General features: G+C 40.9%; 4 protein-coding genes across 5 annotated transcripts in view; 2 read left to right on the forward strand and 2 right to left on the reverse strand.

Moving 5' to 3' along the window:
- The window catches only part of LOC136707687 (phthioceranic/hydroxyphthioceranic acid synthase-like), a 9,423-nt gene extending 8,450 nt beyond the window's left edge, over window positions 1–973 (forward strand). Inside the window, exon 6 of the mRNA XM_066681903.1 lies at window positions 1–973. This exon is cut by the window's left edge and continues 6,051 nt beyond it. The gene's annotated coding sequence lies outside the window, so the exon portion shown is untranslated.
- A 4,887-nt stretch (window positions 974–5,860) lies between these two features.
- On the forward strand, window positions 5,861–42,284 carry myripa (myosin VIIA and Rab interacting protein a). Of its 2 annotated transcripts, XM_066680696.1 has the most exons (15): window positions 5,861–6,058; window positions 19,414–19,635; window positions 22,792–22,928; window positions 27,530–27,610; window positions 27,834–27,931; window positions 30,478–30,558; window positions 31,366–31,521; window positions 32,011–32,179; window positions 32,285–32,841; window positions 33,942–35,417; window positions 38,015–38,200; window positions 39,729–39,890; window positions 41,310–41,387; window positions 41,509–41,569; window positions 42,006–42,284. In XM_066680696.1, exons 1-15 carry the CDS (start codon window positions 5,949–5,951, stop codon window positions 42,017–42,019), a joined length of 3,588 nt encoding a protein of 1,195 aa, XP_066536793.1. In that variant the 5' UTR covers window positions 5,861–5,948; the 3' UTR covers window positions 42,020–42,284. The 2 variants fall into 2 exon arrangements, with proteins under 2 accessions (XP_066536793.1, XP_066536794.1); XM_066680697.1 differs by lacking the exons at window positions 38,015–38,200; window positions 39,729–39,890; window positions 41,310–41,387; window positions 41,509–41,569; window positions 42,006–42,284 and adding an exon at window positions 36,387–36,723.
- Window positions 42,285–43,044: 760 nt separating this feature from the next.
- Window positions 43,045–58,214, reverse strand: plxdc2a (plexin domain containing 2a). The gene is made up of 12 exons (XM_066680699.1): window positions 58,189–58,214; window positions 52,475–52,544; window positions 52,028–52,150; window positions 51,809–51,927; window positions 51,396–51,495; window positions 51,052–51,147; window positions 50,837–50,918; window positions 50,325–50,385; window positions 50,056–50,245; window positions 49,127–49,165; window positions 48,418–48,578; window positions 43,045–45,343 (listed from the first exon to the last, which is right to left on the reverse strand). Exons 2-12 carry the CDS (start codon window positions 52,500–52,502, stop codon window positions 45,116–45,118), a joined length of 1,227 nt encoding a protein of 408 aa, XP_066536796.1. The 5' UTR covers window positions 52,503–52,544; window positions 58,189–58,214; the 3' UTR covers window positions 43,045–45,115.
- Window positions 58,215–66,488: 8,274 nt separating this feature from the next.
- LOC136707845 (patched domain-containing protein 3-like) overlaps window positions 66,489–71,853 on the reverse strand; it is a 6,155-nt gene continuing 790 nt past the window's right edge. The window contains exons 1-4 of the mRNA XM_066682123.1: window positions 71,785–71,853; window positions 70,303–70,430; window positions 69,734–69,879; window positions 66,489–68,662 (exon numbers count right to left, since the gene is read on the reverse strand). The exon at window positions 71,785–71,853 is cut by the window's right edge and continues 790 nt beyond it. Coding sequence (XP_066538220.1) covers window positions 67,098–68,662; window positions 69,734–69,879; window positions 70,303–70,430; window positions 71,785–71,853 — 1,908 coding nt within the window. The 3' untranslated portion in view covers window positions 66,489–67,097. The remainder of the gene's footprint in view (window positions 68,663–69,733; window positions 69,880–70,302; window positions 70,431–71,784) is intronic.

The raw sequence follows: 71,853 nt of genomic DNA on the forward strand, positions 1-71,853 counted from the left end.
TTATATGGTTTTAGAATATTTTACAAGGTCCCTCTTTAAGAACATTTTACACTTTATACTAACGATAAGACACTGTTTACATCTGTTCACTGTCACTTCATGTGACTTGAATCTGGATTGTATCCTGATAGTGTTTTAGCCACATGCATTTACATTGGTACTCACGTGTGTCAGACTGAAATCTGATTGCTGTGAGGGATGGAATATGCAAATCCTCTCTTTATGCCTCGAGCACTTGTTTATCAGAAGAGTTTCAGTCTCTTCCTGTATCCTGTGCTGAGCAATATATGGTGGCCCATGGAGTCACATCACATTCTCAAAGCACACAAATACATTTCCAGAAATGCAGCATATCCAGATTTAAGCCAGATGCGCAAGATGGATTAAGTGTGCACATGTAAACAGGGTCAAAATGTCAAACTAATACAGCTATAAAAGAGTAAATGTCTCAAATACACTGCAATAATACATTGTGTAAATATAGTGTATTAACAAAAAAATCTGAAAAATGTTTGTAAAAATTTGTTATTAGTATTAAATTCACACTAAGAGATTTTTATAATTAAGCTCATATACTCTAACAAGGTGAGATCCTTTGTTCTTTGTTCACTCAGTGTCAAATGTGTTTGAATGTGTTATAGCAACTAAGCTCTTCTAACGAATACTCTATACTCAGACAGCAGACACATATGAGCTAAATCAGTCTCAATTTTGGCATTTACGGTTCAGGTCCGGCACTGACAACTATTGTGTGGGCAGGTCATGGGCCAACTCCCAGGAACTGGTCTTGACTTGGATTGTGGTGCATGTTGTCTGTGCCAGACATGGGCCAAATATGCCAAGCAGGGCATATCAAGTCATTTCTAGTAATATATTACTCTACCTAATCAATAAGCTCAAATTATGAGGTTCAGTCATATTTTACATTTTGTAATCAATGAATTTTGCATTCCTTATTTTTGTAAACCAATCATAACACCAGTCTTTTATTTTTTATTATTTTTTTTTTTTTGGGGGGGGGGTACTTAAAATGTTGTCATTCCTTTGTTCAGCAGAGATGCTCTGGTTTTGTCAAATGTCATCTCTCTGTCTAGCTGTTCCTTTCAATAAAGTACTTTAATATGGAGAAAGAATTATGACTTTGTTTTTGTCTCATGGGGGGCAGCACAATGGCGCAAAGTTAGTGTCACTGTCTCACAGCTCCAGGGTCCGGTCCACTCCTGGAGGAGTGAGGTCTGTGGATCTCACCAGTTCTCTGAATGTCACCCATTCTGATCTCGAAGCTGCTGTAATCAGTTATAAGCAGGTTTTACTGTCCCTGAAGAGTGAAGCAGCACTAGGAGGTCAGAGTAGGAGGTTACAACCAGAGCAGGGCTATGATGGATGATTTCTATCAGGTTCCACTCCTTCAAAACCAAATAATATGGGGTTTATACACCTCCAACCTTGGCATTGGGCCTGGGTGAACTTAAATTAATTTGCAGCTGCTCTAAAGCATCCTGTTTAATTTTATATTTTTACTGTGGATTGTTTATATGTGCACAATTTACTTTGTCCACAAAATGTCCACATTATCTGAGAATAAAAACAATAATAATTTTCTTGATAAGTAAACTGTCTTAAGTTAAAATTTAATGCAAGTTTAATGGAGTTCACCACTTCCAGCCACCTTCTTTTTCTCACATAACTTTGCATGTAGCGATCCCAAGGTCATTCCCTGAACATACACCCAATGGCAGAGCTGGGATTAAAGCAGGAACTGATCTCGATAGTGATCACTAATTAATCAGATTTTTCTCAAATTGTGATAATTTGAATATAATAAGGTGTTTTCTCAGGCAGTGATAGAGTAAATGTAAAGGCATTACCCACTCTGACCGGTAGATGGCACTAGTATGCAGTCCGGAGATTATTCATGGGTTCCAGCCTAGCGTTCTGGAGTGGCATCGAAGTTAAAACACGTATAAGACGGCGCTTTTATATAATATCGGCGTCGGTTGGCGAGCACCACAACAGTGGACGAGTTAAAAAGAAATTGTTAAGGGTCAATTTCCATCAGAGTAGCGCAAATCACGTAATCAACTTTCAGTACTCTCAACAACAGGTCATTTGGATATGGGAATGTGGTCATAGCGAATGCAGTTTTGGTGCCGTCTACCGGCCAGCTCGGGTAATGCGCTTAATTTTAGCCCCTCTACCTCGAGATATTATCTCAAAGTAATTAATTCAGAACATAAAAATACGGTCATTTCGCGCATGTATGTTCCCGTATTATCTTAGCGGGTCAGGAGATATTTAACTTGTTTAAAAAATGTCTTTAATTGGATGATACCTGTAGTTTGACATAGTGCACTTTACGGGGAGTAAGGAGAGGTTTGAGAAAGAGCGGTCTTTATACCTTTGGTGTTATGGTTTAAACGTTTAGGATATGATGACCTGTTATAAAATATCACGGTATCAAAAAGCTAATAATACATTTTATCTTCCCTTCTCTCTGTATGTGTCTGTGTGTGAGGTAAATGTAGAGTGTAGTGTACATGGCAATATATAAATACACACACACACACACACACTCACACAAAAGTATCTGTACATACAGCATTTTTGGATCTTGTTAAGGTTGTGAATAGAAGTGGAAGAAAAAGACTATAGAGTTACTACAAGAGTTAACTCCAGGCCAAAACAGATCTCATTAGATAAACATCGTCATATGTTTCTGTGTATCTGATAGTTAGGTTGTAAGAGAAATTTACAAACATGTTGATAGGTGATCTATTACAGTTACTTTATAATGTTTACTGCGCAACCCTGAGAAACAGATGTTGGTTTAATAAGATTTAAAAGACCAGAGAGCGCATTACAATGTCCAGCCTACAATTGAGTGAGGAAATAAACTCTCACAGGACACAAAATGAAGGATAATAACTGATGAATCATTACAGAAGAAGCTACAAGGAACAGGGAGAGAATACTTAACCTCAGACACATGTAAATAATGTGCTTCGGAGTAGTTCGACAAAAATTTCAAAAATATTCTCTTGGCTTTTGATATTTAAATAAAATAATTTAATTTTGTGTGCAGCAGGTAGTGTCGCAGTCACACAGCTCCACGGACCTAAAGGTTGGGGGTTCTAATCCCACTCCAGGTGACTGTCTGTGAGGAGTGTAGTGTGTTCTCCCTGTGTCTGTGTGGGTTTCCTCCGGGTGAATGTCTGTGAGGAGTGTGGTGTGTTCTCCCTGTGTCTGCGTGGGTTTCCTCCGGGTGAATGTCTGTGAGGAGTGTGGTGTGTTCTCCCTGTGTCTGCATGGGTTTCCTCCAGGTGACTGTCTGTGAGGAGTGTGTTGTGTTCTCCCTGTGTCTGCGTGGGTTTCCTCTGGGTGACTGTCTGTGAGGGGTGTGGTGTGTTCTCCCTGTGTCTGTGTGGGTTTCCTCTGGGTGACTGTCTGTGAGGAGTGTAGTGTGTTCTCTCTGTGTCTGCGTGGGTTTCTTTCGGTGACTGTCTGTGAGGGGTGTGGTGTGTTCTCCCTGTGTCTGCGTGGGTTTCCTCTGGGTGACTGTCTGTGAGGAGTGTGGTGTGTTCTCCCTGTGTCTGCATGGGTTTCCTCCGGGTGACTGTCTGTGAGGAGTGTGGTGTGTTCTCTCTGTGTCTGCATGGGTTTCCTCCGGGTGACTGTCTGTGAGGAGTGTGGTGTGTTCTCCCTGTGTCTGCGTGGGTTTCCTCCGGGTGAATGTCTGTGAGGAGTGTGGTGTGTTCTCCCTGTGTCTGCATGGGTTTCCTCCAGGTGACTGTCTGTGAGGAGTGTGTTGTGTTCTCCCTGTGTCTGCGTGGGTTTCCTCTGGGTGACTGTCTGTGAGGGGTGTGGTGTGTTCTCCCTGTGTCTGTGTGGGTTTCCTCTGGGTGACTGTCTGTGAGGAGTGTAGTGTGTTCTCTCTGTGTCTGCGTGGGTTTCTTTCGGTGACTGTCTGTGAGGGGTGTGGTGTGTTCTCCCTGTGTCTGCATGGGTTTCCTCTGGGTGACTGTCTGTGAGGAGTGTGGTGTGTTCTCCCTGTGTCTGCATGGGTTTCCTCCGGGTGACTGTCTGTGAGGAGTGTGGTGTGTTCTCTCTGTGTCTGCATGGGTTTCCTCCGGGTGACTGTCTGTGAGGAGTGTGGTGTGTTCTCCCTGTGTCTGCGTGGGTTTCCTCCGGGTGACTGTCTGTGAGGAGTGTGGTGTGTTCTCTCTGTGTCTGCATGGGTTTCCTCCGGGTGACTGTCTGTGAGGAGTGTGGTGTGTTCTCCCTGTGTCTGCGTGGGTTTCCTCCGGGTGACTGTCTGTGAGGAGTGTGGTGTGTTCTCCCTGTGTCTACATGGGTTTCCTCCGGTTGACTGTCTGTGAGGAGTTTGGTGTGTTCTACCTGTGTCTGTGTGGGTTTCCTCCGGGTAACTGTCTGTGAGGAGTGTGGTGTGTTCTCTCTGTGTCTGCGTGGGTGTCCTCCGGGTGACTGTCTGTGAGGAGTGTGGTGTGTTCTCTGTGTGTCTGCATGGGTTTCCTCCGGGTGACTGTCTATGAGGAGTGTGGTGTGTTCTCCCTGTCTGCATGGGTTTCCTCTGGGTGACTGTCTGTGAGGAGTGTGGTGTGTTCTCCCTGTGTCTACATGGGTTTCCTCCGGGTGACTGTCTGTGAGGAGTGTGGTGTGTTCTCCCTGTGTCTACATGGGTTTCCTCCGGGTGACTGTCTGTGAGGAGTTTGGTGTGTTCTACCTGTGTCTGTGTGGGTTTCCTCTAAGTGACTGTCTGTGAGGAGTGTGGTGTGTTCTCCCTGTGTCTGCATGGGTTTCCTCCGGGTGAATGTCTGTGAGGAGTGTGGTGTGTTTTCTCTGTGTCTGCATGGGTTTCCTCCGGGTGACTGTCTGTGAGGGTTTCCTCCCATGGTCCAAAAACACACGTTGGTAGGTGAATTGGCGAATCAAAAGTGAGAGTGTGTGTGAGTGTGTGTGTTGCCCTGTGAAGGACTGGCACCCCCTCCACCACGTCCCTGAACTGGATCAGCACAGAAGTGATGAGTATATTGTGTTTAAGTGTAAGCCTATGCACAAGTGTACATTGCTGTGTTGATCTGTATCACATTATTTATCCAAAGTGGAATATAAAAATATGTTTAGTCCAGTGTTCCAGTGGAGAGAATGGGCTCTGCTCTGCTTCACTGTGACCAAAAGAGTAAAGAAAACTGTTCTTGGACGCCGGGGAGTCGCAGTGTAAACACTGGCAACAGTGCTGCTCTGTTGCCTGAGAGGTGGGCACTTAACTGGTCACACACTTCACTCTGGCTCCATGCTGCCGTTCCACCTCAAGGTCAAGGGTTTATGTGTTTGCTCTCACTGTTGTCTCAACAGATGCTCCTCCTATCAGACTGGACTGCAGAGAGCTGCCAGTTTTTACAGTGAGTGAGAAAAGGAGAAAAGCCTGGGCACTATCAGCACACACTGCTGCCATCTGATTTAATAGTGTTAGGCAGGAAGGTTTTTCCTCCCTCCCACCACTGCCCACTCCCCTTTCTTTCTTTCTAACTCTGTGTGTATATCTCTCTCCCTCTCCATTTCTCTGACTTGCTGTGTGTATCTCTCTCTCTCTCTCTCTCTCTCTCTCTCTCTCTCTCTCTCTCTCTCACATATAGTGCTAAGTATCTGGTACAAGCCCAGATCACAGAACAAATCCCCTGTGGCAAAACTCTTTGCTCTTGGTAAATGAGGTGGAGAAAAAGCAGATCTTTTAAGTCACCGTGCAGAAGATTTTCTTGGAAATGCCAGCCTCCATGTGGGAGTAGCTGTGTTTTGGGTTCAAGTTTCAAATCTGGGATTACATCAGTTGGTTGCAGCGCCGTGTACGGATAACTTCAGCAATTCTGCTTCATACCCCAGACGTTAACGGAGAGAGGACACTGAGCTGGTGGGCTGTTGGCATTCGAGGGATGGGACGCAAGCTGGACCTTTCTAGTCTAACGGAGGAGGAGGCAGAGCATGTGCTGCAGGTGGTGCAGAGAGACATGCGTCTGCGCAAGAATGAAGAGGAGCGATTGAGGTCAGTGTCAAGTGTGTACACAAACACACTTCAGTTATCTCAGCACAAATATATTTATTGGCCTTATCAATAAATATCATCTTATATATATCATTTTTTCGGGTGTATGTGGTGGAACACTCCATTGAAATATTGTAACATCCTGTATTTTCAGAAAAGTTTGTAAAAAGCTTGTATTCTCAGATTTCTTAAAATAAAAAAAAGTGAGGTACAAGCCCTCAGTGTATTAAATTATATTATTTGGGAATAAAGAATGTGTACTAAATCACTACCAATATGTAATAGAAACGATAGTAAGTCGTATTATATTTGTCCAACTATGTCCCTAGTGGACTATATACCTTTCACATTTACTGTTTTTACATCTAGTTACTTTTTTACTATGCATTTTTAATGATGTGTATTCATTAACATTATTTGCCAAGTGCAGTCTTAGAATGGCATTCCAGACATATTCCCATCATATTTCGTCATGCTTTTAAAAGCCACACAAAGGGCAGGAAGGTTCCTCCCTTCCCTGTCTCGCTACAGCTCTCTTCCTGAGACCAAGGATATGCTTTTGGCTTTGTGGGCAGCTGATCTGTGTCATTCCACCAGGAGTGTATACAGAGTCGAAGAATATAGTGAGTTGTTGTTGCTACAGCCACGCACAGATGTTATTTTATGAACAGTATCTTCTCATATCATGCAAACTGTGAATCTGAGGTTATGAAATGTGTCTGGTGTGACCAAGGTCACTCTCCATATGAATGAAAGACTGTCTGTTTACAGTTCTTCTGAGAACACAACACCAGGAAATGACCCGTTTTCTAAGTTAAAAATAACATACAGGTACATCTCAATAAATTAGAATATCATCAAAAAGTACATTTATTTCTGTAGTTCAATTCCAAAAGTGAAACTAATATATTATATAGATTCATTACAAACAGCGTGATCTATTTTAAGTGTTTATTTCTTTTAATGTTGATGATTTTGACTTACAGTCAATGAAAACCAATGAGTCATTATCTCAGAAAAGTAGAATTTATATAAAACCAATTTGAACATTTTTAATACAGAAACGTTGGCCTACTGAAAAGTAGGTTCTGTATATGCACTTGGGGCTCTGAATTAATTACAGCATCAATGCATTGTGGCATGGAGGCTATCAGCCTGTGGCACTGCTGAAGTGTTATAGAAGCCCAGGTTGCTTTGATAGCGGCCTCTTTCCCTTGACAAAACTTCACAGATTCTCTAAGGGGTTTAGGTCGGGCAAGTTTGCTGCCCAATCAAGCTTTTGACAATGTGGACAGGTGCCAAGTCCTGCTGGAAAATGAAATCCACATTTCCATGAAGCTTGTGAGCAGAGGGAAGCACAAAGTTCTCTAAAATGTCCTGGTAGATGGCTGCGCTGACTTTGGACTTGATATAACACAATGGACTAACACCAGCAGACGACACGGCTCCACAAACCATCACTGATTGTGGAAACTTCACGCTAGACTCAAGCAGCTTGGATTGCTCCAGACTCTGGGACCTTGATTCCCAAATGAAATGCACCACTGAGCAACAGTACAGTCCTTTTTCTCCTGAAAACATCTGTGTGTGGTGGCTCCTGACTCCAGCAGCAATCCACTCCTTGTGAATCTACACTTTTACCTTCCACTGAACCTTCCATTAATATGCTTGGATACAGCAGGTGGGTGTCAATGACATCTGTCAAGTCAGGCTTAGGAAAACTTTGCAGGGGTTTTGTGTTGATTATTCTAATTTTCTGAGACAATGACTTTTGGGTTTTCACTGGGTATAAGCCATAACCATCAATTTTAAAAGAAATAAATGCTTCAAATAGATCATTCTATTTATAAATATATATTATTGTATCTATTTATTGAGATACACATGTACATTATGTTCTTATATAATATAAACCAATTTGTGTATTACTTATCCTTAAAAACACAACAATATAGTGAATTACCAAGTTCCACAGATATTTAGCTTCAGTTTGTTTAGCATTTTCCATAGTCCAGTCTCAAGCTTACATAACAATGTCAGTCATCCCAACATCCTTCCAGAATTCAACACCAAAATCAGACCAGCTCGGGCTACCAGAAACCCAGCCTCCTGGACTCTGAAGAACTCCTAAAACTTGAAAGTTGGGAACATCTTTCTAAGGGAATCTCCAACCTGGAGGAAAAGAAAGGCCTTGCCCTTAAGCAAGGGGACACATCACACTTTGAGCAACCCAAAGGCACACCCTCTCAATCCCAGAAAACAGTTATCTATTCACCAACATTTGGAACCCGTACACTATCTGAAGAGCAAACGTTTTTTTGTATGCCTTTGTCCAGTATGTATACCTTTGGCCAGTTAATTGTTGTATTTTGGGGTGTTCAGGTTCCACAGGGTGCAAGAATTTCCCTTGTTTAAGAGCAAGACTGCCTTGTTCCTCTGGGTTGGAGGTTTTCCTTGCCACATATTCAGAAGGGGCTGGGTCTGTAGTAGTGCAAGCAGACCAGTGGAACCCCCATTCTGGCTGTTTGTCAGATTTTGGTGGATGGTACCTCCTCCTAACTACTGCTCCATTTAATTTGGAAACCAGTTTACTCTGCTGTAGCTCAAAGTCTTTTGGATGATGTTAACCTGATGTTAACCTGAGCGAAGGAACGGCAGCTATTAAATCAACTTTGTTTTATTGATTTGTATCTGCTAAAAGTGATTTGTTTTGTTTATCTGCTAAAATAGCTGCTACAACAAGATGAAAACCTCTTTAGCCACTGCTGCGTAAGAGGTTACTGTGATAACACAATTTTATGACTACGTTAGTTTGCCTCTCAGCCAATTAGAGTGTGATCTGAACTGTTGTATAATCTCTGTTAAATAACAGCTCATATACAATGCACAGTTTAGCAACACTTTGCAAAGAAGCTTTTAAAGTGCAGCCCCTCTGTGGTAACAGAATTCCCCGACGTGATTAATGACTGTTCCTGGCACCCTTGAGATGTTTGAATGATAATCAGACGTCCTGCCTTGACTAATCTCGCTGGTCCTTTTTTCTTCCTGATGAGATAATCTCAGCAAGCTTTTTGGCAACTACAATGTCAACATGTTTTGGTGATTCCACTGGCAATGGAGCTTTCTTTTAAACCTCTTTCACAAATGTTCATCTAATGGGATTGTCAAGAATGCCTGTATGATAATTCAAAATAAAAGTTTGGAATAATTGATGTCAGGATAATACAGAGAGAATGCCTCATTTTAATCACAGTTAAGTTTTGTCAAGCTTCTCTGAGCCTTGATTAAAATATTCCACATTTATTCAGGGCCTGACTGGCCTCCTAATGAAGGAGGTGTTCACTAATTAAAAACATTAAGCATTTCCAGGCTAGTCAGTGTGTTTTCCCCTGTACATTTATGGTTAGAATGACAATGGTTTTCAGAACATTGGGTTGTGTGGGTTTGTTCAGTTCAAAGGACACTAGAATATATTTGTAGGAGTCTGTGGCAATGGCAATGCCAGCCTAGGAAGGAGGCCACTGGAGAGAGGATCCAATACACAAGCAGATATTCTTTATTTAAAGGTGTGGTCAGACTTCTCAGTTTTGGTTTCATTAAAAAACGAATCCTGGTGTGATTGCTCTGTTAGTGCGGTTCATTAGAGTAACTGTGAATGCTCCTTTTGAATGCTGATGTGCACCAAACAAACAGACTAAGACTGCACAGGAGGGTCTCGGTATGTTTCCATACACACACATTCTGGTGTGGTTAGTTTCAAGTGTGAACACAATAATAACCAAATGCATCGAAACTACCAGTTGCATTGCCACTTGGAGACAGAACACAGCAAGTATGCATCTAAACCTTTAAAAAAATGAGTTACACTGTGTTGTGCTGTATTTGTTTAGAATTTAAATGGTTGATTACATTTTCCTGTGGACCGTGGAATGTTTTGTGTTGGGGTGAGTCACCAGTTGCAAGAGGTTGGGAACCTCTGGTGTAGGGAAACTATGAGGCATGTGTGTGTGAACAAGAGAACTGAAAAGAGTCAAACCATGATATGGAATATAACAGACACCATATAACATGACTTAGACAGGATTGAAATATCCAGGAAAGAAATACGGCAGAACTAAGGTAAAAACAGATATTGACTAAACAAATAAACTGAGTATAGACATGAAATACAGACCACATGACAGAGTTGGATTAACCTAAATAATATTAGAGACTGGGTCAGAAGATTAGAACCAAGGAACTAATACAGGGGTAAAGGACAAAACTAAACATACAGAAAAAAGGAAAATCTCACAGAACAGAGACAGTGACACACCGAGATCTAAATATTAGACCTAAGTCAAAGACAAACAATGAGACAAACACTGGACTAAAACACCTGGAAGGAGGCCAAGAAACAAAATCAGGATCAAACACTAAAACCTGTTCAGACTGAGAATAAGACACCTATACACCTCAAATAACCAACAATATTTTGGGGTTCCTCCATTTTTGTAGTAATGTCCAAAAACATAGTGGACAATTTTCTGTGTACTCAAACAATCCCACAATGCAATGCAAAGAGTAGTGTACAACCCATGTACACTATCAAATATCAGATTACCCATAATCCACAGCATTGTTTGGTAAAAACCCACATGAGGTAGTGTAAAAGTGAATAATATAGGGGATAGTGAATAGGGAGCCATTCCGGACACAGGGCAAGTTTATCAACTGCTGACAAATGGGAAACACCTGTGAGTAAATCACATGCCACAAGAGGGTGGCGTAGCAAGAAATCACAAGAGGAGACAAGATCACCTGACTAGACAAACAACACATGGCATGGCATTAAAACACAAGACAAATGCAGGAATGAAACACAGGACAAGAGCAGAATGTGTCTTTCTGCAGTAGTAGTCATACAGCTGTGAAATCCATCAGCATAATTTCTTTTCTTTTTCCTGGTTTAAATTTGGCAGTAGAGGAGACCAGCATGCGTATGTTCACATTGCACATTCTCACTGTAGATGTTATGGACAAGGCTTTTTGATTATTATTAATATTGTTGGAGATGCTGTTTGAGAGCTAACATTGTAACAGCATTGTTTAATCAGAGAAATAATTTAGATTTTCTAGTGACCCCAACAAAATTAAACCTAGGAATGTTTGATTTTGTTCCAAACCTGTTCTTAGCATTTCAGCATCACATACACAACATCAGTGTCACGTCACATTATTAACAGAGAGAAACAGATGTGGAATGGCTGTGGAGAACAATACAGTTGGAATATAGAAAATATCTTCTGACTCAAGTCTAAGTTAGTGCACCGACTTCTTTTCTGTGAGGTTGTTATGGTTTATATCTATGAAATGATTACAGTCCTGGTGCTAGGGTCATAAAACAGGCTGCAGTACTTAGATTAGCTACTTTATCTAAAGGGCATAATCTTTTATAGCTGTGTCACAGAGGCACAGTCATTAACTGGTTGATAAGTGTTTTCAAGAGGAAAAAACACTGGTTCCCAGAAACCCATTAACTACCTAACGGCCAGCCAAGTATTGATGTGTCTTTGCTTGGACAGTATCACTTCATCTGTGACTATGGTATCCTTTTATAGGAAAAGGATTGCGAACCAGTGGGAAAGTGTTCTTGATATATATATAAAAAGAGAAATTCACTTGTTTTTCTTTAAAATATATGATATAATTTGTGTCATTTTTGATGAGTGCAGCTTTTACAGAATATTCCAAATGCCCAAACGTTTGTAGACATTTTTAATGTACTCCTACTTCTCTAATATACACACATTGTGGACACACGTGTTCAACTGAGCAGGCACAAGTGACCCCTATGGAAAAGTATGAAATTACATGGAACCCTCTAGAAATACTGTAAATGAGCCTAAGGCATAAGGCCTCAATGCCCAATACTTACCATCGACTAGAATGGTATATTTCCCACTGTCCCTCCCACAGCTTACTTGCCCTCACTAATGTGACAGTACAGTGAACCATAAATGAAATATAGCATCTAGTATCTTTAAAGACTGGTGGAGATATTTTGACTCTACTTTAGACACAAAGGCAAAGAGACCACCCTGTGTAACCTGTGTCAGAAGCGACTGCTTCGGAACTTAAATCTCTCTCATTTAATGCAAGCTGTGTGTTCTGTATTCCTGTTTCTCCGGTGGGATCTGCTGCATGCATCCTACTCTTCAATATCTCCACTGACACTGCAGGAGCCGGACAGAATTTCAAACAGAGATGAATCAGAATGGAACAACAGCATTCTGTATAGACATTGTTTTAAAAATGGATTTTTAGAGGAAATACTTTGAGAATAAAGTGAATATTATGAAAATATTTATTTTAAGAATAAACTTTTATTAAAAATGTAATGAGAAAAGGGTTTGAAAATAATAAAGTCATTTGTGCCGTTGTAACAGTCACAGAATTGATGCTAAAACGTGAACTATGAAGGCAGCCCTTTTTGAATGTTAAATTGAGGTTGAGATATTGACTCCTTCTGATTTATTTTATCCTCAAGGACTTATAACTTAACTATTATACCCACCTGGCAGTGGAGATATCATGATCCATAATTAGATTTATAAATTTTGTGCTTTTTTAATGGAGGGAGTTTCGAATGTCAAAAAGTATGAACCGAAATGAGGGTATTGCTCTATTTCTGTTTCCTAGTTGGGTAATACAGATGTATTTTTGTATTTTGTTTTGGATCACTTAAGGTGGAAACGTCGCCAAATTCGGAAAAGGTCAAGAAAAGTGTGATTGTCCACAATCGTAGACGTTCCCTTTAAGGTTAGGGTTAGGGTTCAAGTTAAGTTTAGGGTTAGGGTTAAACTAGTAGTATTTCCAGAAAGGTTAATGGTAAGTCTCCATAAAATGTATGGAAGCGTATGTAATAACCCTCAATTCACAGATACAAGATATATGTGTGTGCTAATTTTTTCACTATTGTATGTGTGCGATGGCATGTTGCACGTATGCATATTCACTGCCAATAATGGGTATAACATGGCATCTCAATTTCCCCAGGATTTATTAATAAAGTTCCACTTCTTCATATGACTTTATTCTGAATATAATGTGACATTTGAATCAAAATATTGACTTTATTATTGAACTGCAACAACTTAATTTTCAAAATTTATATTGAAAATGTTTTGTGCCTGGACAATGCAGAGTACCAGCACAAAAATAAATAATAAATAAATAAATAAAGAAATAAAAGCAATAACAGCAGGAGATTCTAGACTGAGAGTCTGTGTAGGCTTTTATCAATATGTGTATTGTTACACATCAAAATGTTATATCTCACAAACCTTTTTCTGCCCTTCCTGTGTTGTTTACTCTCTGGACTGTGTGTGTCTTCATTTTGTGTGGACAGATGGAGGAGCTTGGTAAATCAGGCATTTTTCCAGTAAAGGGTTCTGGATGCTGGGAGGCTGGGCACTTTGTTTACAGATCTAATTTGATGTTCGACATGCTGGATCTCACTTTATAGTTCATAGATTTTGTGTGCTAACCATATTAATGACCTAATGATAGTCATCTGAAGACTGAGTTGATGTTAGCGCTTGCAGTTTGACAGCAGAAAAGGGCAAGTCATTACCTTAGAAGAACAATACAAGCCGATTGAAATTCTGGACAGTAAGCCATAATAATACAGATTTAGCCTGCTTTGAATTACTGATGAGAAATCTTGATTCTACACCTTCTCTCATGAGGGATAGCTTTAAAAGTTGCCATTTTATATTCCTATTAAGATAATAATCATGTTACAGGTAGTTGTTGTCCAGAGTCGGGTAGGGCTATTAATTTAAATCAACATTCAGAGCTTGTAATTGATATGATCTTGCCTTTATCGATTATACCGATATATAATTCTGTTAATATTTTTTGCTAATTCTAAAGTCCCCACAGTGTGTTCAAATACTGTCTTCTGACAACTTCATTCTGACAACATTCAATCTTCGATATTGAAGCAACGTGGAGGAGAACCTAAACTTTGAAGGCAACCGAGCAACTCAAGCAGCTTGTATCAAGGAAAAATGCTGTTCAATTCAATCTGTTGTTTGAATGTGTTTAGTTTTTAGCGAAGATGACACTGAACATAAATAAGTCAAATGTCAACACTGAAGAACAGTTTTGGCCTCAATTCACTGACAAGTATTAAAGCTGAACATATGCATAGTGCAAGCCTTGTCGGTGAACTGAAGCCAAAAACAAAAATAATCATTCATTAATCATCATTATGGTAAAATGTTCAATTAATCGTTGAATTAACATTGATTTGCAGTCATATCGCCCAGCACTACTCAGGACTGGTTTTCACTACCATCAGCTACAAGAACCTATGCAGATTTCAATGTTTTGTTAGCACCCTGTTATTTATTTGTATTTATTTTCACTTAACAACTTGTATCTACACTCATTGTTTATATTATCAGCTCCACTGACCACACAGGAGTGTAAAACTACACTGTAACAACTTATTTTATCAACCATGGATTGATATTGGTGTATCCTGATCCCTCCTTGTACCCAGTATGGTAGCCATTTATCATATGATGTCACATGTAGCCTGTTCATAAGTAGATTGTGAAAGGCTCAAGGAGAAGTATGACCCAGAGTCACCCATTGTAAGGGATTGTTGTGGATGAGGTCCCAGTGGTCCTGGCAAAAGAGGCTTTATGTAACTCAACCGATGTAACCCCATATCAAAAGGGAAAGTGTGAGCTATTCATATTGTCCTCACATTGTCTGCCCTGCCGGCATTGCAGCTCCAAACACTGCTTTGTTGTTGTTTTTCATAACATTTCACAATATGTGCAAATCTCTGTTTCAGGATTAGGGACTAATCCTGAGAGAATCTGAAAGAAAATATATTCAAACTCCTTTTAAAAGACTCTGATCTTTTGTCTTTCTCCTACAACAGTGCTGCCTTTATCCTCGATGTTGTTTTATGGTTTAGAATAGCTGTTTAGAATATAAACCAATCAGCCATAACATTGTGACCATCTGCTTTGTTCTGCATTCACTCTTCATCCTCTCAGTTCTACTGAAAATACGAGAGCGTGTTGTAGTTCTGCAATTACAGAGTGTACACCATCTGTAACTCTGCATATTTTTTGTCCCCTTTCTCCCTGTTCTTCAATGGTTAGGATCCCCACAGAAAATATATATATGGGTGGTGGATCATTCTTTGTGCTGCAGGGACGCTGACATGGTGGTGGTGTGTTAGTTAGTGTGTAATGTGCTAGTATAAGTGGATCCGACCAAGCAGAGCTTCTGGAGCTGGAATAGTCCACCAACAAGAAACATCCAGCCAACAGCATCTTGTTATGAGAGTCCTGTGCCCACGGACAAAGAACACAAACTATAAGGCTGAGCTGCTGTCTGAGCACCATTTCCATGGTGGATTTGTATCTAATATGGTAGACAGTGAGTTTAAAAACTTCAACACTACTGCTGTGTCTGATCCACTTGTACTAATGCAATACACAGGAACAACACCACCACCACCACATCATTGTCACTGCAGCACTTAGAATGATCCACCAACAAAATCATGGCCTTGTAGTATTGTTTATAGTTAGAATATTATTGTTAATTATTGTTTCTCAGACCTTTGCACAGAGATGTTAATGCTATTTTGATCATGTAGTTGCATATTTGTGAGCACAGAGCAGAAAATACCAGTGCAGTGCCTGCTCTCTGGATGCACTCTGCTCTGAGCTGTGGATTTATGAGTCTGTGGTAAAAGCAAAGAGGTGCAGGACAGAAAGTACCTTGTGAAGGAGATTAATCTTGAGCATGTCAGCAAGCCACAACCATACATGGCACAACAGGAGCAAGGTAACTTTCCTGAGAACAAATGGAGGAAATATATTCAGCTGGTTTCTTCCAAAAAAACGTGTCTAAAAACATAAAAAGACAAACTAATGTAGTAAGAGCAAGTTGCTGTTGTAGTTTTGTTGTTGTAACAGCTGGTTTCTGTTGTAGTACACTTGTAGAAAGACCTTGTGGTACTATTGTAGAAAATATTGGTTGTTTTAGTGCTAGTTTAGTAAAAGCTGATTGTTGTGCATTTACTACCATAGTAATTGTTGTTAATATTTATGAAAGTGTTTAAAATATATTAAATTTTAAAATAACTAACATTCTCCCCTTCAATCACATTTCACATTATCACTGTGGTCTGAGCTTGCAATATATAGGCAGAGTAAATAACGCTGATAATCTTGTTACAGCAACAGCTTGAAGTTGACGTGATGGAAGCAGGAAAAATGGGTGCCATATTGTTTTGTTCAGAGCATCTCAGAAATGGCAGGTCTTGGGAAGCACTCCAGGCAGACAGAGCTTAGGACATCTGATGGTTCTGAGCATTGCATATTGGAAATTCAGACTTGAGGCTGATTGGTTTATGAATATAATGCAAAATATAATATACTGAAAATAATGCAAAAACAGTTCACATATCCCTCAACTATTTTAAATATTTTTCATGCTTTTCATTTTATCTCATTGTCTTTGCATATATCTGTAACCCACTCATTTCTTTTCACTACTGTATTGCCCGGCAAGCTCAACCAGACTCCAACAACATTTTTGCGAATATTAGGACCAGTGGGACCTGCTAATACAAGTAGTCATGTCCTTTTCATGATAATTATATTAAATTTCTCAGACAGATGGCCACCGTGTAATAGCTGTGATGCTTGACAGTGAGTGCTTATATAACTTATGAAGCTTTGAGCAACATATAAAACCCTGCATGTTCAGTTGTATGCCACATTTAATTCCTATATCCTTCAAGGTCTGTGTTGAATTACTTTAATAAAGCAGCGGGGGACACTGAATAGCAGTACAGCCACTTTAGTTAAGCATAGCATGAGCCATTTCTGAGGAAAAAGGCAATGTTAGAGTGGGAAGAGGGCAGCTAAGTGCTGAACCTGAGGTTTTTAAGTATAGTCTAGATCTGGCTGATGGTGTCATATTGTGAAATCCATCCATTTTTAGGTAGACCATAGCTAATGCTGCAGATATCAACAAATATGTGTTTACATATGGATTTATCCATAAGGGCTGCAAGACATCTTTTGTTTTTATTGAGATATTATTTTTCACAAATGTACATTGTATCCTCACAGAAACGTTCCAAAAATTTAGTTTAAAGCCTTCAATGACAGACGCTGTTAATGCAGCAAAGGGAGACAAAATTTCCTGCTAATCTCCTTGATTTTAGAAGAATATATAGCCATATGGTGTATTAGCAATGTAGAAGTCTCTAAGAAGACTGCTGTACCTTTGCTTGATTGTATGAGTGTGCACAGACTGAGCTCTGTGTTCACTTCACCTGGGTTTAATTTGCACCCTTGGCATGGGGCACCTTCTAATTCCTGTGCCAAAGAATCAGTGCATAAACCACAGGCCACAGTTACAGTCCAGTACCAACTGTGTGGACACCATTACAGGTTTAGCCATGGCACCTGCAGAAAGGGTTGTTCTTCACATTATAATTTTTTATGCGTTTAAGAAAGCAAGCTAATGCAGTGTTAGGAGACTAGCCCAAGGACTTATATTGGGCAAACAGTAGGAAAGGGATCCAGGGTCCCAGTGTCAATTACAAGCCAGCAATGCTCTGAAAAACATGAATCCCAAGGACAAGGAAAGGAAATATGCAAATGTTTTATCATTATTATTATCATTATCATTACAATTCACAAGGACAAACATTACAAGGACTTCTGAGTAACCTTTGGATGAACTCAACACCAATCTCCAGGGATACCATAGCAACATCATAGCATTCACTTAGCAATAACCTAGCAACAACTTGGAATAATGTAACAACTGCATAGCAACCACTTAGCAACATCTTAACATCCACCTGAGATGCTACAGCCACCACTTAGCAACATCTTAGCTACCACTTGGTATACAATAACAATAGCTTAGTGACAGCATAAAAGAAAGCTACATAGACAAATTTTTCTATCTACAACTCTATTTTCTCTCTATAACTATAGTTATATATGTCTATATAGCTAGCTGTATTAAATATCTAGTTTTTACTTTTTTACTTCATTTTTTCTGTTTTGCAAGCACTGGTATTTCCTTCAGAAATGCACCTTGAAAATTTGTGTCATTGTTTTATTTATAATTATCTTTTTTTGTCTACTTCGCTTTGTCAGGCAGGTCCTATTTAAGTGATTTCTTGACTGAGAACAGGTGTGGCAGTAATCAGGCCTGTGTGTGTCTAGAGAAATTTAATTTTTTTAACTAGGGGGGGGGGGGGTCAAACACACAGGGCCATGTAAGTTTGGATTTTTTTTCTCCCTTAATAATAAAAACCTTCATTTAAAAACTGCATTTTGTGTTTATTTGTGTTGTCTTTGACTAAAATCTAAATTTGTTTGATGATCTGACAAACATGCAAATAAAAGAAATCGTGAAGGGGCAAACACTATTTCACACCACTGTGTGTGAGTGTGTGTGTGTGTGTGTGTGTGTATAAAACAGTACTGTGCAAAATCTTAGGCACCAGAGATTATGAAATTTAAAAAGCAATTTATCTCAGTAGAAAGTGGTTAATTGCTAAAAACAAACTAACCATATATAACGCCCAACATTAGAATCATCCAATACCTAGATTTAGCGGTTAATAAATAATGATTTAAATAATGTGTGCTGTGGATTTAACAAATTCATGCAAATCAAGGAGAATCTGAACAAAACAGGGTTCTTCAAACTCACTCTCACCTACTGCTTTATAGAAAAACATTGTTAATATGTTTTATATTATTTTAGTTTTCTGTATTTACTGTGATGATATATAACTTTATACAAGCACCACACTCACTGAGATGGCATTAGTTTAAATATATATAATTATCTTAGGTGCCTAAGACTTCTACACAGTGCTGTGTGTCAGTGTCAGTGTACCACGACTCCTGTGTCTGAAATTACAGCACAGTATTCCCTCACCGTGTCGGGTTGTTGTCCTCTTTTTGTCAGATCAACACTTATCAACACTTTCTTCTGCTTTAATTCTTTTCCTCAATGTATCACTATGCAGTTTTATTCTTTTTCCTCTTTATAAACAATATGTGTACGGCTCTTTCTCTTTCTTCTTCTTTATCTTTCTGTCACTCAGTCTTCTTCTTTCTTGTTTGAACTCATTTTTTACATTTGATTTTTTATATACAGTATGTGTCATTTTGCACACACTCTCTCACAAACACCTCTCTCTCTCTTTCTCTGTGTGTGTGTATGTGTGTGTCTGCTTTTCTCTCCTCTTTCTCCCTCTCTCCTCCACCCCCCTTTCTCTCTTTCTCTCTCTCGTTCAGTGATCTGAAGCAGGAGCTGGATGAGGAGGATAGCCGGTGTGTGTTGCTGTCTCGTCAGCGTGATTTTAACCACCGCTGCTGTATCCGCTGCTGTTCTTCCTTCACCTTCCTGGTGAAACCACGCCGCCGCTGCCAAGACTGCCACTACAACGTCTGCAAGCGCTGCTGCTCCTACTCCAGCTCCGACAAGGGCTGGATCTGCAGCTCCTGTGAGAAGAGCAGGTGAGAGATAGTAACCCCTACCGCTACACTGACACGCTCAGACAAATAATATTAATAATACATTTAATATTTCTGGAGGTCTTGCTTAATATCTCTCAGTAGTTTCTCTTTAATACTTCTCTAGTTCCTCGTTAATATCTCTGTAGTGTCTCATTAATATCTCTGTATTTGCTCCTCAAGAGCTCTGTAGTTACTCTTTAATATATGTCCATAGTTTCTCTTTAAATGTCTCTGTGGTTTCTTCCAAATGTCTCAGTCCTGATTCTTTAAAATATCTCAGTGGTCCCTCTTAGACAACAGTGAGTGTCCTAGTGCTCAGATGTGTGTCCTCTTTGTCTGCAAATGAACTAAAGAGAGCGCTCCAATATTCTTCACCTGCGGTCAGAGCCTGCACTTTTCTGATGCTGGAAATAACACATTGTCATTATCATTATCATCTCATTATCATCATTGTCTGGACAGAGTTGTCTCACGTCTGCCTTTTGTCTAATGATATTCCACATGAGGAATTTTAAAATATTGACCATTAAGCTTTGGGACATGAACAAGCAGCTTTTGACTTTGTTTTTTAGTCTGAATCCACACTGAGGAAAGGACAGAGGGCGTGTTCGCTGCACACAGATCAGTTTAAGGGGCTACTGTGCATTCCCAGTGTCTCTGCAGGGCGTTAATGGGCTTTTTTGTCTAATACACTGAAGACTTATTGGTTCTGACACTGGGGGATATTGTTTCTGTAATGAGAATTTATTAGATTGGGCTACGTTGTCCCTAAAGTAAAAAGATGCTGTGCACCACGTGGTGCAGCACAGAGCTCAGGAGCCGAGATTATTAATGATGTTGAGATTTTCACTCTGAATCACAGCAGTCACAGCTAGTACAGTGGATCGTATCGGTATTGGCAGGTTTTTGATTAAACACACTTTACACAGGAGTTTCAGATATTTCAGATAGTTGATGAAGATGATGATTATGATGCTCATTGGTTCTTTGGGAACTGATGCTAATGCAGCACCACTGGACTCCATATGAAATGTCCAGATCTGTCAAGTCAGCTGATAGAATCCCATGCTACGCAGCAGGGTGCAGAACATGCGAGTGACATGGAAAATCTGTATGATACATGTCTGACTTGAATCTCCAGATATTTTACAAAGTTTATATGTGAAAATGGCTTAGGATTCCTGCCCTTGACTGTTCACCTGGGATCAAACATGTAGTCTCCTGAGGACTGGACCACTGCTTAGACAACTGCACCATTCTGAAGCTCCATATATTTGTAAGAGTAGCCATTCTCAATGTTATAAAAATGTGTGTATTCACCCAGTCCTTGTCCTCATGACATATTTCTTCTCAGTGGCAGATATTATCCATCACTGATCTTGGATTTTAATGTGTCTGAAAGCCCCCACCTTGGAAAATTGCAGTCTAGAGCTGTGTCCATGTTTCAGTGTGTGTCACTAATGTGGGCTGATGTAGTGAAGTGAAGTACGTAGGTTCTGTAAAATTTGGTGTTAATCACTCTTGTTATTCACAGTATATATCATCACTCCCTGAAGCAAACCTTCTCTTCTGCTCAAAACCTCCAGCTTGCTTTCACACTGTGTGAAGATTTCATGATCAGGGTTCTGTGTGTTGTGAAGAAGCAAAGAATTAAGATTTATCTTTAAACCCTCAATCTCAAGTCAATTGAAACCCGGCCACATAGAGCTCAGGATAATCTCTGACTTCATTAATACAGCTCACTGCTGAAAGTACACCAATCTGCTAAAACATTAAAATGAGCTCTCTGTATCTACACTCATTTTCCAGTTAATCATCTCCACTGACCGTACATGAGCACTTTATAGTTCACCAATATGACTGTAGTCCATTTGTTGCTATGTATTCATTGTTAGCCCCCTTTCACCTGTTCTGGGACCCCCACCTAGCAGGTACATTTTGGGTGGTGGGTCCATCTCAGCACCTGAAAATGAAACGAGGAGCTTTTAGGAAGGAACACTTTGGTGGCCTTCTTCCGAAGCCTGTTAGCTTGCAGGGGAGGTGTGACGATAGTGAACACCTACCAGCCACAACCATGTTGTATGATGAGACCTAACTCAGTATTATGCATCAGCATACCTCTGTAACAGGATTAAAACTGCAAGGAGCTCTGGATAAGGGCATCTGCCAAATGCCATGAATGTAATGAAGTGTAGCTTCAAGGCTGAGCTTCTGATTCCTGTGTGGTGTTACATAAACATCAGTGTCTTCTAGAGGGACTTGTTCTTTCTGCCCCGCGGTGGTAAATGGTCTATCGAGCAAAACCCAAAGTAGATTATATTTCCACGGTCACAGATTTTGTGTGTGTGTGTGTGTGTTTACATGTTAGTCATAAATCTTCATCCAAAATTTGCTGCTTTTTGGAACCAATGTTCAATATAAATAATTTTTAACCTTTTGTTGTGTAAAGCGTGTCTTTGTGTTATATCTTTTTGATTCAACTGGTTGAAATGCACAAATTTTAATTTTAGGTAAATATTTGTATATGACCTCCTTCTCATCATTAATGTGCTGTTTAATCATTATTTTATATAACGTACTGCATTAAGTTCAGTTGAACATGATTACATATGCCCTATTTACAGTGGAACATGCACTTCATCACTGGGTTCATCATAATGCACCAATCAGACAAAACATTTAAATGAGCTCTTTGTTTCTATACTCATGGGCCATTTTATCATCTCTACTGACCATGTAGGATCATTTGTGATTGACTGTGGTACACCATCTGTTCTGTTGTTTGCCCCTTTTCACCCCAAAGGATCACCACAGAACAGGTATATTTTGGATGTTGTGATGTGTTTGTGTGTTGCTCTGGTACAAGCAGAGTTTTTAAGCCCCCAGTGTCACTGCTGGACTGAGAATATTCCACCAAGCAAAAACAGCCAACAGCATCCTGTTCACTGATGAGGGACTTGAGGACAACCAACACAAACTGAGCAGCAACAGATGACCTACTGTGTCTAACTGCTGTGTCAGATCCATGTCTCATACCAGCAAAAATACACACTACCACTGCCATCACGTCACTGCAGCACTGAGAATGATCCATCATCAAGTAATACATAATGTAATACAGGTTAAAGTCATATTTGTGTGTGTGTGTGTGTGCAGGCTGCTGAAGACCCAGTCTCTGGAGTGGTTCTACAGTAATGTGAGGAGGCGCTTTAAGAGGTTCGGCAGCGCCAAAGTGCTGAAGACGCTGTACAGAAGACACATAGAGGAGCAGGGCAACCTGACTGAACTCACAGGTGCCACCTTAAGTTCTCTGTATCTTCAAACTTGCATTCAATTCAGTTGGTGGATGCTCCCCTTCATGAGGGAATTCAGCTTCTTTGAGGCGCACTTGTTGCTGACAACACACATTATATATAGTCTCCACAGAAAGCATGACACAGTATAAAATGTTTTAGAACCATTGTAAATGAGCCTGAGATCACACTCTCAGAGTCAAGCTTCAGGGAGAATAGAGTAAAGCACTCTTAAGCAGTGGAACTGGGTTCCCATGAGTGACAAGGCTCCGTTTTGTACTTTTTATGTTTGTTCTATTTCTTTCTCCACAATGGGTAAATGTTAAATGTTAAGAAGGGCAGCACAGTGGTGCAGCAGGTAGTGTCTGAGTCACACAGCTCCAAGGGCCTGGAGGTTGTGGATTTGATTCCCACTCCGGGTGACTGTCTGTGAGGAGGGTGGTGTGTTCTCCCTGTGTCTGTGTGGGTTTCCTCCGGGTGACTGTCTGTGAGGAGTGTGGTGTGTTCTCCCTGTGTCCGCGTGGGTTTCCTCTGGGTGCTCCGGTTTCCTCCCACAATGCAAAAACACATGTTGGTAGGTGGATTGGTGACTCAAAAGTGTCCGTAGGTTTGAGTGTGTGTGTGTGTGTGTGGGTGTGTGTCTGTGTTGCCCTGTGAAGGACTGGCACCCCCTCCAGGGTGTATTCCCACCTTGCGCCCAATGATTCCAGGTAGGCTCTGGACCCACCGTGACCCTGAACTGGATAAGCGGTTACAGATAATGAATGAATGAATAAATGTTAAGTTTTCTTTTTTAAATCTGATGTATATCCCAGTGAAATAGAACAGTTGTGCAGTAAGTAATATGGTCCATAGAGATTTGATTTGATGGTGTGAATAATGAATTCTGCTCAGTGCAGACCTAGGACATGAACCAACAACATAAAACAGCTACATCTACAAACATTTGATCACGTAAAGTACTTCACAGTACATTGATGAGAACAATGCTTATTCCAGTGCTGAAGCCGCTGATAATCAATTTATAAATATATATATATATAATATTGGCCCTGTGTGCTCATTTTCTGCATATGATAAAATGCTTAGGATATTTTTTCAAATGTCTCTCACAGCTTGACCTCAGACTCCACCTACAAGCACTGCCATCGGCAGAAGTCTACATTTTCTGTGGCTACCTACCAAAAAATCTGGGTGTATTAAAGCTTTCATTCATGCACCTCCTGTAAACATTTCATCATGTTCAGAGTTGCAGTTGGTTTGGAGCCTACCATGGTACAAGGCAGGACCCCGCCCTGGACAGTGTGCCAGTGCATTAAAGCGAATTAAGGCATTCTTCATGTGAATGATGTGTAAATGAGATACGTTCACACAGTGTAGCTGATTCATCAACTGCACTTAAATCCCCCTTAGTTTCATAAAACATATGATGATTAATTTCTACATTAACTTTGATGAATATGGGCTGCGGTGTTCTCAGATTAAAGCTAAATTAGCCCAAGGTAATGTGATAGCAGTGATATTTAAGACTTCATTGTGCACTGGATTAGTTTATGAAAATTATAGCTATTCATTCATTCTGTAGCCACTTCATCCTCTTCAGGGTCGCAGTGGGTCCAGAGCCCAATAGGAATCACTTTGGCGCAAGACAGAACACACCCTGGACAGGGCACCACACTCACCCAGTCACTTTAAATTGACCAATCCATTACTTGTTTTTGGACTGTGGGAGGGAACCAGAGCACCCTGCGGAAACTCACACAGAGATTTACAGTAATATTGTTGGGTAACTGTTGCATGATCAGAAGTGGTGAATGTGTGAAGTGTTTCCCACTTGATACTTGTCAATCCTTAAAGCTCATTTTCTAATTGGCTGAAGTTTTCTGGACTTCGCCCTTAGTAAACATGAGTTAAGTAACAATGTCACTGGAGCTTGAACCTGAGTTTCAGGCTTTTTTTTTGTCTCCATCACTGGCATTAACTCGTATACAGAGGGAAAGAGGAGATGCAGATACAGGCAGTATTTGCCATTAGACACATTAAGTATGGATGATGCATTTTCACTGCAGATCAGGGAGTGTGCTTAGCCATGACTGCCTTCTCTGTGGACTTCAGTGACCTGAGAGAAATGGAGAGACAAAGATCTCCTGTTAGAAAAGCATGAGCCCCCTGTTAAACCTGGAGTCATAAGAGTACTGAAATGGACTCGCCCAGTCACTCACACTCATAGAGACACTCATAGAATGTCACAGACGATCCACCGCCCAACATGTTTTTGGACTGTAGGAGGAAACCCACATGGACACAAGGAGAACACACCAAACTCCTCATAGACAATGATCTGAGGTGAAGAGCAAACTCAGGACCCTGGAGCTATGTGGCAGCAGAACTAACTGTGTTATGGAGCGTGGAACATAGAGGCAAGGACGGAATACGTCAGGGCTCCTGATATTGGTGTGTGTATGTGTGTGTGTGTGTGTGTCAGAGAGAGAGAGAGAGAGAGAGAGAGAGAGAGAGAGAGAGAGAGAATATTTCAGTAAGAACATGAGAAATAGAAAGGTCAGATATATTTCAAAGAGCAATGGGTGGTGGAATCATAGGCCCTCTGACCTTCAGTAGCTCAGGGGGACTTTTAAAGACCTCCAAGTCATTAGGCTGGTTTGTGTTATCGGTTAGCCATCAAAAAGATCCATCCCCCCACAGCTGCCTTAAGCAGCAAATATGTTCTCTCCCTTAGTACTGAAGAATCAGTGCTGCTGATATACTTAGTGTTGAAGATTGTACTTCCAGACTCGATGGCTCTGGAGCTCATTCGGTGTCTCTGGTCTGGAATCAGAGCTCAGACTCAAGTGGGATGTCAATTCAAGGAGAAAGGAGAAGGAAGAAAAGTGAACAAAAATGGCAAAAAAATCAGTTTCTGCACCTCGCTTGTCGTTATTGTGTTTGTGAGGGCGGGGTGAACTGTGGCTCATTCACAATTAAAGGAACTGAAAGCTGTCGTTCTGAACAGGGGCTGTTTAGAAGAGGGAGAGAAAACTGAATGAGGTGGGGGTCACAGACATTTCGTTAAGAAATGTGATTACTTGTGGAAAAGAAGGACAATATGTCACCGTTAAGTCTTTGTAGCTCTTCGGAATGAACGTCTGAATTAGATTTTTGTCTGAACGGCTTTACTGGCAAATCGGTGAACGCTGTTATACTGATAACTACATTTTCATTTTCAGAGTTGCTGTGAAGTTGTGTTATTTGTTGATTTCTTAAAGAGAATAAAATTAATCAAAACAGATCCAGTTCATAAGCCAACTTCTTTCGGTTTAAAATCTTTTTTTAACTTAGGAAAAAAAAAATCTATTCGGTTCTACCTCGTCAGCCATCAAGAAATGAATATCATGTAATGTTAATCTGCAGTGTGAACCTCTGATCTGGGATAAGAGCCATAATGCTAAGCACAAGACCTCTGTAATGCAGTTGTGAAACTAAACCTTCTATGTGCATGTGTGTGAGATGCAAAACAAAGAAAAATGATGATGTGGAAACCTTTGACAGGGAGAGAGCATTAGAAAAAGTATTAGATAAAAGATTTTGTGAGATTGTAAAGATTTTACTGAGGTTAGGATTAGGGTGGCCGCTTTATGGAAGGATTAATATGTAATAACACAGTCTGTGTGTGTGTGTGTGTGTGTGCCATGAGCCATGAACATGTGTCACTATTAGGTTTGCAATTGCACATAAACATAGAGCTGAAAGGTGAATAGTGATTATTTCACAAAGTGTACAACAATTTGTTTTTTAAAGCAACACTAGGTAGTATTCTTACCATAAAATTCAAACTTTAATATCATTGTGATGTTTCACTAACCATTAATAGGGAGAACAGAGCATCTGTTGCATGGTTTATCACAGCAGAAACCTCACTCTGTAACTTATGGAGGAGGATAGGAAGCCCTGTAGGCCCTGGAGGAAAACCATACAGACACAGGGAGAATAGAGAGTGACCAAGGGTATGGATTGACCCTAGAACCCCAACATCTTGGAGCCGTGACACTACCCTAGGCCTAGATAAAAATAAATAAATAAATATTCACATTTTAAATTGCAGGGGCCTGGAGGTTGTGGGTTCGATTCCTGGTCCGGGTGACTGTTTGTGAGGAGTTATTGTGTTCTCCCCATGTCCACATGGGTTTCCTCCGGGTGACTGTCTGTGAGTAGTGTGGTGTGTTCTCCCCGTGTCCACGTGGGTTTCCTCCGGGTGCTCCGGTTTCCTCCCACAGTCCAAAAACACACGTTGGTAGGTGGATTGGCGACTCAAAAGTGTCCGTAGGTGTGAGTGAATGTGTGTGAGTGTGTGTGTTGCCCTGTGAAGGACTGGCGCCCCCTTCAGGGTGTGTTCCCGCCTTGTGCCCAATGATTCCAGGTAGGCTCTGGACCCACCGCGACCCTGAATTGGATAAGCGGTTACAGATAATGAATGAATGAATTTCACATTTTAAATTGCAATTTCAGTATCGATACTCGCATGTTATATGTTGATCATATCGTGTATCATATATCATAAGGTGTGTTGCCTAATGTTGTTAATGTTGTTGTAATGTTGTTAACAGAAGGAAGTACATATGATGAAAGCCTGGGCAACGAGGACAGTGTGTATGAGAGTGACTCTACATTCTACAAACATGGTGAAGGTAACTGACTCCTAAAACGTGTTAAATTCTATACATTCTGCATTCAGTTTATATACACAGCTTCAGAATGTCCTCAGCCCCTGCTGCATAGCCTACAATGAACCAAACTGCATTGTAGATACTGCGTATAATAATGATTAGCAGGCTCAGAGGCTCATGTTGACGTCTGTCCTGGGATTTGCTGTATTCATTGTTAATTGATTTCTGTTCTGCTTTGTTCCAGAGCACAGCATGGCAGAGACAATCGGAGTGGCACTGCGTGTGGCAGAAGAGGCAATAGATGAAGCCATCGCCAAAGCTGAGAGTCATGGAGACAACCAAGTACTTATTCTGAGCCTTTCATATTAAACTACAGAGCTCTCCAATCAAAACTGTCATTGAGTACAAGTACTATTCCAGTGCCAGGAAAGGAGAAGAAACATTTAATAGAAAATAACATAAAAGCCTTACGTAAAGTGTAGCATTATATTAAAGGTAATAAAACATTATATAATATATAAACAAGACACTTCCCACTTTCCTGAGCTGCCCAAATATCTATTTCCTGAGTGTTAGATATAGATTACTCTGATGCACTTTCAGCTCTGTGACTGGGGCCCTCTCCAGGGTGTATTCCTGCCTTATGTTTAGTGATTCTGGGTAGGATCTTGACCACTGTGACCCTGATCTGGAGTCATGGCAGTCACAGAAGATGAATAAATTATGTATTTGCATATCGTGAATGTTCAATTTAATTTACAGTTAACTGTTCATTTATATTAGGTGGTATGGCAGTGCAGCAGGCAGTGTGTCACAGTCACAGTGGGTTTGAGCCCCGCTCCGGGTGACTGTCTGTGAGGAGTGTGGTGTGTTCTCCCTGTGTCTGTGTGGGTTTCCTCCGGGTGACTGTCTACGAGGAGTGTGGTGTGTTCTCCCTGTGTCTGTGTGGGTTTCCTCCAGGTGACTGTCTGTGAGAGTGTGGTGTGTTCTCCCTGTGTCTGTGTGGGTTTACTCCGGGTGACTGTCTCTGAGGAGTGTGGTTTGTTCTCCTTGTGTCTGTGTGGGTTTACTCTGGGTGACTGTCTGTGAGGAGTGTGGTGTGTTCTCCCTGTGTCTGCATGGGTTTCCTCCGGGTGCTCCAGTTTCCCCCCACAGTCCAAAAACACACGTTGGTAGGTGGATTGGCGACTTAAAAGTGTCCGTAGGTGTGAGTGTGTGAGTGAATGAGTGAGTGTGTGTCACCCTGTGAAGGACTGGCGCCCCTGAAGGGTGTGTACCTTCTTTGCCCCCAGTGATTCCGGGTAGGCTCCGGACCCACCACGACCCTGAACTGGATAAGGGTTACAATGAATCAATGAATGTTCAGTTACATGTTTTGAATTGGACAGCGATGATATGCCATACAGCTCCAGTGTCTCACGGTCCTGGGACTGATCCTCCACTGATCAATGTGGTGTGTTCGCCACAGGTTTGTGTGAGTTTAATCTGGGTGTGTGAAATGTGTGAAATGTGTGACAGGTGAGCGTGTGAGCGACAGGGTGAGTGTGTGATATTGTCCACAGGTGTGAGTGTGTTGTGCCCTGGGATGGACTGTTGCCCTGTCCGGGGTGTCTCCCTGCCTTGCTTATTCAGTGGTTCTTGATAAACTCCAGACACAGCGAGAACCTAGTCTAGATGAAGTGGTTACAGAAGAGGAATGAATTAATGATGTTTATGTTAAGGGTGTTTAATGTCAATTTTGACTGGAGATTAAATAAATGAACTGGGGAGACTATGAGGATTGCATAGTACTGTATCTTTATTAACATCCCACATTTGTTTTCCTCCTAATGTGGGCAACCCGATTCTCAGAATCACTGCACTGTAAGACCACCCTGACCCTTAGAGAGTGATATTCAGTGTGCTGTCATTATAAACATCTTTATGCCTCAGTACTTTGCCGAAATGGGTTCGTTTTTAGGACAGCCTTAAGGGGATTATTTGGAAGTATGTTGTCGCTGGACGTCTGGTTTTAAACCCGCTTTACAATATCACACAGATTTTTGAGCACTAGCCTAAATCATATTCGTCTTTGTCTGTTAATACCCTCCACTAATCCAGAGCTGCAATACTGCTGCATTGTTTAAATCATCCAGTAATGCATCCATATGTTATTACATATGTGAAAAAATGAGCTGTAAAAGGTTCTGTGTGATTATCTGAGTTGCAGTATAACAGTTAGTGTATGGCATACTGAGTAAGACTCCTAATGTTACATTCATTTGGATCATTGACATGACAAAATGCATAAGAGCATTTGCCAAATGCCATAAGGTATTGTTTGCATTTAGTTAATAGAAGTATAGAATGGGATGAATAGATGCCTGTGAGTGGGAACTGGGTTTAAAAACTCCAGCAACACTGCTGTGTCTGATCCACTCATACCAGCGCGACACACAATAACACTCAACCACCACCACCACCTCACACAGCACTACAGCACTGGGAATGTTCCACCACCCAAATCATACCTCCTCTGAGGGGGTTTTGAAAGCTTCCTGACCTTTGAAGAACAGGGTGAGTGGGTGTAAAAATGTATGCACAGCAATAGATTACAGTCTGTAATTGCAGAATTTGGAAGTGCATTGTATGGTAAGTGTAGCTTGTTTTGGCTGATTGAGTTATTAATGTTTATGGAAATTAACCTGTAGCGCTAAAGGATAGTGTTTACCCAGCATGCTTTTCTGTCCACTTTGATGATGTAGAGTGACCATAAGCTCAGAACAACCGCTCTGAAGCCAATGTGACTTTTGAACCTCAGCCAGACCCGCGAACAGATGGACAGAAATCCTGTTTCTCATCACCATACTGTGTGACATTACTGAGATCTCTTCTGTTTCTTTCTGAAGGAGAAACTGAAGGAAGCACGTTACCTACGGGACAACAGAGGGGAACTGATAGAGGAGCTGACCACCACAATTGTACAGAAGGTGAGTATCTATGAGTAATTCACAGATCTATGGCACAGGAGTGGTGAAAATGTGACCTCGTGCTCTGAACAAAAAATTACCCTAATGTCCAAAGATCTGTTGTGAATTCAGCTGGAGTTCTGCATTCATCGTGGATTAACAAAGCAGGAAATGAAATGAGACAAACTGGAACAGCTGCACATGAAGATGGATTCACCATGCTAAATGCTAAATGTGAGCTAGAAGTGTGTAAATCCCCCAGGAGAGGGCAATGCAGCCGTATTTTACAGATGGAGCTCCATCACCCCAGAGAACACAGTTCCACTGTTATACAGTGTTTTTGGCTGTAGTCAAATCCTTACAGAAGTGTTCCAACATTTAAAGTATGCACAGCTTTCCCAGAAGAGGAGATGTTGACGTATCAAAGGGAGAACATATTACCTGTTGATAACCTTCAACTCAGAAGAAATGTTGGGTAATGACTTTTCCATTGGCAGGTTGTGATTCTGCTTTTCTGCCAATGAACTTAGGAAGGCTGCAGACCCACGGATCACTCTAAGGCAGTGACAGAGGATTAATGAATTAATTAATGAATGCATTAATAGGAGGTGTTCACAAACATACAAATAGCAAATTAAATATTAAATAACTCAATATTTTTATTTTTGATACTGAATCGGTGCATGTTTATCCACTTTCTGTACAGTGTTGTAATGTTCCTCACTGCATCTTTATATTTTTTGGGAGGCTCTTAACAACCATTTGATTGTTTAGTATTTGGGACTATAATCAAAAGTCTTATTTAAACCCCCACATTTTTCCTCTCAGGTAATCCGAAGGAAGGCAGATCAGACTGAAATGCAGCCCGAGGGTACTGTGAACTGGCCTCCTGCTCAGAAAAGTGATGTCAACCCTCCAGCTTGTCCCACCAGTCGACCTCGAAGTGCCCTGGCATCTCACACCAGCCCAAAGATCTCCCTCTGGGTATTTTGACCTTCATTCTTTTCTCAGTAGACAACTAAAGTCAAGTCGTCATGCCCATGTTAGGAGTTCTGTGTCAAAGATCAAATCTGAATTGAAGAAATGAATGGGTATGTGCCAAATAGTCTGAATGTTTCCTCTGAATATTGATGGATACTCTGAATTTATGAGGTACTTAAATTTGGTGTGAGGTTGGTATTTTGTTGAGGTGTCCAGACTTAAGATGTCATTTCAGAGTGCATCTCACATGTAGGAAAATATAAAACTTGAGATGCAGTAGCATTTCATTCATCTGTACTGTGGGGTTTGTACATTGAGGCAGTCATGGCATGGTGGTTAGTGAACTTAGTGATGACCTGCCGGCCCTGGGGATCGAACTGTTTGTGAATGTGTGTTTCACTGCACAGATTCCAATTCTAATTCTAAATACTCTCCTCTTGTCTTCTTTTCTTCTCTCCTGCCTACCACTCTCCTCCTTCTCTCTCTTTTTAGAGATCCCGATCAGCCCTCTCTCTTCGCTCTGATGAACCACAGAGCCAACATGGAAAAGCCCAGCAGAAACCCATGTTCTGTAAAGACTGTTCACAGGGATTGAAGAAGGATGGATTCTCTCTCTCGACCCTGCCCACCTGGAAGAGTGTGGACCGACTGGACAACTCCAGTAAGAGACCCTCTTGACTCTTACACAGGAGCACAGGGACAGTCATTAATGCAGTAACGAGTAGGACACATTAACTGTGGAATTTGTTGTTGTGTGTGTCCTCAGTGTTGAAGAGTTCAGATGGTAACTGGATCGCACTGCAGAGCACCCAGCTGTCCCGGCCCAGCCTACTGACCAAGCGCAAGAGCCTGATGTTAAGTGCTTTGGAGAAGGAGTCCGGTGTCGTCTCTGCTTACGACGGCATGGGCTCCGACACCGAACCAGACCCAGACGGAAACTGGAGCGCAGCCACGTTGGAGATGCGCCACAAACTGTCCTCCAACAACCTGCCAAATGACTTTCAGGCCTCCTGCCCACAGCCAAACCTGAAAACACCCACACAGACCACTGACCAAACCCAGACTGGCAACGACCAGGACGCTCGAGTGCCCAAATCCCACAAATCACCCTTTCCTTTCCTGAAGAGGAAGGTGCCTGTGGAGCACAGGCGCTCGTCTTCTCAACGTCTCAGTGTCATGGACATTAACTTTAACCCTGAGGGCACAGAGAGCAGTGAGGATGGCTTAGAAGACGGCATGGTCAAAAGAACAAGGCGGAGGAGAAGAAACAAGCAAGAGGATGTGGAACAGGAGGATTTCACAGACCTGTATTCAGCGGAACCAGTGAGGAAACTTTACATTTTTAATAGGATAGATTCACTTTTCAAGTTCCTTATCATTTTGGATAATAATAAGATGGTTTATTTATAAAGCTTTTATTTAATATTGAATGATATTATGTAGTGTGTACTCTCCCTTTCCCCTTTAATATCCACTGTTTAAATCCAAAATTATATTATTTGAATTTAATTACATATTCAGGCCCAGGTTTTATATTGTCTTCTAATGGTTCTAGTGTTTTTTTCAACAACAACAAAAATATAATAGTAAAAAAAAAAAAAAAAAAAAAAAGAACAAATGTTCTGATACGTGGTGAATGTACTAATGTCGACTGAGTGGATGCTGAAGACTTGTGGTGGTTGAGGCGAATATTTAAAGGTAATGTCTACGACTATAGGGAATCGTAGTTCTCTCTGGTTTGTTCACATTCAGAAGCTCTACATGTTTAAGGTGGAATGGTATATTTGAGGGAAAAAAATTGCTGTTGTTTGAATGTGGATGAAGTTAAACTTGTCTGTAAGTCTTTATTCACTGTTTAATTTTTTTTAGTTTTTTAGTTCCACATCACTTTCAGTAATGCAGTTAGCCTTCTGTGGAATTTGGAGACATTTCCACCTTAAGTAATATGAAACAACAAAAATAAGTCTATATCAATCACATATGGAGTAGGAATAGAGCAATATCCTCATCTCTGTTCGTGATTTTCAATGGTTGGAGTTCTCTTGTCTGAAAAACTCCTGATGCCTTTTTTTTGCCATGAGCAGAGAGAGAAAAAGCCTAGCATACCACATAGAGACATTTAGTTTTTTACTTATTTACTGACACAGGGGCTTCATAAAGATATTAGGCTGTTTTTGAGCACACAGACTTGAGAGTAGCTAATGGAGAAGAAACACCCTCAGAATTTTATTAAAAGTGTGGCACTGGAGAAAAAAAAATAAAAGAATGTGAGACATACACCACCATATATGACTTTCTCAGAGCAGGTCCCCAACTCGCTTGGCCACAAGTTTTCAAATTATAGCTTAAGACTAATAGGTGTGATGGCTAATGCTGATAAAGATTTTGGTTCTTCTTCCTAACTAAAGTGTTCTCTTCATCAGGACTATAGCAGGATTCTGTTGGATGTTCTGGTGAAACGTAAGAACAAGAGAGAGGGTGCATCAGAAATCCTCAGTGACCAGACCATGGATACTACGGCCTCAGATATTCAGAGTTCTGAGGCTGAGACTCCTGATGCTTATGTGACTGACCTGGAGAAGAATCATGTTCTAAATGGCTCTCTAGAGAAAGAGCTAACATCTACACTGAGGGAACTGGCCTATCAAGTCAGTGCAACACAGCTCTCTTCAACTGAAGATGAGCTGGACAGGGTGGAACAGACTGTAGGAGAGGGAAATGACAATGTAGAGGATGGAAGAGAGGACCCTTTATGGGATATAGAAGGGGATGCAGAGTTGGAAGAGTCAGAAGCAATGCAAAATGCAAGTGAGCATTTTTTAGAGGTGAAGATGAATGTTGATCAGAAGTTGAAGCAGGTAGAGGAAGGTCAAAACTGCCCAGAAAATGCCATAGTTAAACCAATGGTAGAAGATGTTGGGAAAGAAGATGAAGTAGATGGAGAAGTAGAGAATCCAGGAACTTTTACTTTAGATGGTGACATACTACAGCCTATAAACAAACAGAAAGAAAGCGAGATGGAGAGAACTGCAGGATTTCCACTGTGTTTATATACCAACAGCAAGACCACAGGAGAGATTGAGGAGAGTAAAATCAATATCATTTATAGTTCTGATTCTGAGGTACAGACCAAAAGTATTGACAAATTAGAAGGTTGTACAGTTGAAGCAGTCAGTGAGAAAGTTGAGGGAGTAGAGGAAAGGAGACCAGAATGTAGGCACAGAAATAATTCTGACCTGGGGCAAACCAAAGATCAAAACACTGAGGACAAAAATCCACAAGAGAGCCAAAGTCTTTTTGGAACAGAGGAGCAAAGACAGGTGGCTAGAGAGAGAAGTGAGGAAATAGAGAGTTGCCGGCAAGTCAGTGGGCATAAGGCTGAAGAGCAAATGAAAGAGGCTGAATGCATAGCTAAGGATGAAGATGTCTCTGTAAACAGGAGAATACTTAAAGATTACTGCGGCTGTGATGACCAGGGTTTAGTTCACCTCAAGAGTGAAGAATTTGAGGTAAAATATAAAGTAATGTTTGATGGTACAGTCAAGATGTTCACTAACTTGGAAGAGGTGGAAGATCATAGCAACATGTTGAGATTGAGCCCATCAAATGATCCTGCAAACAGCGAGGAAGAGGAGGAAACCATGGCAGAAGAAAAAGAAAAGTTACTAGATGAAGAGGTAGAGTATGAGGTGAAACATGACGAAGAGGGAATGAGTACAAGCAAACTGCCCCAAGAGACCTTTCTGGAAAAGGAGGACAATCTTAACCTGGCAGAGAAAAAAAAGGAACACACTAGTGTGGTAAAACCAGAGGTGTGTAAAGAAAACATAATCAAGGAAGATGTGGAAAGCTCCATCTATAGTCAAGAAGTGTATCTCACACCAGAGGAGATCTATAAGGTAAGAATTAAACATGTTTCATGCTCTTACAGCTTAATCATTTTTAAAGAAATAGTTTGACCCATCACTTTTAAAACAAATGACCATCCAAGACAGGTTTGGTCTCTGGTGTTTGCTTCTCCCGTTTGACACATGTAGATTACAAGTAACTAAAGATTACAAGTCACTAGCTAGTTCAGATTACTAAAGTATTGGTAGGATATCAAGCAGCATGAAACCTCTTTTGTGGCTGCAGTCTATAAAGTCTAACAAGACATAAATTTGTGGTATGACCATGGCTTTAGTCCAGCGGCCAGAGAAGTTGGGAGTTAAAAGGTGCTTTTCCATTGCATGGAACCTACTTGACTCAAATCGACTCAGCTATTTTGCTTTTCGACTAGCCAAACCCATTTACTGGACCCTAGAACCAGGTACATTTTATGCTCCTGCTCACACCTGGTATGAAGCAAGTCAAGTCGGTACTAAATGTTACATCTAAGCCCTGCAGAGCGCTCATAGGCCAGAGAGACCTGTCACCACAAAATGCAGAGCTCCAGCACAAACTACCAGCACTGCTTGTAAAATTCTCTCAAGTTACAGCAACTTTCACATATGTTTTTATCCGACTCACAGCAGCAGGAGTTTGACATCACCAGCTTCATTTTACAGGGGAGCTGTGCTAGTGGAAAAGTGACCAGCTAACAGCGAGTCAAGCCGTGCAGAGCCAAGCACCATAAAGCATTGCCACTGGTTGTGCCCTGCATCCCCAAGTGTGTTAAACACGAATGGTGGTCTCTTAGAAGTAGTTTGAACATGTGTTTTTTCATGTAGTTTTGACATGTCTAGGCTTCACTTTCCTAGCTTGTACCATTGTTTTACTCAGAGAAGTCTTAGCTAACAGGTAGAATCTGCAGTATCTATACTGAGGTGAAATCGTTAATTACTTTATGCTTTTTACTGTCCTTTTGCCCTTCTCTCGGTGACGGGAAGGGTGTGAACAATCTGAACTTAGAAAAAGACCTGCAGTTCCTGTCCACTTTACTACAGAAGGTGATTCTTGCTGAAACTTTCTTGCTTTGTCCTGTGGCATTTTCATGTCCATGTGCTCATCTGATTCAATGTGTTTCTGAATTCACTTGGTTTGTTGTGGTTCTTGTGTCCTCATGGTCTCAGTTCTAGTTCTGCCCTGCACTTATGCAACTACATATTTTCAGATATTTCCCATTCTCTCCTTATGGTTATGAGCCCTTAGTTTGTGGTTGTGTCTGAAATGTCCTAAATGCTCTCTACTGTGGCAGTATTCTGAGAGAGGAACTGAGTTATGTCTGAATCCAGTGTTTGTATAAAATACTGCTATCTTTTTAAGGCAGTGTAAATCCTTTGTTGTTTTACATTTCACATATTTCTGTGTGTGAACATGGTCAGCAGCACTGGTCAAAAGAAATATTAGCAATGTGGTGTATTGTGTCAAGTTTTTCTGCAAATGTCCATCAGATTTAATTGAATACATTATTTCTGACCAGCAATAGCCAGAGTAATCACAGATTATCCACTCTGTGATCTCCAGAATCTGTAATTATTCTGGTTAGCTACCAAAAAATATTGGTATCCTGGAAACGTTACATATTGTTGCTTTCAGACAAAGGCTTTATTTTTTCAGTGTCTGTCATTTTGTGTGTTAGTTATTTTTATTTATTATTTTATTTTTTGCATGCCAATGTTTTATTATTGTTTTAGATCTTGTTTTCTCAGGGTTGCTGAAAGTATTCATTGTTTTCTGTTTTTCACGCCCTTGTCTTGTCTTGTCTGTTTTCCCTGCTTTTGTTTGTTATTGTTCATGTCTCCGCCCTAGTCCCGCCTTTGTTCCTCCTCCTCGTCTGTGTCTCATTCATAATCCTGCCCCCTCATTATCTGTTTCAGATGTCCCTTGTCTGTGTTTTATATTTAAGTTCCTTTGTGTGACTCCTTCTTTTTTTGGACATTCCACCTTTGTTTCGTGCTCTCCGGTCTGTCTGTCTGTCTTATCTGTCTCTCATGTTCTCCAAGTCAGTCTTTGTACCTCTCTTGCCTCATGTCTGTCTGTGTCCAAGTTTAGTCTGTTTAGCTTTCTGTATTTTAATTTTGTCTGTTTAGCTGTCCATGTTCAAGTTTAATCTGTTTAGCTTTCTCTGTTAAGTTTCCTCTGTCTAGGTTTAGTCTGTGGTAAACTCTATGTTTAGTTCTATCTGTCTAAGTTTGTCAGTCCAGTTCTCTCACTCTGTCTAAGCCCCTCTGTCCAAGTCTCTCAGTCTTTCTTGGTCTAAGTATTCTGTCTTTGTTTTGTATCTTTTGGTGTAAATAAAGTCCTTGTTATAGCGAGTGCATCCGCCTCTGTCAGTCCACTCAGTCCTTACAGTTTTATAGTCATTTTTTCAGTTTTTAAAAATGTTCTAGTTCTGTTTGTCTTCCCCTGTGCACAGTTTGGTGTCATGTTTGTTTTATTGTCTTATAGTTTTGTCACATTGATAATAAATCAGCACACATGAAGACTCTCCTTTTTTCTATCCTGATCTGCTAATCTTTTAACCTGTTGAGCAAGTCTGGTTGCACCCTTAATAATTTTCTTTGTGTGTGCGTAGAAGTACACAGCTGCATCTCTCCGCAGTATCACCACTGAGGTTCTGAAGGTTCTGAATGCAACTGAAGATTTAATCCATGGTGCTATGGGTGATGAACTTGAACAGACAGAAACCCAGGATCTGCCTGTGCTCCCGCCGGCCCAGAGCAAAAGATTAGACGAGCAGCTTTGCAGACTGGAGGAGAATGTAAGCATCAAACTTAAGATCAGTGTGCCCTTTGAATTTAAAAATGTGGCATTTATGCTTGCAAATCGTCACACTACACGAGCTGCTGCAGTTAAATCATCTGCCATTTCAGTCAGGTGTTAAAATCTACATTTTCTGGCAATAAACCCCCATTGTGAGAAGTTGAGAACATTCTACTGGAGACATTCTAAGCTGTTGCTGACTGGTTGTAGATGAGTATTGTAGCAGCATCACACAAAGATTTTCAAGCAAAATTTAGACAAAGTCATAGTTTGGCTTCTTACCATGTTCTTACCCTGCTGTTTTACATGCACAAATACAATTAGACCTCCTAATCATTAATAAATTAAGGCACCATGGAGCACATTTGGTTAAATGCTTAAAAATTGTATAAATAACATTTTAAATATAAGAATTATTTTGCAAATGGGGAATGCCTATAATGTTGTCTATGACTGCATTAAAGTGACAAGTGCCCTAGAACAAGGCACCTAACTCCCAACTGCCACCTGGGAGCGATGGCTGGCTTGTGGCTGCTCTGTGTCTGTTTTCTCACTGCCCCTATAGTGTGTGTACAAAACGGTGTTAACATTAGTATGTGTTCACTGAGGGGATAATTATATCTTGGGGAGAATCACTTTCCTCAAGTGTGTTATTAAACTATAATTTCTGTAATAAGTTCTTATTTGCTATCATTTATTATATCATTATATTCATGCAATTATTACTACATCTGTTGTTAGTTCAGCCATATTTCACATTCCAGTTCGTGAACTACATTTAGAACCGTTCAGCATGTTTTCACAGATATAAACTGGTTCATAAACCAGAAAAATTTGTTCCCAGCTGGAACCAAAGAACAGTGGGTTCTTTAGGGCAAACCGTGGCTGAATAATAGGAAAAAAGACAGGAACACACCATTTGTGTGTTTCTGGGGCTGTGTTTGGTGTGACACCATGCGCGTTGGTAAGTTCACAAGCTCAGAAGGACGGCGCTGAACTCTGCAACATTTACACAGTATTATATCTCACAGAGAGAGGACGATTGCAGAATTTGTCTTATTTCACGTGAACGTGTGTCTTTGTTGTTGGGAGACATTTTGTGGCGTTAGTGTGTTTATAAAACTCCATATGGCACATTAAACTTAACTGTTACATTGAATAAATAAGCCGTTGTAATTCTTAAAATCAACCTTGGTCTTTGTTCTTTGGTGGTAGATCATCTAGTATTTATTTTTTAAATAAAATGAACAAGAAAAACACAGATGCTGGTGATATACATTATGAACAAAATTTTGTGCTCCTTTTTTCATTTCTGCATTTTAGTCCTGCCCTCCATATTTTCTGTACAACACAATCACAGAGGTGTTTGTTTACATGTGGTATTTATTCTGTGACAATGACTATATGGCTAATGGTGGTCCAGTAAAACTAGGCTTTCCTAGTTTCTCTTTGCTCTTGTGTTTTTTAGCATTATTATATTGTGAAGGTGCAAATAAATTCTCACCATCCCTGTGTGTGTGTTCCAGGTATATGTAGCTGCTAGTGCCGTGTTTGGGCTTGAGGCTGAGCTGGGTGATCTGGAGGAGTGTGCTCGCAGCATCAGTGGAGCATCTTCAGAGGGAGAGCTGTCTCACCTGGAGGAACATGTGGCCTCTGTCGCAGCTCAGGTGCAGCAGTCTGAACTTCAGGTGAGTTCCCATTGGCTTCTCTGCTCTTCCAATCACTTCATGCCATTATAATTCTTCTGGAAACGTGCAGCTGGAGGATACGCTACTTTAGGCAGTGTGTTGGTATTTATACCTGCTTGCATTAATGTCATACATGCACAACATTCAATTAGTAGATATCCTAATCATTATTCAATTCAGCTACTTTTAGTTAGGCTGATGTTTACCTTCCACCACACAGTTAGTTTCATCTCTGTAGAAAAGCATTGTCAATAGACTGATGCTCTGAAGCAGCTGTACATGAGGTCTCCATGCTCATTGCCAGTCGTGGGCTAGAGTGGTCACAACGCATCCATTATTGGGTGGTGCAGTAGTGGAACTGTGTCTAGCTTGGAGCGCCATCCAATAGCTTTGGGATGAGATGGAGTAGTGTTTACAATCAAGGACAATTCATCCAACATCAGAACCCAAACTCACTAATAAACTTGTGGCTGAATACAATTAAATTCTTACAGAAGAAAGCCCACTCAGAAGAGACTGTTACTGTATTGTGCAAAAGGGGACAAACGCTCTACTAATACACTTAAAAGAACAATATGTAATATTTGTACCTTAAAATAACATCTTCAGTATCACTAATGCTTCACTGACAGGTAATAGAAAGAACCAAGCCTCCATCGATGCTACTCTGTTCTCAGCACTTCAGAAACTGCCCTATGTGATTTTTGGAGGAGGGTAGGAAACCACCACCATCTCCCCATTGATCTTATCTAGTGTTCCTTTAATTTCTGAAGAAATGCTGAGTGAGAAGGAATCTATGGTTACTGTGGTGAAGGTTAACCTCTGGTTATTATAGTGTGTGCATGTACTGCTGTTTTAAAACATGGTATAAAGCTGATTATTCTTGTTAGGACAAAGTATAGCATTGTTTCCAGCTTTGGCCTGCACAATGTAGGTAATAAACTAAGTTTCAGCACTAAAATAGTACATTTTTTGTCAGATATAAACTATTTGTTTAATATAAGCTTTACATCCCTCTGTCTAACACTTGGTGCACGGTCTGTGTGTAGTAACGTTATGCACTGGTAGGTAGGTAGGTAGTAGGACATTATTTTGGACAGAGCCAAAATTTTCCAGATACATGAGAAGCTCCCCTATTCACTTCCCATTGGATTGTGGGACAATATCCATAGTTACCATACTTAAAATACAAAAGTTCATAATTAATGCACTGTAGATTTTTAGTATGCTCAATTTTGAAACTTGTTACTATAATACATACTAAAACACTATTTAGTGAGATTTATTAAAAAATGTGCAGTTCAGAGATCAGACACTAGATCTGGCCAGACTAATTTTAATACCAAATCCAAATAACTAAACAATTAATGCTGATATTGTAAATGTATCTCTCTCAGACTCTTTTTCCCTCTTCTTCAGGTGTCGGACATTGCAGCAAGAATCGCAGCTCTGAAAAGCGCAGGCCTTAACGTTGCTCCCCAGACACGTTTTGCCAAGGTCAGGACAAAATCCATGCTAGCATGCCAGCGTTTCAGGCATTTGACACAATAGTGTAGCGAGTGCACTGCACATGTGCATGCTCACACACATGCACTGAAATATGTCATTTTTATTACAGCCACAAACCATAGACTCCTCTCGGCAGCAACGCCGCAGACTTCCAGCACCCCCAGTGCAAGGTAAGAATTGCAGCATCAAGCATCTATCATAGATTTACAACACAGCTAGCTTTAAAACATTCCTGAAATACTTCCCATACATAAACTAGGCCAAATATTTACATTCATGCATCGGCTAAAAGTGATGTATTTTACATAATGTATACATTATTTAAAGCTACATTATGCAATTTTTAGTCATTTGGATGCCCTTGTTTTCAAAATGTGTAATTATATTGAATAGGCACCTGTAATGTGGTTTGTGCTTTGGAAGAATCTGATTGTGGATGTATCTGCTTGGTTTTCCAAGTCGCTAACAAAAATCTGATTATTCCACAATCACCAAATTGAAGGGGTCAAATATACTACCCACTTTAACAAATGTTTTTTTTTCATGTGGCATGTAAATCCCCAAAGATTTCAATATTTGGGTTAATCTGTATTTGTCTGTTTTCAGATAAAAAGCCCTAGTGCAGATCAGAGCTCAGGAAACAACTTGCGCTGCCAACATCCAAACAGCAGAGCCTCTGTTCACTGGTGCCTTCTGGTAGAGACCACTGCACAGGACAACAGTTTACTGCTCACCTTGACCAAAACTGCCCTTGCTCTCCATGCCACTCAGTTTGCCTTAAGCCAACAACTAGGTGCTGGGAGGACACTGAGTGTATCTGAGGTATTTTGCCAGAGATGCTGTGGGTCCATGACAAGTGATTAAAAAAAAAATGTGTAAAAACAACATACTTCAGACATTTTCTTTTAAATGAATGTCTCAGCAGTTTGTGGCTGTCAGTCCATTTCTTAAATTCATTGTGAGTAAGATGTTTGAGTCACTGGATCAGAGCAAGCGCAAGTCTAAAATTTGCGAACATTTTAATATATCTGGTAGAATTGTTAATTTTTCTTTACCCGATTTTGACAAATATTTACCCAATCATTTGTTATCTCTAATTGTAAACTGTTAGCTTATTTCCCCTGATCACACACAGCCACACACACTGGGAGGTTGAGGACAAGCATGTGCAATCCTCCAGGACACATGTCAACCATATCCTCAGACTCTGCTCACTATGCAATATCACTGGACAGCCCCATAGACCAATTGCCTATGTCCAGCACATCAACTTACAGACTCCCATTTTGAGGGAAGGAGGGGTGCACTGGGTGTGTGGACCCATCCAGCCCAGCAAGAGAGTGAGCAAAGCCAACTATTCTTAGGAAACCTGTCCTCAGATGAAGCATCCCCGGGGATTGGACAAATACTTAGACCACTGAGGTTCTCGAGAGCCCCCTATATGTTGATTTGTTGACTTTCTCTACATAAAAGAAAGTAGGGTATTTTCCTTGCACAGTTTTGTTTTGAAATTTACAGGCCACAGTTTTACACACCCTCCACATTCCATATTTTCTTTAAGAGAAATATGTATGAAGTTATACCAGGTATTTTCAAATTTTGCATAAGATTATTTCAAATTTACAATAAACAGCTTGCCTTTGTTTTTATAATACAGTTTTTCAAAACACTGTTAAAAAAAGAAACATTTGAGCCATGTTCTGTGAGTTTCTGTTGGGTGATGTCAGGACTGTTGATTAAATTAGATACAAATCTGTAAATATGCTAATTTATTGTAAAATGTAAATGACAAATGAATAAACAAAACAGTTTAATGACCTCTTAGTCACATACACTTTGAGTACACTCATGCTGAAGGAACATCATGAATTCTAACTGGTCAGTCCAAGAGAAATCATTCTTTGGGTATGTTGTCTACTTTTTTTAGCTTTGTAAAGAGGCTTTGTTTTAGGCTATAAAAATAAACGGATTATAAATTATTTTTTAACACTCCTGACATGGTCTTTCTCAGAATGGAAGGACTTGTTATTTGTATCAGTGTTGTTGCGTACTTTTTTTTTTCTAATAACCCAAAATACACTATATGATAAAATGTTTGTGGACACTTGCTCATTATTGGTACCATTATTTTCAGAAGAATTCTTGAATATCATCATTTAGGCCGCATTGAGCATGCCGAGTTCCGTTATGTGCAGTGGTTCCAGTTTGTCTCAATTTGTGGGTCAGTGCTTATCTCTGAAGATTTGACAAGCTGTGTGTGCACTGTCCATAAACCTTTGTACATATGGTACCTACAGAGGGATTGTTCATGTCAAGATTCTGCTATGTTCCCCCTTATCAGAGGAAGCTTTTATGTAGTGCATAAAGAAACCTGTGAAAAGACACCCTTCTTAAAATTCCAATCTCCATGATTTACCTCCACAGTTGTCATCTGAATAAATAATGAGCTGGGAGGATTAGACATCGCTGAGTGTGTTTACATGCACACAATAAACTGACTTCAGAAAATCTGATTTTGGCAATAAACTGTTCAATACATTCAGAAGTGCTGCACTACTGTGAGAGTGAGCAAAATCAGTCTGAGTCTCTCAGTAATCTGATTTTTACTGTTGCTCAGTGGCTCCCCAGTAAACTCACTCCTAGATATGGCAAAAAAAAATTCAAGTTGCTTGGTGCAGTTTTAACAGAGTGCACTCTTACTGTTAAATATATATTCAGGAGTTTATATCCCTCCAAACTAATAAATGCTGTCATTTTCACTATTTTACAGTGGGAGGACTGCAGTAAATTTCCAGTGTTAACTGTTTTATGGGAAACCCATCTTTATCCAGTTTGGTGCATTTGCAGAACCTGATCACTCTGCTAAAATCAAGTCATTCTACCAGGCTTTTTGAAAATTGACTGTTGTCTACTAGGCTTGGGAGCTGATTTGATAACCCAAGTCGTACACTGTCACCATATGCTGTAATATTGACTTAGGTTATATTTTATACAGAAGTATTTTAAGAAAATGTTTTAATTTGTATGTACTCTGCATTTAATTAAACTTGCTGACTTGTTTCCATGGACTCTAGGCAGCGGCTAGGAACCACTCTGTGTTTTGTTGTGCTGTGTTAGAAGAGGGGCTACTAAACGTGAAAACTGTGAGTCTGTGGCATGGCAATGGATAACAACAGCTTAAAAAAAAAAAGCACTAAGACTTGAGCAAAAATAGTGTTTCCTGTATCAGTGAGGTATTACCATTACTAAATATATTAAATTATGAGCAGATTCAAAGAGGCTAGTCTCAAGGTGTAGGTCACAACGTTAGATTACCAATATGAATTACCAGGCCGCAGATACTTCACTCAGACCCTCTCTACACATATCTGGAGATTTCACATAAAAAGTGTTCTCTCCAAATTACTAGAAAGTACTTTAAAAAAAAAAAATCACTTTGACTGCCGGATTATGTATCAGATTCAGTACAACAGCGCCACTCTCAGGCTTTAGGCTTTGTGTGTTAGACTTTTGGGTGAATAAACTAATCACTGATTTTAAAATGTTAAACCATAATATCAATATTGGCTACTGTCTCCAATACCATGTGTATAATCAGACACCTGCAGAAGTCTGAACCTGATGGTTGTGTTGGTGTGTATGTAAACATGCTCAGTGTTTTGAGGTATTTTTCTGTGACAGAGTCTCTTCCAGACTGAGCTGGGGTTGACTGTATGTCAGCAGTGTTCCATGACGAGAAAACGCTCTCTTTGGTCAGGAACAATGAAGCCGTCTCTCTGCTCTGTGGTTAAACAGCTCTCTCTCCGGTCTGAGAAGATGAAGCTGTCTTTTGGCTCTGTGATGATGAAGATATCTTTGTCTCGTCCTGCAGCCTCCACCTCCGCGTAAGCTGGATGACCAGAACCTCGGCGGAACTTCATCGCAGGCCAGTGTTTTGGTCGTCTCTGAAAACACAGAAATAAATAAGATTATGGTTGACTCCTTTCAACTTTTAACCCTACAAATGTCAATATTTTGTCCTTTGAATTCTATGATAAACATTATTTTATTTTTGTTTCAGTATATTATCTCCCTTTACTTCATACCAAGCATAAAATATCTTTAGCAGTTTGCCGATATCTCTGAATTTACAGTTCCACCTTAAATGGTGAAAATAATTACATTAGCACCTGAGCTATACCAACATTTAAAATGGAAACAGAAGTTTCAAACAAATTGATGCCAAATAAGCAACCGGTGCAGCTGTATACCACAGAAATGTTAGTAAAGGCAGATAATATATGATTGTGAAAAGTTTTTGAAAGTGTATAATGCCCTTTATGTAATTATGTTAAAGTCCCAAGCTCTGATATCGACTGGCGGCAGTATTTGTGTTCTGATTACCCATCAGCCTTTAGAAGGGTTATCCCATTTCATAAAGATCATACAGATGCTCCTTGTTACTCATTTTATTAGTTCTTAAGCAAACATCATAAAATATGTTCTCCTGAAATTCTATGGATTAAAAGCCTTTACCGCTTAAAAATAATTGAATTAACTAGAGGCCTGCATTTCCAGGAGGAAACGCGAGATGTTGCGCCACTGAAACCCCTGTCCCCCGATCCGCATCTTTCCAGCTTAAAGCGAGGTCATCGGTGCAGAAAACTCACGTGGGTCACTAGGCGACGCTATGGTGAAGGAGTTGTATTCTAAAAAAATTCCACCTTAAGAAACCATGAATAATTAAGACATCCACCTTAAAAAGGACCTTCAAAGTCTTAGACTGCCTATGTATTTCCGTCTCACACTCACTGAATTTCAAACGGAGGGGGTGGGGGGACCCTCCAAAAAAAAATAAATAAATAAATCACCCGTAGCTTGAAAACTTTCCCCGGTCCAAAAATGAAAGAAACATACCGTAGCGACAAGAAAAGTCTGGCGATCGAGATGGTGTACAAATTTTTGCACTTTGAGCAAGAATTGATGGTGTAATAACGAGATAAAAACAGGCAAAATTTTGAAATTCTGCGTTCCGACCCACTCTTAAAATACATTGAGCTCTATGGGAGTGAAACCCACCCAAGTGTTGAACAAAAATTCATAGCTCAAAAACAGTATTTTCAAATGGTCTGAAATTTACTTGTGTGAAAAAACAAATGCTTATAGCTCTTAAAGATTTTCCCAAATCACTTGACTGTATATACCGTTGTGACAAGGAGACTGGTCTGGTATAAAAAAAAAAAATCTGCAGATAGAGTGTGAATTGAGCGTGTTATGATGAGTTAAAAACAGGAGAAAAAATTAGAAACAGCACTGTGAGCCGATCTAAAAATACATTGAACTCTGAGAGCCGAAACTCTCCCTAGTGCTGAAAAAAAAATAAAAATTCCTAACTCAAATGGTATTTTCAAAAATGTACACATTTACAGGTGCTAAAAAGGACAAGTTTATCTACCATTTAAAATTTAATTTTAAAGTTTCTAGGTGAAACTATAAAGAAGTTATGGCAAATTGTTTAGCTGAATAGTGAAAAAACGGTTTTTGGGCAGAGAAGCTAGAGTGTGGTGACATCACGCACTAGCTGTCCCCCATTCAAATGAATGGAGGGATTTTGAAGAAGGGATAGAAAGGGAAGGATGAATGCAAGAGGTCCGAAAACAGATGTGAGAGGCCCTGGTGTGCCCGGCTCCGACTGTCTGAGACCTTGTGTCCGTAGCTTGAAAATTGACAGAGTTAGAGCACTTTGAAAATTAATTCCATAGAAATGACTGGGAAAAACGAGTGTAGCGGGCAAACGAGTGCAGGTATCAGAAAGCTGTATACAAGCCCACATCATCGCTATAAGACGCACGATTTCCAGGTGGAACGAAGTTGATAGCTTGAAAACTGCGGGACAAGTTAAGCGGACAAGGAAACGCGGAATAAGAATACTGAAAAACAGAAGAACAATATATTCCACCGCTGCTTAAAGCAGCAGGTGCAACATAAAAAGCATTCTAGTTATTATAACTTTTACATTGGCCAGCACCCCCTTGTGGACCAGACCGGCATAGGTTTACTGTAGCCAATCTTCAGCAGAGTGATTACTACTGAACCTGTTGGAATAAGCTTTCGAAACTTTACAGTTTACAGATTATATAGGTGTATAAAATACTTTATGTAGCTAGGTTTATGTCATTTGACAAGAAAGGCTTGTGTATGTATCACCTATTCTATGAAAATGTCTTACGGTAAAGTGTTACAAAGTACAGTGAAACCTTGCCTTACAAGTGAATCAACTTTTGAGTTATGAGCCGTTGGTCGATTTTTTGTTTTATGATGCGAACCAAGATCAAGTTATGAGCGAGCGAGCTTACACCACCCATCATTAGGCGGCTCAGCGAGCATTCGGTTCACGTGGTTATCTTGCCGTGCAAGCATCTCTATTATATCGTTGTTTTTCATAGCATTACATGTATAGTAAGTTTTATTAAGCTATAGGAGCACGAAATAAATCTCCCTCAATCTCCCTACCTCTTGTTTTAAATTTCTTATTTTAAAACACATGATAAAAAAAATTGGTGTGGTTCTGGGGGCTGGAACAGCATTTCAATTCATTTTAATGGGGTAATTTAATTTAATTCTTTCTGTGACTGAACCCATAACTCAATTAGCTTGTATATCAAACTCATATGTCAAGGTATTAATGTAATACAATACGTAGATTTTACAGTGTTGTAGCTCTTTGCCAAATACATTTAATTTTAAGATATTTCCTTTAGCCATCTATTTCTTTATTAATTCTGTAGAATTAATAAAGACAGTTCCAGATTGATGTAACTGACTAAGCATCGTCTCTGGGTGGCCCTCCCTCTCCCCAACAATTCACAACACTAACTGATGGAGGTGTCTGAGAAATTTTGGTTCTCCTCCAAGTGTGTTGAGCTGTGCAATACCATGTCTCAGAGGAAATAGAGGTGGACACTAAGACTAAAACCTAGCAAACTGTATAAAAAACAAATACAATATAGAAACCACACCACAGCTTTTCTTCACTGACCTCTATAAAGAAGAGGCTGATGCTGGACGTGGGGTGATGGTACATGTAAACTGTGAACAGGACCGCAGCCACCATCAGGACAACAGTGAACAGAATTCCTATGAGTAAACCGGTCTGCTGCTGCTCCTCACTCTGATTCTCTGAGCCTGATTTCCTAGAGCCTGTCCAAACACACCACAGACACAAAACATTTTGTCACTGCTGGAACAAAAGAAGCAAAATAATCTCCAAAAAAGCAGCTTTACAGTTAAAGTGTCATTTTGGATTTTATTTCTATTGTGTATATGCAAATAAAAAAAATAATCATTCAAATAAATAATCACTTACATACTTGAAAGCTCACCCACTCACGTAGAGAAATTTTTAATACCCCCACTTGGAATGATAAATATACAGGGTTTTTGAAGCTTTGACCAGAATGTTTTTTTATACGAGACATATGCTCGTACGTGTACATTTACAGACTTATCATAACCATTATCATAACCATATATATAACCATTTTAATCCAAAGGACTTTAAGAATCATGTTTTGAAATGAACACACAGCATATTTTCCAGACAAGGAGAAATTATTAACTTCACATTTGAATCCCACATTTAAGATGTCATTAAGGCTGTGTTTGAGACAGAATCAGGTTTTGGCGCAAGAATTGGTGAAAGTACTAACTGTTCATTTAATAATAAACACATCTTTAACTTAACTCACCTCTTTCTTCAGTCAAATGCAGTGCATTGTTTATGTCATCTGCAAAAAGCCAGCAAAAATTATTTAAAAATTTGCCTACGATACCAGCTGATTTCTACTTCTAGGTCAATGTATACACTTTAAAGCCAGCTTGTCCCAGAGGTACTGTATGGTGGTCATTCACTCAGAGAACCCAATTTACCCACCTCTAGTCCCCATGTTCAGCTGTTCAAGCCCAATTTGTATAATGCCTTCCTATGGAGACTGTGTGTGCACAAGTAAATGCCTCTGTCCAAAATGGTGCCATTTTGTACAGTATATTCCTCATTATATTCCTCTTCAGTCTTCATGGGAAAATATCTTTATACATTGAAACCACAGAATTATACTTGAGACTTCATTCCACTCAGTTTACTTCTAACTTTATTTATGGAGCAAAGATGGAAGATTAATACGGAAAAAGGAAGGCTTGTCCCTGGGCTCAGTGGACGATAAATTGTAGCTGACACTGATTTTCTGTCAGATTTATAACTTCAGCCAGAGCTGGAGGAAACAAGCCGAGTGAATGAGTAAGACCTTGGAGGTGTTATTTATTTCTTGTGTCCCGAGGCTTGGCCTTGTTAACAGTATGGTCACTATTTTATCAGATTACATTCACCTCAGCAAATGGTGCTGAACTGGCTGATTACACTGAGTCTCTCTGGATAACATGCCATAAATGGACACGTAAATGTGAATATTCATATTTTAAATAGAGTAAAAAACAATGCCATGATTGATTTGTTCATTTCATAAAGGCAATGCCAATTTATGTATTTTATTCCAAATGTCTCCACACAGCTGCTGCATGTTTGAGTTAACCATAGAAGCCAGGCACCTGGAGCAAAATGTCATTTTCTGGTGTTTTCTGCATATGAATTCTGAATTTCCCACCTCTGCAGGGTACTCACCCTCTGTGGGGGCAACTGTGGGATAAGGGCCTGTTCCACTAGTTCTGGTTGATATGGAGGTCCTGGTGGTCTTTGCTGTGGCTCTGGACTTCTCTGCCTTGACAGAGGCTCCAGTACTGATGGCAGGTGGGCTGGTTCCCCTGAGGCTCTGGGTTCTGCTTCCACTCTCATGGCAGCTCGGGTTCTTCAGCTGCAAATGCAATGGCAAAAGTGGTCTTAGATAAATGAGCAGGAGAGGAGGATAACAGTTTTGAGTGAGTTTTTTTTACCTCATCCACACACCCGCTGTCCACCCAGTCCTGACGATTCCGGTCAAAACCGCTGGAACATCTGCCCAAAATGCAAATAAATATAAAACTGTTAGGCATGAATGTAGCTGCACACAGCATCTTTAGATGTACACTCAGAAAACATAGCCTATTGTTCTGAGAAATATTTACACTAGTTCCATCACACCAGGGAACAGTTCCACTGCTCTCTCTCAATTCCTGAAGTGTTTTAAACTAATAGTAGTCCATGCTTGGCACTGAGCATAATTACCTTACACTCATGTACAGCTGCTTCAAAGTACTACGTTCTATTGGGCAATGCTTTACAAATGAGATTATGTAAGCTGTGTGTGTTTATAAGACCCATCTACACATTTGTTGTTTATGAGTTTAAGTTATGAGCTTCCAAAACTAAAGCAGCACTGGTTGGGCAAATGCAGTAGTGGGTGGTGGGAAACAATGTCATTAAGTCTCAAAAAGACACTAGAGTGGATTACACTGCGAGGACATACCTCTGGAGACGGCTGCACCAGCTACAGTTAAAGCCAATCTGAGCGGTAACACATCTGTCACAGCTGGAGTACTGGAGGCAGGCTGGCCATATGGGACAAGAAGGGAGGGCACTCAGTGGCCTCACACTAAACAAATAATTACACACCACTACACTGAGATAAATAACACTCAACATAGAGCTCTAAAGCTGGACTAAGTCCACAGTTTCACTCACACGGCAGAGGCAGCATCTCTATCACAGAGCCGCTGGAAATCTTAAATTTCAGAAGCTCCACTCGATGGTATTCGTATATTGTTCTCCTTCGGATATCTGTTGCAGAAGGAGAAACAAAACATTTCAATTTATAGCTGAACAATTGGGGTAAATTGAAATCACCCAATTGGGGAGATTTTAACAAAGTTTAATAATTTTCTATAAATTATTGTACAGGCCTTTTTTTTTTAATAAACCAGAACTGCCTTTTTAAATTTTTGTATAGTGCCAGATTATTAAATAGTTGCATCTGTTTATATAGAAGTGAAATGTCCTCAAAGCTAGCAGCCTTCATTAACACTCACCTGGAATCTCCTGAATCTTATGAAGCACCACAAAGGCATCAGAGAGTCCAACTTTTACTGGATGATTCAGTGAACTGATCTCACCGATGTCAATAGGAATCTAAATGGTCAAAGGAGAATAACATTAGCACCTTTAATAAAAATCACTTCTGCCTCCCAGAAGACCACAATCATGAAGGGTCCTGAAAGAACCAAATTTAGTTCCATGATAAAGGTTTAATAAGACCCCCATCATGCCATGAGCTATACGTATAGAGTTAGTTGAATTTACAGCAACAAAAAAAAAAAAAAAAAAAGTGATCAACCAGCACTGGTTACCCACTCATATTCCATTATGGGACACCTATCTGGAACTATAATCCACAAGATTATAATAACACAGCCCCTGGCTTGCTTGTACAATGTGTCCCAACCTCCTTGTACGCAAAGATGATCCTGCCGTCACTGTGCAGAGCAGCCTGGAAGGTGAAGCTCCCAAAATCAGAGGCGTCTTGAAGGAAAACATGGTCCCACTGCACTACAAGAGCTGTGCCTACAAAAGAGTTAAACTGGGTGACTCCCTATTCTCTAGTTAGAACTGAGCAAATGGCTGATATATGGAATATGACATTGTAAGCAAAGCTCCATTTTACCATTGTCAAAGTAAGTGACAGTGGAGTCTGGAGAGATACTGAGGTCAAAGTTGGCCATGAGCGGAGCGATGTACTGAGTGGTGGTCAACATCTTGTGGATGATGTCTCCAGTGTAGAGGAAACCTGCACACATCTGTTTTACTGCAGGCAAAGCCACTTTGGAGTAAATGAGTATAACACTGAACATTTCTACGCAAGACTACAGGACACCTGCATGAGCCTTTCATGACAAGTGACAAACCTACACAAACGGCTGATTCCAACAAGCGTTAGTTCTCTACTTTAGTCCATTTCACATTAGCACCTTTCAGGACCATTGCTGCTTGTTGGAGTCAGAAGTTATAGATGTTTTAAAGGTTTACTTCAGTTGTGATATTAAGCATCATGAAGGTGTTGTGTGCCTTAGGAACGTAAACCTACAGATTGTGGAGAATGCAGAAAACTTACCACCAGTTGTGACCGTGACGTGTCTCATTAAATGTCCATAGTAGGGGAACCCAAAGGACAAGTTGACCCTCTGTAAAAATGATCAGAGTATAAAACATTTAGTTTATAGAAGAAGAAACACTTATTGATCCCCTTAAGGAAATGGCTTCTCTGCATTTGACTCATCTGGTGGTTTGTGTTCACTACCACTGAGTAGGAGCACTTTACCCATGAATTATTTTTTCTTTGCCGGTCCCAGGAACTGAACCGGCCTCAAGCTTGCTTCTCTAACGTCAAGGCCATGGCTGCACCCAAATAGATTTAATTAAATCATCTTTAGTCTTATATAAATTCTTAATTAAATGGGTAAGAGTTAAACTACTGTCACATTAGATATTCATTAGTGAATATTCAACAGCAAAATCCAATTCATGTTAATGGAATTTGCCCAGTGTATAGTTTCGTGCCACAGACATCTCGGGGGAGTAGAATTCAGGAGCAAAACAATGGGCCATTTCAAGATCAGTGAAATCTGACAAGTGACTGTCCTCAATCAATAGCACAGCTGTTTTGACTATTTATGATTATACAATGGCACACAAACTCAAGGTGGCCTGGTGTGCAGTCAGTCAGGAGGTGGAGTAGATGCTAGCTGGATTAAGATATATCTTAGATATAGCTGTAATGTGGCAGGGGTGGACTGGAACAGGGCAAGCCACGAACAGAGCACTAGAGAAATAGGCCTCAAGTGCAGAGACACACAAACAACCCCTCTGGATGTTAATACCAAGACAACATGAAACACAAGAGGAAATCTTAAGATATCAGGGGGAAACTGATCAGCTCAAAATTGAGCAAAAGAAACCAAAGGCAAGAGAGTTTCCCCAAAACAAAAGGAAGGGACAAGACAAAAGAAATTAAAGAGAACTTATTTTATACCAAAAAAAATGGTAAAGAAAAGAAAATATTGAATCCCAAGAGAAAACCAGAGAAATCTCTGGTGGAGAAACCCAGGAGAAAACAAGAGCCTTTACCAAAATTACCAGCCAGGGTTGCACGGCCCCCAAGACTGAGCACTGAGGTGTGTGTTGGCTTCCCTTAAGTAGGAGGAGCCCAGGTGGAACCAATTGCCCCAAATTAAGAATGTCTGTCTCCCTCTAGTGACTGGGGGTGGCTTAGCAGGCAGCCTCACCCCAACACCAGGCAGATCTCTTACAGGACCCCCACTCCTAGGAACGGCACCTAACGTTCCCAAACCCGCAGCACGATCATGTCTGAAGTCCCGGATGAGCTCGGGGTCCAGGATGTGACGAGCCGGAACCGACGCGAATCCAAAATGCGTCAGACAGTGTACGCCGGTGAACCAGCTACCATGCGTGGTGCCGGGGGATTAGAGGTAGCAGGTACTGCAAAGTACAGGCTTCAAGCGTGAAACATGGAATTGATATACATGGAACGAGGGAGGAGCTAACAATAAGAGACCGGGTTCACTCTGCAGAGGATCTTGAAAGGACCCATATAATGCAGAGCCAGCTTCCGGGATTCAACATGGAGGGGATAACCAGACCTGCTGGCCTGGCCGGAAGTTGGGCCCAAGTTGTCTTCTCCGGTCTGCTGCTTTCTTTTGGATTGTTGAGGCGCCCTGGAGGGCAATTCTGGTCTTCTGCCATGCCCGATAGCATCGCCAAACAAATTGCTCAGCAGCTGGGACTCCTGCATCAACCTCCTGCTCTGGAAATATTGGAGGGTCATAACCAAACTGGCACTCAAAAGGAGACATATGCAGGGAAGAGTGCCATAAAGTATTGTGAGCGTACTCCGCCCAGATCAGGTGATCAGCCCAGGAAGACGGATTGGAGGGGACAAGACACCAGAGGGTATGTTCTAGGTCTTGATTGACCCTTTGTTTGGCCGTTAGACTGCAGATGAAAACCCGATGATAGACGCACCGAGGCTCCTAGTAGTTGGCAAAAGGCCTTCCAAAACCTGCTAGCAAAATGGGGGCCCCGATCAGAGACCAAATCAATGGGGAACCCATGGACTCTGACCACGTGCTGTAGCACCAGTTTGGCAGTTTCCTTGGCGGATGGGAGCGCTACCAATTTACAGGTCTTTGAGAACCTGTCAAATATGACTAATATCAGTGTTGCCCTGGGATTTGGGCAAACCTGAGATAAAGTCCAAGGAGAGGTGGGACCATGGACGTGAAGTTATAGGAAGTGGGTGGAGTAAGCCTGTCGGTCGTGTTCTGGGCTCTTTATTTCGGGCACACGTCTGACAGACGGCCACATAGGACCGGACATCTCGTTCCATGTTAGGCCACCAAAATCATCTCTGCAAAAACTTCAGCGTATTGATAACCCCTGGATGTGCAGTAAAAGGAGACGCATGTACCCATTGTAGAACCTCCGTCCGGACATAGAGCCGCTCTGGGGGCCCCCCACCTGGATCTGGTTCATTCTGGAGGGCATTTTGTATTGTAGTCTCTAGTCCCCAGTGTAAGGGAGCAATGATGCAAGTCTCAGGGCTCACTGGTTCAGTTGGTTAGACAGTGGATGGAGGATCCCACTGGCAAGAGAGAGCATCAGGCTTAGTGTTTTTAGAACCTGGTCGATATGACAAAACAAAATAAAATCTGGCAAAAAAAAAAAAAAAGTCCATCTGGCCTGAGGGGAATTCAGATGCTTGGCTTATTGGATGTAAGTCACGTTTTTGTGATCTGTCTAGACTAGAAACTGATGTTTTGCTCCCTCCAGCCAATGCCTCCATTCCAAGGCCAACTTCACAGCCAAGAGTTCCCTGTCACCGACAGCATAATCCCGCTCAGCAGGCATAAGGCGATGAGAAAAGAATGCGCAATGGTGGAGTTGGTCAGTTCCAGAACGCTGTGATAACATTGCCTCAACTCCTATATCTGAAGCATCTACTTCACCCACAAAAGGGAGATCAGGATCTGGCAGTTGTAATACTGGAGTAGTGACCAGGCGATGTTTAAGCTCCTCAAAAGCCTTTTGTGCTGCTTCAGTCCATAGATACCTCCCTATGTCTTTTCTTGTTAGGGCGGTTAATGGAGCAGCCACAGTGCTAAAATTTCGGATGAACACGGCAAAAGAATTTAGTGAAGCCCAGAAAGCGCTGAACTGTCTGAGAGAAGTGGGGCGTGGCCATTCAGTAACTGCTTTGATCTTAGCTGGATCCATGTGTAGTTAGCCCTTGGATACAACAAATCCAAGGAAGGACACAGATGAAGCATGGAACAGAGACTTCGAATTTCACGTAGAGATGGTTCTCCAGGAGTAGATAAAGGACTCTTCTCACATGAAGTACATGTTCTTCCATTGATTGGCTATAGATGAGAATGTCATCCAGGTACACAAAAGCATATTGGTCTAATGCCTCCCTCAAGACCTCATTGATTTAGCGTTGGAAGACAGCCAGAGCATTCAATCCAAACGGCATGACAAGGTACTCAGTGGTCTGATGGAGTGATAAAGGCCGTTTTCCACTCGTCACCTTCTCTAACGCGGATGAGGTTGTAGGCACTGTGCAAATCCAGTTTAGTGAAAACTGAGGTTTGTTGGAGTGCTTCAAAAGCAGAGGTCATGAGGGGCAAGGGGTAGCGGTCTTTCACCGTAATTTTATTCAGATCCAGGTAGTCTATACAGGGACAAAGACCCCCATCTTTCTTTGCCACAAAGAATCACCCAGCCCCTGCCTGGGAGGTGGAAGGCTGGATGAAGCCTAAAGCTAATGCCTCTTGGATATATTCCTCCATAGCTTTCCACTCAGGGCCGGAGAGAGAAAATCTTCCCCGAGGAGGACGTTAATGGCACAATCATACGACCGACGAGCAGGCAGAATCTGGGCCTTTTTCCTTCCTTTAAGTTGAGGTACTCAAAGGAACTCAAGATAGACCTGGACTATCCGAGAGTGATGAAGTGAATCCAGGACAAGTGGTGTGCTTTTGCAAGCAGGACCCCTGGCACTAAGGTCCCCAGGCTGTTACCGACTGAGTAGCCCAGTCAATGCGAGGGTTATGATGCTGCAGGCAGGGAAACCCCAGTACCAGCTGCAAATGGGGGCACTGATTAAGAACAAAGTGATCAGTTCAGTGTGTTGGCCAATTTGCAAAGAGAGTGGTCGTGTCTGTTGTGAAATGACCCCTGGCTCAAGAGACCGCCCATCAATTGCTGAAATTGGTAGAGGATGTTCTAAAGAAACCAGTGGCAATTTTAAGGCTGTAGCTAAGCCAGAGTCTATAAAGTTGCCAGCTGCCCCGGAATCTATAAATGCTCTAAGGTGTTTCTCATGGTTCTGTCCCCAGGACACTGTCGCATTAAGAAACACCCCAGAGATAACAGGAGAAGGATTTTGGCCCATCACAGATCTCCTGTCCTGTGCTTTTACTGACAGCTCTGGGCAAGTTGGACACAAGTGTCCTGGTTACCCACAGTATAGGCATAGGCCCTCTCGCATACGGGATTCTCGCTCCTGGCAAGATAGACGAGCATGCTCCAACTGCATTGGTTGTTCACCCTCATCAAGTGACTCTGGAAGAAGCAGAGAAGGAGGGGGAGGGGGATACATAGCCCTGTTGAAGAGGAACCCAGGTTCCTCATCTCCACCGACGCTCTCATAACCGGTTATCTAATTTGAGGGCTACCTCAATGAGACTCTCCAGAGAGGTAGGGAGATCTCTTGGTGCTAACTCATCTTTGATGAGCCCCTGGAAACAGGCTGCTGTTAGTGCTGATGTATTCCAGCCACTTTCAGCTGCAAGAGTACAGAACTCAATTGCATAATCGACCATGGATCTCTTTCCCTGACTTAAAGCGTAGAAGACGGGGACCAGCTTCACCCCCACAGACAGGGTGATCAAAAACGTTACGCATAGTTGTGAACTCCTTTATGGAGGCACACACAGTAGGATAATTCTCCCATATGGGAGTGGCCCAAGCAAGAACCCGGTCTGTTAGCAGTGAAATGATAAAATGCCACCTTAGATTTCTCTGTGGGGAAGCGAGAGGATTGCTGCTCAAAGGCAAGAGAACACTGAAGCAGAAAACCTCTGCAGCAGCCTGGATCCCCATTATACTTTTCCGGTGGTGGCAGGTGGGGCTCACTCTGAAATGGGTGTTGGGTTTGGGGCTAGAAGGGGGGGGCAGGTGCAGCCCTTGTGGCCACAGATGGTTCAGCCTGAAGGACTGCAGTAGGACCCTGCAGCTGAGACAGAATTTGTTGAAGGGTCTGTTCATGTCTACCAATGGCAACACCCTGACTCAAAGCAGTTTTGAGCCACTCCATGTCTGGTGACTCTGCTGAGTCCATGGTAATGTCTCAGTCTTGCTGTCATGTGGCAGCTCACCCAGGGGTGGATTGGAACAGGGCAAGCCACCAACAGAGCACTAGAGAAATAGGCCTCAAGTGCAGAGACACAAACAACCCCTCTGGATGTTAAGAATACCAAGACAACATGAAACACGAGAGGAAATCTTAAGATATCAGGGGAAAACTGATCAGCTCAAAATTGAGCAAAAGAAAACAAAGGCAAGAGAGTTTCCCCAAAACAAAAGGAAGGGACAAGACAAAATTAAAGTTCAATTAAAGATAGAACTTATTTTATACCAAAAAATGGTAAAGAAAAGAAAATATTGAATCCCAAGAGAAAACCAGAGAAAGCTCTGGTGGAGAAACAGAAGATAGAGAGACCCAGGAGAAAACTCAAGAGCCTTTACCAAATTACCAGCCAGGCTTGCACAGCACTCTGAAAAGAGAAACCCAAGACTGAGCATTGAGGTGTGTGTTGGCTTCCCTTAAGTAGGAGTAGCCCAGGTGGAACCAATTGCCCCAAATTAAGAGTGTCTCTGTCTCCCTCTAGTGACTGGGGGTGGCTTAGCAGGCAGTCTCGCCCCAGCCCCAGGCAGACCTCTTACAATAACATAATATATATGTTACAGTTTATATACTGTGAGTTAGTCAGTTTCTATTTAACTGCACTAAAGTGGACTGTTTTCTTTTCCAGTGTATTTCACAGAGTAACACTAACTGCAAATGTCCATACATGGACATACACGGATACATGGCAGAACCATGTATCCGTGTTCCTGATTATTTCTGTATAAATAAATTCATGCTACTTCTTTGTCTAAAAATGTATTTAACGATTAAACATTGGCTATAGCAATCAACAGAGCCTTCTCTTGTCCCAACACTGGGAAGTTAGTGTTCTCCTTCAAGCATGTTGAGCTGTTCTATGATGCTGCATTCAGCGAGAGACACGGCTAGTGCAAGAGAAATGACCATTTCTGGACAGTCCCATGGAAAAGGACACATACTTTCCTTTCTCTTGTTTTGGAGATGTGATTTTTTTTCTGTCACAGCAGTGATCATATTCAGTGTAATATTCAGTGTTATAACGCTATGCGTTGCACAACCATACCAAAGCTTGTCTGTGGGTGTTGGAAAGGACACCATGAACCTTTCCCTTGTCCATCTGTTCAATGTTTACCCACAAGTCCTTGCCTGAAACATCCGTGGGCCCATGGATCTTGGACACATAGTATATATGATCTATATCTCGCTGTAAGGCAAAGAGAACATCCACGTAAGTTAAAAAAAATAAAGAGGGTAATGTGAAAAAGAATATGAATATGAATAACAGATATTGTGCACTGTAAGAGGTTGAAATAACATAAATTCTCAGTCATTCATTCAGGAATGTTATTCACTGATGTGAATTTTTGAGAGGATGTCAAATCTTGACAAATCCTTGCTTATAAAGAACCAGTTTAAGAGATCTTTTTTTATTATTCCTGTTTTTCTAGTCTTAGTTCATATGGGTAAACATTAAATAATTAGTCTTTGTGCTCATTTGATTGTTTGGAATTTATTTGAAAGTCAGTACCTGGATCTGAGAGCTGTTTCCATGGCTCTCGTTGGTTACAAATTCATGAAGCCGTTCAGACTCAGGCCTGCCATGCTCCTGGTACTGCCCTCTCTCCTGGACCTGACTGGACAGTTGCTGGTTAGTGTGTCTGAGTGAGGGCAGCTGCTTTGACCCTTGATCTTTTGGCTCTTTATGGACTTTCAGTTGTGGAACACCCTCAAACACTACAAAGGAATAGGGAGATGGTAACATAGGCACATTAACCAAATGACTACATTCAAATGTTGGTTTTTAATAACATAAGACCAGGCACGTGAATAGAATCATACAGTCAAAGTCAGAACAAAACTTCTATTAATTTTTTTTTTCAGCTTAATATGAAATCACAATAGCATTTCTGCAGTCAATATTTGGTCCCAGAAATAAATGCAATAAAACATATTGTTCTCATTTTATAACTATTTAATTCAATATAATCCCTTTAAAGAGCAATAAACTTTTAACAAATATATACTTAAGAATATTCAGACGTCAGAATTAGATTATTAAAAATGTTTATATATCCTAAATAAATAAATCATAGCGGCACGGTGGCGCAGCAGGTTAGTGTCGCAGTCACACAGCTCCAGGTTGTTGAGGGAATGTCCATATATTGTATGATAAGATGATAATGTAATTATTGTGACTGGCCTAGTGAGTAATTCTCAGAGTTTATCATAAGACATTAAATTACTGTAAAAAAAAAAAAAAACATTGAACACACCCTGGACCGGACATCTGTCCATGTCAGGTCTTCACACACTCACCCGATCACTCAAACACTCACACCGCTGAGTAATTTCACACAGCCAATTCACCAACAAACATGAACTTTTGGGAAGGTGAGGGGAAACTGGAGCACCCAGAGGAAACACAAATAGACAACAGGGAAAACATGGGTAAGGACCCGAGGCAAAGATTGATTCCATTGAATACAATGGCTATTCTAATTTTCTAAAATATTTGAAGTTTTTTGGTACACTGTGTTACCTTAGTTCTACGTGCTGCACCAGAGAATCTCCTATCATTTATGCTTTTCTATGGAGATGTTCAACTGTGTGTGTGTGTATGTGTGTACAGCTGAACACCTGTGCCTGTGAACAATGGGTGCATTCACTCATTAAATTTCTACACACTGTTCCGGACCAAGGTATGAATCATTTTGATTGTCATCAACATATTTGCACGTGTTTTTACACTGAGACTGGGGCAGCTATGAAAGCCAGAGTGTCCAAAACCGGAGGCCAAATAAACACCTTCCCCTCGTCCTGCCAGTGACACTGTGGTCAATCTCCTTCCTCTCTTCACAAGAACCAGTGAAACATATCTGGAATTCCTCACAGCAGCAGCAGGGCGGGGGACAATACAGGGCTCAGCTTTCCATCTGTGTTTAAATCAGAAATTCATGTTGTTATTCTCTTCACACAAAACCCAGCTGGAGCCTGCGGACAGAGGCATTTCGAATATGAAGCTTGTACACGGCACGTTCCGAATTTCTTTCAGCACAGTTCATACTTGTAGGGTGTAACCAAACCAAAGGGAACTGTTTAATGTTGAACATTCAAACATTTACATGTCCAAAGTACTGAAACAGGTGTTTAACAGTTTGTGTGATGACCACAGACAATGTGAAATGAAATGAGAAAAGTGAGAAATCAATGAGAAATGAGCGGCTTACACAGAACTGGGCTGTGGAGCAAAGGAAATGTGTCGTCTAGAGTGATGGAGCTCACTAGTACTTTGGAATGAGTTGGAAAGGTGTTTGTCAAACAAAACTAATCATTCAGCATCAGCCCCTGATGTTGTCAATGTCTTTGAGGCTGAATGCAATCAAAATTTCACAACAACATTTCTAATATTCAGTCTAAAACCTTCCCAGATTAGATGAGGCTTTCGCTGAAGCTAATAGAACAAACTCCCTATGAATAGCATTTAGCTTTCAAAGTGTGCAGATGTTTGGTTCCTATCAGTTCCACTGTAAAATATTCTGTCACACTTGAACAGAGCCTTACACCTTTCACTTTCTCAGTGCTGCAGCTACACTGAGATGGTGGCTGTGTGTTGTGCTGGTACCAGTGGATCAGACACAGCAGTGCTGCTGGAGTTTCTAAACCCTTCAGTGTTTCTGCTGGACTGAGACTAGTCCACCCAGACTAGAGGAGATCAACACAAACTGTGTAGCAACAGATGTGGTATTATCTCTAAAATTTCATGTGCAGTTTTTCCAGTTTAAAAACTTTAGCAGCACTGCTGTGGGTCCTGACCAATGAAGAGCAGGGTGAAATTTGCAGAGCAAAAGGTAACTGTAGAACTACAAAGTGCTTCTGTATTTTATGTGGAGCTGAGAGAATGGACGAGTGTAGATACTAGGTGGGTGTTGCTAATCCAGTGATCATTCAGTGAAAAGTCCAATTAAAACTCCTAAAACTCATTTCTGTTCAGAATAAAATGTTTTGAATTTATTTCCATAAAAAAAGTCCTCAAATGTCTTAAACATATCTTAGATCAGGGGTGCCCATCTCCAGTCCTGGAGGGCCGGTAACCAGCAAAGTTTGGTGATTGCTCTGCTAAAACACACCCCTTAAACCTGGCAATTAACAGATGAGTTGACTCAGGTGTGTGTGAGCAGAGTTATATCCAAACTTTGTTGGGCACCCCTGTCTTAGATGTATATACAACTTCATTGTAGCATAACACACAGATTTATAAACATGCAATAAGTCCACACCTCTATCTCCATCCACCCTCCACCACTCAGCTGCAGTTTGAGAGTCCTTTCCAGCAAGGGGGAAAGATTTGTTCCTTGGGTTTGTGACATCAGAAACCATGGCAGTCTGAATCTGTGTGTTTAAGACTGTTTCTGTAATGCTACAGTTTCAAAGCAGAAAAGGTCAGCCATGGCACTGACTTCTTTTTTCACTCATGATACATCATCTACAATAACCCCACGGTCAAGTTATCAATTATTTAATTTTGCAGAAAATTTGAAAATCATGTAAAATTCCACTTTAAAACACAAATAAAGCCGAGCAGACAAACACCAAGTGCCTGTGACACTAGCAAATACAGAGATTTATATAATTTAAGGGGTTATTCTGGGTTGCCAATTTAAATGTGTGTGTTCTTGAAATGAAAACACACAAAATCACACTGTAATTGAACAACTGTTCTTGCTTTTCTTTAAAACCAAATCCTCAAATGATTTAAAAGTGATTTAGATGCTGGCTAACTCTAGACCTTCGCATATACTGAGTATGTAAAATTATATGAATTTGCAAATAGTCCCCGCCTCCAGCTCCAACTACACCTGCAGCTTAAAAACCCCAGCCCTCTGCAAGTTTACAGGATTGTTTCTTTAGATTTGTGACATAATAAAACCCTGTCTGTGTGAATCTACTGTTTTGATGCTGTTTTTAAACACTTTGCAATTTCAAGTGGAAAAGCTCAGCCTTGGCACTAACCACTTATTTCACTCATGATATATTTTGTAGCATAAAAACTGGCTACATATTAACACTTAACTGCATGGGTCTTTATTTTCGATTATGTGTTATCATTCACAGTTGGCACAAAAATCTGAACACAGCCCCTGCCCTTAGCACAGTTTCAGTATTTCACCAGAAATGGTCCTACAAAGGCTCCAAAAAGCCCACAGTAAAATGCAACACTGGTTATTCCTTCTCTTGAAAATTTGTTTACTTTTAAACCCCTTTGCAGGTCATCATTAATATATTTTCGCACCTAAAACTACGATTATTTTACGTTTACTATGATTATGCTGCCATTATTATCTACTTATTATCAAAACTAATGTCTTACCTCTCCTCCTGATGCCCTCAGTGTGGAAATTAAATTGAATAACTGTAAAAACTCCAATAAAAAAGCAGTGCCTTGTCACCAGAGCCATGTCAGATATTAGAATCTCATCTGAGGCAGAATGAAGCTGAAAAAACTGCCCTAGCACCCTCTTAAAAAATGTCCCAAAACTGACCCTCTGGTTTACACGCATTTTCCTGCCCACCTGTATTCTGACAGGCCCCTCCCCCTGTGCTGTGATTGGCTAATACTCCTACTCACACACTTAGGTCACATTCATGATCCATGATTTATTATAGACCTGGACTGAACTTTACTGCACAAACACCGGACACATACAGAGAAAGAGGGTAGAAAAGTAAAGAAAGAAAGACAGCAATTTCCCAGAAATTATGCAATGGGCAAAACACATAAAATCTAAAATAAATAGTGATAATTATTTAAATTCGACAGTTCCACATGCCACTTCTAATACTGTGACTATATGCTGCTAATTGTTGCTCTCAAACAAAACCTAATATAATACAAAACCAAACAAAAACATTCACCCATGGTTTTAACAGATGGGAATCTCATTCAGAACTGTGTGCATTAACACACCCCAAGTTCACACACTACTGACTCATCTGAGGGCCTGGAACGAGAGGTGTGTGTGTGTGTGTGTGTGTGTGTGTGTGTGTGTGTGTGTGTGTGTGTGTGTGTGTGTGTGGACACTGCAGCCTTCATCGGAGTGATTTGAGGATCTAGACATTTATTTTTCAGCTACTCCATTCAACATTCCTTGTGTGTGTGTGTGTGTGTGTTGGCTCACTGGACAGGAAGCTGTGTCCTGTAAAGAATGAGTGGATTAGGAGAGTGTGACATGTCTCAGATGGCTGAGAGAGAGAGAGAGAGAGAGAGAGAGAGAGAGAGAGAGAGAGAGAGAGGGAGAGGGAGAGTGCACTTTGGCCCAGAGACTGGGAAAATCCTATTTACAACCACTTTTCACACAAATCCACTACCACACAGTCACTTTCAAACTGTTTAAGATACTTGACCTCCAAATGTATCCTGACACCTCTATTTACTAAATTCAGCTAAATCAAAATGTAACCTCTGTAGTTATTAAACACAGTGCCCACTCACAGTCCTCTCTATTAGACATTTCTACTGTGCTTTTTCACCTTCTAGATGTAGTTCATTTGTCGCTGCACAGTTTGTGTTGCTTTTCCTCTAGTCCTTCATAAATGGACATAGGATGCTGACGGCTGGATATGTGTGGACTATTCTTAGTCCAGCAGTGACACAGAGGGGTTTAAAAACTCCAGTAGCACTGCTGTGTCTGATCCACTGGTACCAGCAGAACACACCCACCACTACCACAACATCAGTGTCACTACAGCACTGAGCATGATCCACCACCCAAATCATACCTGCTCTAACAAAGACTGCACTTACAGTCTGTAGTTGTAAATCTACAAAGTGCACCTTTATGGTCACCGGCACTTCAGAAACGAGAGGCTGAAAAAGGCCTCTCGACTGATATAAATACTCATAGGATCAGGCCAAATGAACAACACCCTTTACCTGAGGCTTGTTATAAATCAAAGCCAGTGTGTCACTGCTACTGCAGTGGAACACGCTCCTTCAGTAACCGATAAATTAAAGCAATATCCCCAGCCTCTCCACCTACTGAAGCATCTATCAGGATCTGATGGACTTCTCGTAGGGTCACATGACTCTGGCCCAGCGTTCACTCATTGCCCTGAGAGCCTGTCCTCTGCCATATCTGGATTTTTTTTTTTTTTTGGGGGGGGGGGGGGCATGAGACAGACTGTCTTCCTGGAGTCAATACTCTGTAGAAACAGTCTGAGAGATCCAACTGTGGCTCCAAATATGTGGTACCAAAACCTGAGACAGTACCCTTCCTCTCCAGCAGGGGGCAGCGGAGGAGACACAAACACCAGGGCTCCCAACTCCGGAGAATCCCGGAGAATTTTCTACTGCAAATATTGGCATTCTATGCAATTATTTTAAGCTCATTCTTGGATCCACATATTCACAAAAATAAATAAACAAATAGTGTATGGTGTGATACAGTCATAAACTGACACACTTTAACACACTTTCACTGTAAATCTGTATTCGTGCTTGTTATAGACTCATCCTGTCTCCACCTCTTCCTGATTCCACTTCATCCTGAAAACCCTACTAACCAAAACAATACAACCCAAGTTGCTTTATCCACTAATTGTTGTTCTAGTTTATAAAATATTAATTTTGGCATTTGGGTTAGTAACATTAAAAACATTATTTTGAAAAGTAAAATGGTCAGTTCCTGTCATGAACACAGTCTAATCTTGTCAGCGAGTTGCTTGATGTTATTAACATTATTAGAAGAAAGCAGTTTTATATACTTGAAAAATGAACAGGCAATTTTTGTAGAAAAACATCAGTAGCTAACGTCTGATGAAGGGATGTGAGCTGTATGTCCCAATTCCACTCTCAGCTCTCCGAGCTCTTGAGCCACTTCTGTTCAACCTTATATAATGCCACCAAAGTGTGCACACTTAGAACAGAAATTGGGATGGGAAACCTGGGTGTTTGACCTCTGGCCTAGATTCATATTTCTGAGATTTGAATTAGAAAGACTGAATCTATGGTATATGACTTTATACAATCTGAACATTTCACCACAAAAAAACTTCTGACAGGGAAGCATGGTGGCGCAGCAGGTAGTGTCGTAGTCACACAGCTCCAGGGAAGTGGAGGTTGTGGGTTCGAAACCCACGCAGACACAGGGAGAACACACCACAATCCTCACAGACAGTCACCCAGAGCAGGAAACGAAAATCATATCAAGAACATATTCTAAATATTACAAAAAGTGTATTTTTGATTAAAATCATAGACGTTCTTGTTACGGCTGATCTATCTGGAACAAACTGTGCCATAAATTAACAAAATGTGCCATGTTTCACAAAGTCAGAATGTTCATCTATAAAACAAAAGAGTTTTGTGACATACCTGTGATTTACGTGCTATAAAAAAAATCCTGCAGGACTTCCTCCACGTGTGGTGATTCAGTTATTTTGCCAGGATTTATACATCACTGGATTAATCAAATGAAAATTATATTTATAACAGTTCATTAGAGCAAAAATATCTCAGTTCTTCTGCATGGTTTGGTCAAAAAGGGGAAATGTACCAATGTATCATTCAGAAACTTGTCAGTGGCAGGGACAGGAAACCAGGAGATATATATATAATGTCTGTAACTGTAATTATTCTAATGAACACGACAGCCAGTAAAACCACAGAGCCACAAATCCACTTCCAGACCAGCGTTGTTTATTTAAAGGCAAACTGAGCAGAGAGAACAGTGAGACACAACAAGGTTATTACAGGTTAAATACTTCAAAACAAACAGTGGCTGTAACATATTTCATTTAAGTATACAACAGAAATAAGTGCATGTTAGTATTATGAGATGAAAATCAAATGTGTTCAGTAACCTGTTAGTCCAGCTGGGATATGGCACTTGGGAGTTAAGTTAGCTGATACTTCCAAGGCTGAAAAGTAATACAGCAGCGTTATTGGGTTTTGACATTCTTAACTGTGCAAACTTTTTTCCAAAAATGTAACAATAAGTGTCCAGAAAAGCTGAACAAAACACCTTAATGAAAGAGTATGTATGCCTCATTATAAACTATTCCCTAAGGAATCATCAATCAGGAACATAGCCCTTCCATAATGTTGAACAGCTGAGTCTGTGTAACTGATCCTGCGAAGCAGAGGCTTTGCTGGTAACTCCAAGAGACAAGTTGTCAGAATTTGGCCTTCATGCAGCATTATAATACCATTAATATTAACGTGTTTCAGGGGTAAAACCTGAATTAATGTAAATGAAAGCAGAATGATTCTTCATATCACTGTGTTCGACTCTGTCTTTTTCACATTCCTTTTACACGTTCCAAATAAAGACAGGAACACAGGTAGGAACACAATACCATGAACCAGGCCGAAAAGGATGACCAAGAACATGATTTTAAAGAAAGTCCTGAAAATGTAACTTTGAGAGGCTGCCAGCACCACTACCCCGGCGATGGTGGACACCGCTCCCTGGATCATCGGATGACCGAGACTGTAGAGAGCATCTATAGCCTTCTTATTGGCTGATGGCTCCTTGCTTGAGACAAAGGCATAGGATATATGAGCGGAGAAATCAACAGAAAAGCCTATGCAAATGACCAGGTTGATCATAGATATGGAATCTAGATTCACCCCCCAAAATGCCATGAAACCAGCCACACCCACAATGACGGACACAATAGAGAAGGTCACCCAAAGAGAGCAGAGGGGGTTTGGAATCAACATCAGAGAAATGAGCAACATGACCATAGTAGCCGCTACTATATTTTGGATGGTATTGTTAACTATGACGGCATACTGGTCAAAGTAGATGAATGCATAGTGGTAGACCATCACATCAACTGCGTGTGATTTTGAACATTTCTCCGCAGTTTCTCTAAAAGCATTCAACATGGTTTTCTCATCAATAGCTCGAGTAATGTTCACGGTCTGTATGTACATGCGAGAGGCAATAATTTGGTTCCCGGTGATGTTAACATCCCTAATGAATCCTGAAACTTTGAGAAAAAAAGGTAGGTTACTTTTGAATCCTTTCTCATCTTTTACGTTCACAAACCACCCTGTTGCACCATATTGCAAGTAGTGATAAAGCCAAGAAACAGGAGGGCTGTCAGCAGTCATGGAGAGATTTCTGAACTCTTGAAAACATAAATCAAGCCTCTCTCGTGCACTAACGTTCCAATAAGGAAATGTTTCGTCCTTCACAACCACCATGACAGTGGGACCATACTGTGAAAAGTACTTCTTTTCGTTATGGTAGTAATCAACCACATAGGAGCTGTCGACTGCTAAATTTTTCAGTTCAATTCCCTCTTGGATTTGCGTGCATCCGTAGAGGCTGGCAGCCACATACGCAGCATAGAGAACGATTATAAACGCTTTAGTCCAAGAATTGGTCAGAAATGGCCCATAATATTTCTTAAAGAACATCTGAGTTGGCATTTCTCTTTCAGCCCCAGACTGCTTATCATAAGCCCCTCCAACACAACAGACATTGCCATCAGTATCGTCTTTCGGTTCTGAGACTTTCAAGCAAGTCAGCCAGTGTCTATTGCCCTGTTCTCGCCTTCCATTTAGAGCTAGAAAAGCCCCAAAGAATGTGATGTTGTAGATGTAGCAGAACAACACTGCAGTCCCAGTGTACAAACAGAAAGACTGCACAGAGCGGAAAGGAGTCAACAGACCAATGTAAAAAGCTAGAACGTCTGTCAGTGTGGTGATTGTGATGGATACGGCCGCTTCTTTATACGTTTCTGCCATTCGATTTTCCACTTCATCCTTAACTTTAGACTTCTGCCAGCAGGAGAGCATAATGAACATGTCGTCAACTCCAATTCCTGCACAAAAACACAAAAACACAAAGAGAGGAATGAGTCGCAAGGACCTGCAATCATTTCACTGCTTCCAGAATGAAACCTTTTCCTTTGTTTCTGTAGGCACTTTTTTAAAGTTTGACAAAGTAAAATGAAATTCTGAATACAGAATAAAATGTGGACCCACGAGTGCCTCCATCCCACCCCACCACTACCCTCAACCCCTGACCTCTGCCCAGTCATTGTGGAAGAGAGAAAGGGGAATTCCTGTTTTTAAATGATTGGCATGTATTCAAAATGACAGCTACTATTTAAATTGTATTTTTTTAAAAAATGCATAAATGGACGATATTCCAAAAACATCGATTTTATTAAATATCACAGCACCACGGACCCTATGGGTTCTGTAAGGAGTGCGGTGTGTTCTCCCTGTGTCCGCGTAGGTTTCCTCTGGGTTCTCTGGTTTCCTCCCACGGTCCAAAAACAAATGCTGGTAGGTGGATTGGCGACTCAAAAGTGTCCGTATGTGTGTGAGTGTGTGTCGCCCTGTGAAGGACTGACCCACCGCGACTCTGAACTGGATCAGCACTTATAGATAATGAATGAATGAATGATGTAGATGTGTCTGGATGTGTAAGTGAGTGAATACAATGTTTAAAAACTCCAGCATCACTGCTGTGTCTGATCCACTTGTACCAGAGCAACACACACTAACACACCACCAGCAGCACTGAGAATGATCTACCGCCCAAATTATACCTGCTCTGTGTTTCTTGTTACCATTAAAGAGCAAGGTGAACGGGGAAAAAACAAAGTAATTAGAGTAACAAACTGTTTCCTTCCTGATATATCCTTTTTTTTTTATCTGGGACTTGGGATCCACCTACCAAAGCATACCAGTATTTTAAGATGTGGGAAAAACAATCAGACAATGTCTCTAGTCAAGGAATGAACCTAGGACCCCAGGACCCTGTAAATGTGAGACAGTGACTCCCTGTAGTTCCAGCAATTTAAAGCCTTCTGTATACATTTCATAATTGGAGATACAAGTGACAAAAAGCTAAACATTATTTATATGTTAAATAGTAAACTCACCCAGAATCAGAAATGGAGCAGACGCCACTGTCATGGCAAAAGGCACCCCACAGAAAAGCAGAAACCCAAAACTAGACAGCACAGCCAGACCAGCGGACAGTACTCCGAATGTGGCCACCCACACCTTGTTCCTCACACAGTCCAACCTACAGAAATGGAATGAATGACAAGCCAAAACTGTAACGAATTAACTTAAATAATGCTGCTATAACTTTGAGAGAAGAAAAACATTCTGAACTCATTATAGAAATCTGCTTCCATTTTCATTTAGACGTTTGGTCCAAAGAAGCTATTTTCCAATGAAGACAAGATAATACGATACAAAAGTGAATGTGAACATAACATAGAAAGGCCTTAATGAAAGACAAGTAGTCTTCAATAAACATGACTTCTCCCTGGACACATCCCGTGTGTACACATAAATATGTCAGACATAAATATTTACACATAAATATGTCAGAAACTCAAAATGGCTTTGACTTTTTTAGATTTTGAGGTTCAAAGGCATGCCTCTGTATGTGCATCTAAATATTATCACATATTTATCTTCACGTGTGTTTTTTACTCACCTTAAGCAAGAAAAGATAGAGATGTTAATGGCTAAACAATACGTGATGGAAAAGAATGGGATCACAGAAGACGAACTGCGCTCAAACTCCTTTTCTCTGGATATTGAAGTGAAATAGGAAACAGACACCTAAACACACAGCATAAACATATTAGTTAGACACTGAAGAACCGTCATTCCACTCTCAAACTCATCAGTGCTAACAGATTCATATCTAAAAAATCCAGAAATGTGTCTCTCCCAAACAGACTTTGACTTTGGTCAAACAGACTCCAAAACTGTAACTCTGAAGACAAAGCCACACTCTTGTATGAATTTTGATGGATGGTTATACAGCAACTATTTAGGGCCAATAATAATGGTCAGTTTTGACACGGTATAAGGGTAGATTACATTTTCAATATATGGAAATTGACAGAGATACAAAGCGTTTTTTTCTGACAAAGATGATAGGAAAGATGATTTTACATTATAATTGTTTTACTATTAGGGGCGGCACGGTGTCACAGCAGGTGTCGCAGTCACACAGCTCCAGTGACTTGGAGATTGTGGGTTCGATTCCCGCTCTGGGTGACTGTCTGTGAGGAGTGTGGTGTGTTCTCCCTGTGTCTGCGGGGGTTTCCTCCGGGTGACTGTCTGTGAGGAGCATGGTGTGTTCTCTCTGTCTGTGTGGGTTTCCTCCGGGTGACTGTCTGTGAGGAGTGTGGTGTGTTCTCTCTGTGTCTGTGTGGGTGTCCTCTGGGTGACTGTCTGTGAGGAGTGTGGTGTGTTCTCTCTGTGTCTGCGGGGGTTTCCTCCGGGTGACTGTCTGTGAGGAGCATGGTGTGTTCTCTCTGTGTCTGTGTGGGTTTCCTCCGGGTGACTGTCTGTGAGGAGTGTGGTGTGTTCTCTCTGTGTCTGCGTGGGTTTCCTCCGGGTGACTGTCTGTGAGGAGTGTGGTGTGTTCTCCCTGTGTTTGTGTGGGTGTCCTCCGGGTGACTGTCTGTGAGGAGTGTGGTGTGTTCTCCCTGTGTCTGTGTGGGTTTCCTCCGGGTGACTGTCTGTGAGGAGTGTGGTGTGTTCTCTCTGTGTCTGCGGGGGTTTCCTCCGGGTGACTGTCTGTGAGGAGCATGGTGTGTTCTCTCTGTGTCTGTGTGGGTTTCGTCCGGCAGTGTGTGTGTGAGGAGTGTGACCTCCCAAGTTGATGAGATTGGTTCTTTATGTTTATGATGTAAGAAACCCTATCTGTCAGAATCCTCCTGTTTGAGAAGCAGAAAAGATTAACCATGGACCTGACTGTTTATTTCACTCATGATATGTTTTCTACCTTAAAATCCACATCACAAATATATGCCAAAAATGACAAACACAACTTTTTCTTTAACTCAAGGTGTTTTAAGTAATTGGACATGAATTGTCAATAATTCTAAAGTAAACTTGTAAATCAATGTCACAGCCCCTTAAAAAAAGGAAAGTGTAAAACAAAACTCATGGATCTACTCACCGTCTTCAGCCCTGTGTATTTGGAAATCAGATTTATAAAACCTTTTAACCACAAGTCACTTTCAGATGA

The sequence above is a fragment of the Hoplias malabaricus genome, chromosome 9, assembly GCF_029633855.1.
Source record: "Hoplias malabaricus isolate fHopMal1 chromosome 9, fHopMal1.hap1, whole genome shotgun sequence".
Lineage (NCBI taxonomy): Eukaryota > Metazoa > Chordata > Actinopteri > Characiformes > Erythrinidae > Hoplias > Hoplias malabaricus.

Coding starts and splice junctions, on each gene's coding strand:
- myripa (XM_066680696.1), top strand. CDS start 5,949: ATGGGACGCAAGCTGGACCTTTCTAGTCTAACGGAGGAGGAGGCAGAG. Junction 31,522..32,010: donor GCCCAAAGATCTCCCTCTGG/GTATTTTGACCT, acceptor CTCTCTTTTTAG/AGATCCCGATCAGCCCTCTC. Junction 35,418..38,014: donor CACCAGAGGAGATCTATAAG/GTAAGAATTAAA, acceptor GTGTGTGCGTAG/AAGTACACAGCTGCATCTCT.
- plxdc2a (XM_066680699.1), bottom strand. CDS start 52,502: ATGAGACACGTCACGGTCACAACTGGTG. Junction 51,928..52,027: donor TGTCACTTACTTTGACAATG/GTAAAATGGAGC, acceptor ACTCTTTTGTAG/GCACAGCTCTTGTAGTGCAG. Junction 48,579..49,126: donor GCATTTGACTGAAGAAAGAG/GTGAGTTAAGTT, acceptor GTGTTTGGACAG/GCTCTAGGAAATCAGGCTCA.